Source organism: Carassius auratus, chromosome 17, assembly GCF_003368295.1.
Source record: "Carassius auratus strain Wakin chromosome 17, ASM336829v1, whole genome shotgun sequence".
NCBI lineage: Eukaryota > Metazoa > Chordata > Actinopteri > Cypriniformes > Cyprinidae > Carassius > Carassius auratus.
The window spans coordinates 13,671,927-13,729,610 of record NC_039259.1 but is presented as its reverse complement, the minus strand read 5'-3'; the positions used below and the strand labels follow the sequence as shown (position 1 = coordinate 13,729,610).

At 37.4% G+C, this 57,684-nt stretch overlaps 3 protein-coding genes across 5 annotated transcripts in view; 2 read left to right on the top strand and 1 right to left on the bottom strand.

Moving 5' to 3' along the window:
• Positions 1–1,994: 1,994 nt before the first annotated feature.
• Positions 1,995–38,168, top strand: slc24a4a (solute carrier family 24 member 4a). 2 transcript variants are annotated; one of them, XM_026285936.1, is made up of 17 exons: positions 1,995–2,630; positions 7,966–8,076; positions 22,678–22,754; positions 23,049–23,123; positions 25,336–25,420; positions 25,512–25,615; positions 26,476–26,550; positions 28,385–28,410; positions 28,493–28,546; positions 29,094–29,239; positions 30,411–30,580; positions 31,449–31,593; positions 32,737–32,903; positions 33,242–33,356; positions 33,462–33,574; positions 33,664–33,729; positions 34,742–38,168. In XM_026285936.1, the coding sequence occupies exons 1-17, from the start codon at positions 2,453–2,455 to the stop codon at positions 34,892–34,894; spliced, it is 1,860 nt and encodes a 619-aa protein (XP_026141721.1). In that variant the 5' UTR covers positions 1,995–2,452; the 3' UTR covers positions 34,895–38,168. The 2 variants fall into 2 exon arrangements, with proteins under 2 accessions (XP_026141721.1, XP_026141722.1); XM_026285937.1 differs by having other exon boundaries at positions 1,996–2,630; positions 29,094–29,182.
• Positions 38,169–38,210: 42 nt separating this feature from the next.
• On the top strand, positions 38,211–49,248 carry dglucy (D-glutamate cyclase). Of its 2 annotated transcripts, XM_026285940.1 has the most exons (13): positions 38,211–38,321; positions 39,584–39,670; positions 40,683–40,836; positions 41,371–41,569; positions 41,740–41,890; positions 42,544–42,666; positions 42,878–43,081; positions 43,821–44,081; positions 44,250–44,349; positions 46,080–46,228; positions 46,515–46,634; positions 47,912–48,066; positions 48,589–49,248. In XM_026285940.1, exons 1-13 carry the CDS (start codon positions 38,318–38,320, stop codon positions 48,730–48,732), a joined length of 1,851 nt encoding a protein of 616 aa, XP_026141725.1. In that variant the 5' UTR covers positions 38,211–38,317; the 3' UTR covers positions 48,733–49,248. The 2 variants fall into 2 exon arrangements, with proteins under 2 accessions (XP_026141725.1, XP_026141723.1); XM_026285938.1 differs by lacking the exons at positions 38,211–38,321; positions 39,584–39,670 and adding an exon at positions 39,783–39,891.
• A 3,955-nt stretch (positions 49,249–53,203) lies between these two features.
• LOC113117325 (ovarian cancer G-protein coupled receptor 1-like) overlaps positions 53,204–57,684 on the bottom strand; it is a 9,447-nt gene continuing 4,966 nt past the window's right edge. Inside the window, exon 2 of the mRNA XM_026285935.1 lies at positions 53,204–56,049. Within this exon, the coding sequence (XP_026141720.1) occupies positions 54,923–55,960 (1,038 nt within the window). The 5' untranslated portion in view covers positions 55,961–56,049 and the 3' untranslated portion in view covers positions 53,204–54,922. The remainder of the gene's footprint in view (positions 56,050–57,684) is intronic.

The following is a 57,684-nucleotide window of genomic DNA, read 5'->3' as shown; positions in this document are numbered from 1 at the left end:
TGAAAAGCTGCGTATTTGTAAGAAAACCATTAATATAAACCATTGCTTCTAGTCTTCTATTCACAATCTTGCTTTCTCCAGTGAAAACGTTGTGCCATCTGAATCAGGAGAGAAATATGCACCTTTATAAGACCTAAAACCATACATAATTTCTCCAAATCTGTTCTGGTGAAAAAACAAACTAATCTACATCTCTGATGGCCTGAGGGTGATTTTCAGCTAATCTTCATTGTTGGGTGAGTTATTCCTTTAAATTGTGTTTGTGTAAAATAAAATAAAAAACAGGTTGACTGCCATAGGCACACAAAGGGAGAAAAATTCAGAGGAAAGAAAATTGGTATTTCCAAATAGGATCCATTATGTCAAATCTCACCCCATGTGAAGGGTCCTGGGTGACCCTCCATAGCAACCTGCTAACCATTTTCATTTCTGTCCATCAATTTTACTTACTCAGTCTCAGTCAATACAAGTGAATCAGATTCAGTAAGTAATCCAAAAATCAACTGGGCATAACTTTGCCCTAGATATTAAGAAAGTCAAGAAGTAATCTAACCATACCTGACCAGCAGGTTCACTGACTGAGGCTGAGACTAGGAAGGAAGTGGCAAAAATATTGATGCAGTGAAGTGAGCCAGACAACAGCCTGAAGTCGATAACAGTATTGGCAAAAAGCTAAAAAAAAATAAAATAAATAAATAAACACACACACACACAAACTGCATTTTATGTTGGTGAAAATCCAAGATTGCATTTAAAATGGAACTGAAGTTTGAAGTGGACAAGATGTGGCTGAAAAACATCAGCTATTCGCGCTCATGACTTTTTGTTTCATTGCAGACATGCTATTTGGGACTTTACATTGAATAATGGTCAAATAAATAATAAAATATACTGTATATGTGTTACTGGATCATATATCCATAAATTTTTTGAGGTGCGTTTTCCAATATGACTGAAGTCAATCTATTACAGATAAATTGCTTTGACTGTAAAAATATACTATTACCAATGATGTGCTTTTCCTTCAGTGAATTCAATTTAATATATGTGCTATTTCCAGTGTCTGGGAGAACTTGTTTTGGCACTCAAATATCACACTTTTCTCAAGTTTTATAGTGAGGGTTGTAGAACAGTTGAGAGAAAATGGTTTGTGATTTTAATTTAGTTTCTTAAAATTACAGATTTGGATATTTGTTTTACCTTTTGTGACTAATTAATTCAATAGCAATATTATTTTTGTAGAGAATATTGCTATTGCATTAGGCAACTGACCTTAACCTGATGTTTTCTTAAAAAAAAAAAAAAAAAAAAAAAAAACTTATTCCAAAGGCATTTTTCCTTTACAGAGTACAACCACTGCATCCTGTGGTCACTGCTTATGAACCACTTTCTTGTCATTTGTAAATGTAGGGCCTCACACAATAAGAACCCTTGCAAAAAGCCTGGAAAAAATGTTGCTCGGCAATTCGGAACCATATAAGCTGCTTTCTACCTAAGTCTGTCAAAGTGACTCAACAAGGATTAATTTACAACAACCCATCATTTTTAATAGGGCAATTTTGTAGAAAAGGTAAATAAAATGTTAGTACTGTTTTACACTGTCTACTGCAATAACAAACAGAAGTTCTCAATTAAGAAAAACATTAAATGACATTTTTTTGTGAGACTGTTACTTTAAATGTTCAATGGTTAATATTATTAAGCTACACACATCCATGAAACTCTTAAAATTGGTTATAACTGTATATTTTATCCACGTGATAAAATGCTCATTTCTGAATTTAAAATTGATATCATTAATGTGATATACAGTATTTAACAGTTACTTTATTAAGAATAGTCTACACTATTTATATAGTAGAATCCATGCCTTTCCCAAGGATTGTAGTAGTAGTGTCTAGTCTAGTCAGTGTAGGAGGCTCAGTGTGCATACAGTACGTCATCAGTGTCACGTGAAGGCGCGTAACAGTCTCTCACATGTGGAAGTCACAGCAGCTGCATGAGTGGGAGATCATGAAACCTCAACTTCTTGAGAGGAATTGAGCGTACACGTCATGGATCCTAAAGACGTTTACTGACAGGGCTGCTTATATATTTCAATAAATAACAGGACACCTAGGTCCCCCTGTATAATTCATATTTCAAAGAGAATATGGTTTATCACCAGACAAGTCTGAAGCCCGCCTGCACACCGTCCAAAATACGTGCAGTGATTAATATCAGCTGAATATAATTAGCGGGTTTTTTTTCTCGCAACAGGACACGCGGGCTGCTTTAATAACACAACATCAGCACGAGCGCGTGGAGGAGGCACCTGGGACTGAAGCGCTCTCCTCTCGCACACAGACGGGATCGGCGCGCGCTGGACATGAGGAGGACCTCATCCCGAGCCTGATTTCCTGCGGTCCCGGCCATCTGTGTGCCTTCAATCACACCGAGATCCACTCACAAAATGACCCAGCCGCAGACGACCATGGAGCTGGAGCAGAGCTGCAGTATAGCCAAAAAGAGCATCATTACCAAAATGTTTAAAGTTCGCAAAAGGAGAGAGATGCTGTTCGTGCAGGTGTGCTTCATCAGCAGCTTCTTGTTCTTGGCGTGGTGTATGTCGGCGTTACTCACAAAAACAGGTGAGTGACTGACTGTCCCTGTACTGTATGTATTCTTGGGGCTACACATATATACTTCACGTGTGTCGTTATCGTATATTACAATGCGCCGAAAGGAAGCAGTACATACATTTATCTTTTTTTGGGACGTCAGATGTTGAATTATTTACTGTAGTGTGAATAGAGTCTGGTCTGAGTGGGGAGAACATCTCTTTTCTCGGGATTCACATGAATAAATGCACAAGAAGGGTTGACAGCATCTTAACAACGTCTGTTATTCTTTGGCTATTTAGTGGGGAGATGTGGCTTGGCATGGTTACACGTTGTAGCCTACAGTATATAAAGGCGCATTATTGTATGTAAACAATGAAACAAACAAACAAACTATGATTTCAATCTATGGTTTTTATGTCCAAAATATTTCACTGACAGTCCCTGGTTGTGTTTGTGTAGCGGTACGATAAAAACTGAATGCACCGTTACGTTGTATCCGACGGTTAACGTCAGCTGTTTATTTAAAGCTGTGGAAAACGTAGGCGGAGTCAAACGTTTAAATGGGCGTGTCGAGATTCTGAAGGGCGGAGTCAATAAAGCCACAGGCAGATCAAGATGATTTATGATTTAATTACTTTACAGAGAATTCATATAATTATAACATCATTATTCAATGAAGAACTAACTTGACCTTGAAGTACATTTTTAGGCATGAAGGGTTGTATTGCGAATATATTTGTGTATTTTTGAGAATGTACTAAATTGTCATGTTAGTATTATTAGTCTTGAATAGAAAGACCTTCCGACTGATGGCCAAGGACTGACTTCTGACTGAAGAAGCAAACGATCACAGTTTGTTTTGTTTATCATGTTTAGGGGCATGAAAATGTAAAGCTGATATCAGTACAATAACAGAACAGCATGTAAAATCTTTGATGTATTTTAATAAGGCTATGCCATGAATTTCACATGCCTTTGAAAATCCAGCATCTAGTTGTTCCTGAAAAGCATTGATTGTCACATGACCGCTTTCTTCTATAAGAAGTTTGGCATCATGATAGCTTTGTTTCCAGGTGGACTGTTAAAGAATGTGACGCATACTCACGGAAATCCAAGGCTGAGACGATGTTGACATTTTGTGACACTTGAAGTATGTTCTAACAACAATTGAAAATTTACTTGAATGTCGTTAAACTATTATTTTATTTTTTTTAAACCGTTTTCACTCAGAAATTGCAAGCCAATTTCTCAATTAATTACAAAGAAACAAGTACCACACTTAACGTAGAAAGACTGAAATAGTTTTTTCTTGTAAAACATCCAAAACAATCAATCCAGTAATTGGGAAAATGTTTTTACAGTGTATAGTTTTATTACTGGGAAGAACTTTGGTAGCTCTATCTTTTGAAGTTTTGAAATTGAAGAAGCAACAGATAATTTCTTCTGTTTTATAATGTACATCTGAGTGTAATGGATTATCAAAATAAGATACAATTTCCGGGAGATACCACTGCTCCCCAGCTCACTTCAAAAGTGTGTTGAGATTTGAATCTTGAATAGTTAGTTAACATCTCTGTGCTCCATGGAAGAAATAAGGTCACTCAAGTTTGGAACAACAACAAAGATTTAAAAATAAAACTGGAGTTATGTGCAGAGCTCTGAGACCCCCACTGATCATTAGCCGGCAGACAGTCTGATGTTTTCTTCATGTCTCCACATGAGTACTGTGAAAGGGTATTTGAGGGAAGGTAGTTTTAAGAATTGGATTAAAAAATGACGTCTGTAAGATGGAGGGTATAACCGGCTCATGTGTAATTTAAATATGTAAATAAAAAGCATCCTAGAGGACACGGGAAATTGAATTAGTGTTAGGTGAAGAGCCACACAGACAGCACAGTATCCAAAATATGATATATACCTTAATAGACCAACAGAGGCTCACTGGGGGAAAAAAAATACCTGTGATGCTAGAAAATATAACTCTTCTACTTGCACTTTCAAATTGATATTTCCATTGAATTGCATTAAAAGGGTCATGAAAAGCCTTTTTTTATCATTTTTGTGGTCCAATTATACTTTTTTATCAAGTTTTTTTTTACTAGGGATGCATGATAAATATCGACCGATAATTAATGCGCATCTCGTCTGTAAAGCCAGTAAAATTTAACGCTGAATTTAACACTGATTAGAGAACCGGCTTTACTGACGAGATGCGCATTAATTTTTGGCCGATATTTATCGCGCACCCCAAATTTAACATCAAAAAACATCATGCGCTACATGCACGAATTGGTGGGTGGGGCTAAACAGGCAGTGATTTAGAAGCAGGGGTTGGTCTTCTGTGGAGGCGGTGTTTAGCCACACCATTGCCACAACAAAGTGGCACGTTCCTAAAACCTGTAATTTTCCCAACATATAGAGCTGGTTATGTGATGCAAGTCAAAATGTATAAACTTGCAAATCATGCACTATGGTAAGTGTTTGAGGTCATAACATAGTACTGCATAGAAAAAGTTAAGTATTTCTAATCTACCCCTGTAATCGTAACTTGTAAAAAAGGAATAACAGTTGTCGTTTTACTGCCACTGGTGTTCATTTCAGCTGAAAACTGCGGTTTCTGTTTCTGCAGTTTCCAGCTGAAATGACAACCCATTGAGCCTAGTTGGTTATAAATTGAGCACATATCAAACCGCTGTGGTACAAGCAAATCTCAGACACATAGGACCTCTCATTACAAGAGATTTTGCATCGCCCTTTTCCACTTACTCTTATTGTCTACAAAGTGTACAGCATGCCTGCCTGGCTGAGCGATACTAGTGGGTGCGGTTGAGTTTAATTACGCCAAAATTACAAGCGGCTTAAGGGATTACCTGCACATGATATTGTAATGATGAGGATGCTGAATATGTGCTTTCTGCTTAATGGCTCTACGGATGCTGGGATATCTGATAAGCCTGTCAGGAGTCCATCTGGTGTGCACTCCTGCTGTGATTTAAAGAACATCACACCTAATATGGACCAGCTTCCCAAATCTCATTCCTGTTCTTCTGCACCTTCTCATTATCCTCCATCGATAAATATAGGGAAGTTAGTACAAGTTGAAAATGCTGCTTAATGAACTTTTTTTATTTTTTTATTGCTGTTGAGTTCATTATTCTCTCCTCCTGTGACACTTCATTACACAACTTTTCTTTTTTTCTTCCTCTCATAAGCTGTAAGTGGGTCATTCTGTTCTTGATTTAGCAGTTGGAATATTTTTGACAGGTTTTGCTGCAGATGTTCTCAGTTTGTGGAATTTTTTTCCTGTCACTGTCTGGCTACTTGTAATGTTGGGAATATTTAAAAGATATATTGTGCATTAAAAGAATAGATCACATGAAATTTTAATTGTCATCACCCTTATCTTGTTTTATAACAATTTTTTTTTATATGATTCCCATCATATAAGTGGGTACTAAGGATGTAAATTGTTTGGAAGTTAACGGTGTTGTTTCTTAAATTCCAAAAGTGAATGGAGTAAAAAAAATCAAGGTAACTGGTCTTGACTACAGTACAGTATATTTTAACATTAATAATACTGGGCAAATGTGTATATATATATTGGGCCCTATATTAAATATATTGCCCACAATAAACCAATCATAGTTTAATTCCCCCTTTAAAAGCCAGTTGCACTTGCGCCATGGTAGAATGTATTTTTTTATTTAAAAAAATGTTTGTGTGCTGCTGCGCTTCCCTGTGTGTGTGTGTGTGTGTGTGTGTAATGAGCGAAGTGTTCACGCGTTGTGCACTTGCCTATAGGTGCATATTATTAACGCACTTTTTAAATAACAAAGAAAAAAATATTGCGCCAGACTTTAAACCAGGTTTGAGTTGGGCTATGGCGCAGTCTATTTTCAGTTCCTCAAAATAGCAGTGCGTCAACAATGCACCTGAACACGCCTCTTTTTTTTCCCTTTTCTTTTTTTTTTTACCAGCATGCCCATGGGCGCAAGGCTAGATTATTGGATATTAAACTGGGAAAGAAAATATTTTGACATTTCAAAAACGACCTATTTTACACTTTAACACCTGAGCTGCATGTCTTTAACTAGTCATGAACCACTAATTCAACCACTCATCAAACCATTTTACCCAGTAAGTTAGTCACTGGAGTGATTTAAAAGTGATCGTCTGAGAGTCAGTTTTGGATAGATGTATTAAAAAGTTTGTGAACCAGACTACACTGGTCATTATTTGTTGTTGCGTGTAAAGACATTATAGGCATCAGCTTAGTCTGTTTATTGTTTTGTAGTATTTAGTGCACCCTTGTCTTTTGCAAGGTAATGTTAATGTGAAGAGCTCAAAAATCAGCTAAAACAATGTGTTTTCTGGAAAAACTGTCTGCAGAGTTGAACGTCACGGATTGAACTGAATCATGACTACAGTTACCTATTCATTCTAATGGTTGCTTTCATGTTGTACGAGGAAAAAAAGTAACCTCATACATTCTTTGTCAGAATTTATTTTTTATTTTTTTTTATAATTTGAACAAACACAATGTGTTCAGTGAGTAACAGATGTAATGCCAACTGTAAAATAAATATGCTCCACTAAATATGTGCAATAGTTTCAGAACAAGATAAATGTGTCTTTTTTTGTGGGGGGGGGGGGGGTCCACACTCCATATCCTCATGAAAATATTATATGCTGAAATCGACTGCTGAAGCATAGAAATGCAGGAAAAAACATGAGACATAAAATCCTAATTCAAGCTCTGGCTGTTAGGACCGTATGCATGATTGAATCTTCACACCATTTTCTTTATGATTTTCTCAAAATAAATAACCCCTGTGGTGCTGCTAACCACATGGGAACAGTGATTAAAATGGAAAGCCATGCAGATCAAGGCCACAGCATCACACACTGACCCAAAGCCTGACCGACAACTAATGTAGTTAATTAGCTCGAAGTTGAAATCTATTCCATGATTATGAGTATTTGGATAGTTGACATGTAATGTAAGATGACATGCTAAAAGTATAAAACCGTTTTAAACCATAGGGTTTTTCTTTTCTGCAGTCCATGTAAGCTCCACAAACTCCGCATACCCAAGCCATTTGACAGAATGAGTCCACAGAATAGATCATTAAAATGAATATTATAAATTCCCTTGTCATCTGAGGTGTAACATAAGATTATGTATTAAATTGTTGGGAATATGTATGTCTCTCTCATTAAATTATTTATTTGCTAAAAGACAGTAATTAAACCGATCTGTGCTGGTTACGTAGGGATCCGGGTAAGCGGATTCACAACAGCTTTGGCGCCTACGCTCTGAATTTGTACATTTTAATTTATATGTGTTTATCTTTATTCACAGGTCATGGGCTGGTGCTTCAGGAGGGGTTTGATGTTCCCAGAGATCACCTGGGCCGGAGACTTATGGCCACAGTGGGAGACAATGAGACAGAGAAGAACTGCACAGAACCAGGTAATTCATACATTACACCATAATGAGTGATCACTTGTCTAAGGATCAGTGCTGGGAAGGTAACTTCAGTCAATGTAATTTGGAAAATAAATACATTTTTTGTGAAAATATTCAGATGTAACCTGTAGTTTAATTGCCCTTTTTCCTGAGTAACTGTAACCGATTAGTTACTTTTATTTTATTATTTTGAAATTATGTAATGCTGTTACATGTAACTAGTTACTCTCCCAGCACTGCTTAGGATGAACTTCATACTGCGAAAAGACATCACAATGCAGAGCATACCAAATGTAAAGAATTCCCAGGTACCCTAGGCGGTTGTAAATTTATTGAAAAACCTCCAGCATGGTTTGCTACTACTGCTATATAGTGATTCTTAATGTAAGAATGATCATTAAGAAAGGAAATGAAGGAAAAGAATGTTGCTTGGTGATTTTTGCTTTGGAGCCTTCAGAAAACTTTACCTTAATTTTAACTCGACTCGTATATCATTTTGAAGATCTTTAACTGAGAATGTAAAAATAAAAATAACTCCTTTTTTGGCTCATTTCTCATCTCCTCCCCAAAATCACCATATATGGAGCTTACAACGCCTATTTTTACTAGGCATAACCTCATCTTCATATAATTTCTACGCGAATTCCCATGCACGTGACCTCATGTTTAACACCGAGACAGTAGGGAAATAGTATCCCTGCTGTGTTTTAGAATAAATACATGAAAATATCCATAAAAACAAAATGGTTTCAAATAGTTCTCAGATATTTTAGAAGATCTCATTCTTTTACACTCGCCAAATAGAATTTCGATGATTTTATCAAATTAAATGTACTGTATGCAGTTTTGCTGATTTGGCGCATCACTGACAAAGTATTGTAATAAGGAAACATACAAATCTTACCATTTTCTCCTAGTTATGTCTAGTTATTATATATAGTGTAGAGTTTTTCATAATGTTGTAGAGATGACTTTACAAGACATTAACACCTCCGTGCAGCTGTAGTTGTACAGCAATCCAGCGGTGTCTGCCATAATATCACAGTAAGTGCACATCATCGATCATTGTTCTCGCTAAAATATTTCTCATGACATGTGGTCTGTAGTTTAGTTTAAATATTAATTATTGCGCACCTATAGCACCCTCGCTTTAATAAAAATAACTTGTCACAGGAAAATTGTTTAATGAAATTTATGCAATTATGTTGTTTGTAAAAATAACGTAATTTCAGTGTTAATCTCTCTTAATGCGAGTGGAATATTTCATGTAAATGTGTATATCAACATGAAAACAGTTTAACTCGCTGTTTACTTAATTTTCTCACTCCATGAAAAAGTTTGGACGCATGGTTTATAATGTCCATACGGTGCGTACATATTAACGCAAACTTTAACTATAACTTTTTTATAAATCCCAATATGTGCGTTAAAAATTGCATACTTTAACCACTAGCTTTAAAAAAAAAAGTGAAAACTATCCACAAATAACATTCATAACACAAATAACATAAATGTGTTTGTCACAGGCATGATTGTGTTCAACCAGTTCTTCTAATGACTTATGATACATTTCTGGCTTTTGATATCTGGCTGAATATTAAATTTTGTGAAGATTAGGCTCAATATTCACTACTCACTCAAAAACAGATGGCCCACTAAGCCACTGCACACAGAAAATCTACTGACTGCTTTGGGAACCTGTTCCATTGATTGTCATCTGACTATTTATTCGAAAGTTTTTATTTCATTTATTTATTTTCTTAGAAATCAAATTGATCCCATATAATGTAATTTCAGTGTCTTTGATTTATCGTCTATTTGTCCACAATTTTTGAAAACTCTTCTTACTTCACAATATCATTCCCTTTCATCCATTGACACTGATATTGACCAGACAATGCTGATAAAGACCTCAATCTGCACAAAATGTAATAGATTCATGAAAAGGTCAATGGAATGGAGCTCAGTCCTGCCAGCTTATTGAAATGAATTGTTCCAACAGTAAATTAAGCTGCTTTGACTGGAAATTGTTATCGCTCTTATCCCTCTAGGCAGCTTTGTGGAAAGACAAAAGGGAAGATTTGTGATTATGAGAGAAATTGATCTGTGGCTTTGCCTTGTGCATTCTATAAATGGAAGCAGTAAGGCTATTTTTAGACACCGTCCCCTCGACATCCCTGTGACCATTGGAGATGCTGAGGAAGATGAGGCCAGATCTTTGGAAAGGATCTTGGGAGTCCTGGCATCTCGGTGCCTGAGGGCTTTCTCATTAAACGGCTCTTATTTGCCGAATGCTGCAGTTTGGTGCTCGTGACCCTGTTTGCACTGCGATGTGAGATTATGGAACGTTTCGGGGGTTGTGTCTCTTTTAGAGTCGTGAGCTGAGGAAGTTTGTCATCGTGGGCTGATGGAATCTGCCTTTTCTATTTGCTCGTGATCCATAATGAATGTTTCAGTGTCTCAGGGAGTGTGGAACAACACCCCTGTCAGGCAGATTTGCTCAGCGGTATGCCACGTGCCATCGTCAAGCGCTGACATCGTGGATCTTAGCCTTGCTTCTCCCAGCCAGAATGTGAGTGAGCAGTGATCTGAGGTCTTTGCCAGCTACATGAGCGAGAAGGGAGAAGAAAGATGAGATCTGTCCATCTCTGTCAGCAGCCCACCGAGCTGAAGGTCAGGTGGAGGTCACATCGACTGTCACAACTGTGAAACATTTGCTCATGAATTTAAATACCGCTGCATGTGGGAGTTTGTGGAGGGCGCTTCTTTCTCACTGTTATAATGTTATTTATTCTTTTTAAGAATTTAAGCTGTTGGCCATTACAAAATTAATTCAGACGTAATTGTTGAATTAGTTCCCCCTTTTTTTTTTTTTTTTTGCAAAACTTGCAAAACTAATATACCCTTGGTTCATTGTAATCAGCGATTGAGTAGTACAGTGGCAGCACATCATTGGTGTGTCAAATGTATTTAAAAAAAAAAAATAGCAAGTGGGCGCTTTGCATGACAACTGCTTATAAAGCTAAATATACCGCTTGACTTGAATAATTCAGCTGCTACATTATCAGCTTCCTCCTTATGGGATGGCCTGAGAACATGGAAAATAAAATGCTTTATAAAATATGAAAAACTAAAAGTTCTTCTTGGATTTTACTATTTTTAAAACTCATAAATATTCAGTATGGAAGCACGTTAGTGCCACGGTTCAGAAAAAAATATGAATTCTTTAAGTCATAATGAGAATTTCTCATAATTATGACTTAGTATCTCATAATAATGAGAAACTTTCTCGAAATCGTGACTTAAGCCATGCCATGCATAACACAAGAGTGATGGCACGACAGCATAATGTTGGTTAAAACCATGCAGGAACACTGCAAAGTGTCTAATCTGTCATTTTAAATAATTAAGATAAATTATCTGCATGTAGTCTTGTTAATTTGTAGCACTTACCAAATTACTCTATAGTTCATGACTTCAAACACTTCTGCAGTTAAGAAACCCAGGCATTTTATGAAGAAATGAAAGCCATTACACAAACTTTTATTTATTAGCTGTCCCTTTCATGCATACAATGTTCATACAGCAAGCCATCTCATTTCAAAAGCACAAAGCATCAATGTTCATTACCATGGTAACCTGTTGGTCTTCAGCATACTGCTTCTTGCAGGACAAACATTTGACATGAAAAGCTTAATGTGGCATGCAGTACAAAGCTAGATTTAACCAAATTCAGTACACAATGATCATGCATACTATATACTGGCATTCAGGTGGACCAAAAGTATGAATACTATGAATACTAAGAACTATGATTTCTGCAACGCAGAAAACGCGGACGGAATCGCGGAATCCAGTCATAAAAACGGAATTTACATTTTAACGTGGAATGTCATGGAATTTGTCAAATTTTGTATTAATTAATCAAAAGGTCATTGCACTTAAATATTTTAAAAAAATAATATCTGCAAATATTAAGCCGGAAAAGTCTATTTAAATATGAATCCTGCATGTTCTGCATGTCTGTGTTAATGAATGGTAGAGCCATGACCTAGACGCTAAGCGCCGAATTTAGGAGTGTAGTTTAGGTTAGGGAAATCGAACACTGAGACACGGGATGCTATTCGCTCAGTTGTGGAGCGTGTTTGTTTCACATTTTGAATGGAGGTGAAGTTGTGGCCCGAGTCCCGACAGGTTTTGGGAAATTTAAATGTATCAACTGTTACCGATCGTCCGCAAGAAACTGAGTATTTCGCTCAATGGTTTTGTTTTTGCAGCATTCCTGTGTTTACAGTGGAAGTTCGAGGCGGCTGAGCCAGCGAATAACCAAACGTTATGTGATTGGCTTACAGATAACCAATTATTTTAAATTTCATACAAGCGCCCCCCACGAGAAAGAAAACCCTCGTCAATTATGCCCTTCCAGACTCTGTCTACAAAGCAAAGCAAAGTAGCAGAGTTTGTTATTACCAGGCTAGCAGGAAAGAGCTTTGATACAGTAGATATTAAACCATCTCTTATAAGACAGCAATAATGATCATGTAATAACTATAGTGATAACATAATAAAACAATAATGATCATGTGTCTTTCTGTAAATCCTGTGTAGAATTATGCTTTGTTTGTAAACGAGTCTTTATTAAAATGAAGTGAACAAAAGACAATTTTCTTACTGACGTGATCTGGAACTTCATTTAAAAATAAAGCTCATCCACTCTTTCCCAATTTTAGGATCCGAAGAAAGGCAATGCAAAGACTGTTTATACAAGTTGGCACTGCACAGTATCTTGTCTTTGTTGTCATCTTTATCAATTAGATTTTACGTACACCTGTTTTCGCCTCTCTTGTTGTTCACACTGCATGTGTGAATCTTTGGTTGGGGCTAAACAGGAGGTGATGTAGAATTGCTGGGTGGGGCTGAACAGGTAGCAATGTGGAAGCAGGCTTCGATCTTCTGCTGAGGCGGTGTTTAGTCACACTATTACAACATAAAGTGCACATTCCACAACATACCGTTTTGGCAGATTGGCTTCAATAGAAGCTGTTTAACACTAACAAGAAAAATGATTTCTGAAACTTACAGAATGTTTTTATTGTACAATGACCTCTTGTATATCAAAAGATCAAGGGAATTTTGATTTCTCTGTTCATGTCTCAATTTTTTGTTATTTTAACTTAATTTAGTGCTTCCGGGTTTTTTTTTTTTTTTTTTTTTTTTGACATGGCATGCATAATATAGCATTTTTAGTCATTCTTGCAGATCTGTGGGAATGGGGTTCATTTTGTTTTTGCTTTTAGTGCATTGTTTTCATGTAAATATACCTTATTAATTCTGTAATATCTTTCTGGAAATAAAGGTATTTTTTCCATTCTCTAAAAATCAAACCTCCTGAGAAGGAAAATGTCTAGTCAACTTTTATTTATTGCAGGTTTCGGCTTCCTGTGGTGTAACTGCTGATATTTCTGTATAGCTCTTAGATTCAGTTGAGCCCCAGCCCAGATTTTCTGTGGCTTATTTCCAAAATGCATCAGAGCAGCAGTCAAACAGAATCTCATGTTTTCCTTAAACCATTGTTCATCCCTTGATGTAGACCTCAACACAGTGCCCACACATACTGTAACTATAGCTCTAACAGAATGAAGAGGAGTAATGAGTTAATTGATGCAGCTTCTCTTCAGAGGTATAGCATTTGCCATCAGATTGTTATTTAATCAAGATATTGTGCAAAGCAGCATCCATAAATTGTATTGCAGAGGAAGACATTTTTAATTTGACACAATATGGGTTGTTCTGACCAATAATAAACCACTTAGAGACAGATGGCCTACCTGATCGACATTAAAAAGCAACCAACCAGAGTTTCTTGTTTTATATGATGTCTAGAGGCAGGTAAATGTGAAATCGATGGTGCTATAATAATCAGCTAATGTGCAAAGTGGTGTAGAATTCAAGATACAGCAATATCTGTGAAAGCTTACACAGAAAACACTTTAGCAATCTGTTTAAAATGTTTTGCAGCTCTGTGGTCAGAAATTTCATAATCTAAAAGTAATAAGTTTTTGGTGAATACAGCAATTAGTTCTTCCTCTAAAACACTTGTAGCAGCCGGAGAACTTGTGCACTCTGATGTAAACAAGCATACATGAGAATAACATGGGGGAACACGTGAGAGACGTGCTGAATGAACGCACATTCACTCTCTGACAGCAGATGGTGCTAAACTGCAGAAAATGCAGCCGTTACCCTTGAAACCCCATAAATGAAGCAGCTGCACTACTTTCTCAAATTTATTTAAATGGATTTAAATATCCATTAGGATTTGTGGATTTTCTATGGTGTTCAGCCACGCACCAAATACTTAAATATTTAGAATTAATGGGCTATTCATTTTCAAAAAACTTATTTTAACCCTTTAACTGCCCCACCAAGAAAAAAGCATTTTTTGTTTGCATTTCTTATCTCCTTATGTCATTAGTTACCACACTAAAAGTATTTTTTTTCCAACACGTCCCATAATTTTTAAAACATTAGCTTAGCTTTTCTACGTTTACCATAAAGTGACAAATCAACCATTTGGTTGAGCACGTTTTTGAAAAATTATTGAAAACATTTTTTTATAAAGTTTCATCAATTTTGTAAAGTTAGGGCTCTTACAGTGTAATATGTCAAAAAAATATGCTTACCTTGCAAAATTTCACCAAAAACAGTTTACATGGCAGGAGTGATTTCTTTCTCTCTGACATCCATCAAAGAAGAAGTGTTGTGACAAATGCTGTTGATTTTTTTTTTTTGGCTTAACATACCTCTACCAGATGGTAGAGATGGCTCAATCAGCTTGAATTAAGTTAGGTACTCCTCTCAATAAAATATAGTGACTCAAAATGTGCTCAACCATTTGGTCGAGCGGCAGTTAAAGGGTTAAGATATTGTTTGAAAGTGTTCAGATTCTTTGTTCGTTTACATAAACTGCCAATGAAATTCTTCTGAACATTCATTAAAGGGACCACTAAGTAGGAATTACTCCCATCTAGTGGTGAAATTGTATTTTGCATTCAAACTAATTTTGCTCTCCAGCGCCTCGCTTTTTCAAATGCGCGTTGCATCTACGGTAGGCGATATGTACCAAAAAGCTTTGACGGGATGTCTTCTAATAGCACTTCGTCGAGTTTTCCTTCAGGTGAACAGGTGTGTTATTTCAAACAAACTGCAACATGACAACTAACAAACGAATGTTACAGTATGAATTACTGACTGTGGAAAACATGAAATATTGTAATTAGTAGTTATGTCGTCTCTATTCGTTATATTTTCTGAATAATGTGCATTGTTGGATATAAAAAAAATATAGATTGTAACACTGACTTGCCTGTCGAGAAGAAAACTGGCCACTTCAGCGTCTCTTTTGAAATCTTTATCAAGCATTAGCTCTTTCCACCTAGAAATAGCTTCCCCGACATTAACTCTTGTTTTCTGTAATCTACGGTCACGTTTCCTTTTACGTTCTATTTTTGACTGTTTTGGCGACGATGTTTTCTTCTCCTGTGGCGCGGCATATGTATGTATGGTCCATAATAAGAATGCAATCCAGACTTTTAAACTTGCCGGTGCAGTTTCAAGCGCCTCTCACTGCTCTGCACCTGCGTTTCTGGCTCTGACCGAAAACGCGCTGTGGAAACGCGTTGGCTTAGTACTTTTTGTCCCCCTCTGCTATTATAGTTTTGCAAGATGGCGGAACTACATGGAAGCCTCCATCGACCTACCCGTCCCATGTATATAAAGATAATAAATTCTTCATTTACGAGGATTAGTTTAAACATTGGCATAGGTATTTGTACACCATTGAGGGCATATTTATGAATAAAAATATTGATTTTAGATAATAAAATACCTAAAAAGTTACTTATTGTCCCTTTAATCTTAGGTATTCCAATATTTAATAACACTGTTAAAATTGAAAGTTGCAACTGTTTAATGAGCTAACATGAACTAAGACTTGTATTATTATTTTTTTATGAAGATTAATAACTTGTAATAGTTATTAATAAATTGTAATAGCAAATGTAGCTATTGTAAATGTTAATGCATTAGTTGAAGGTTAACTAATGAGGTCTTATTGTTAAGTGATACCTATTGGTCTTTTATAGTTCTTTTGCACTTTAATCTGTGTAAAACGTTTAACTTGATATTTTTCTGTTTCTTTATTGTATTTAAATATTCAGGTTTTTTTTTTTTTTTTTTCTAGAAAAGGTTATTCAACCTGTTATACTGTATTATGACCACTTTCAGTATTGTGATTGTACCGTGATAAGCATGAGCAATTTAGCGCAACATGAAAATTTGATACCGGCATATTCTTAGTCATGACCCTTAATTTTCATGTAAAGAGCTTTTTTTAACTTTTGACATCTGGCTGGCGCTACGGAGCCCCAAATACCACAACAGCCAGGCACAAGGACAGTTTCTTCCCTCAAGCAATCTACCTTATGAACAGTTAAATGTTCCCCATATTATGCAAAAAGCAATGACATGAAACCACTAATAGAAATGCTGAAACGGCACATTTCAGTTAGCATGCAAGATAAAATTTTTAAGCTCTAAAGAAGCTATATTTTAGCAGGTTTTGTACTAGAAGAATCTCACTGAACAGGCGTTGACATCTGCAAACAAGCAGGTGCTTTTAGACCTGGCCTCCATTATGTTTGTGCTTCTCAGAAGCTGCTCAAATCAATAAGTAATCTGAAAGAGAGAGAGTGCTCAGACAGTCTGGTTTGGATGCCAGCTTGCGGACTGAAATTTGAATAAGCAGAATGCCCCCGTGCCTGAAGAGGGGTTATTTTAAGAACTTGCATTTTTTACAGACTGAAACAGATTGATCGACCCATTTGTAAGGGGGGGGGGGGTGGAATGTGATGGGCTGGGTGCTTTGTGTGTGCACTTTTAAGATGTGACATAACTGCAAGCTCAGGCACTGACAAATAGGTTAATACACTATTCAACAGCTTTACAGTTTTGTAGCATATCTCATAAAACAAAAACAAAAAACATAATATTGTTACAGGGGTAGGCTTGTCGATTAGAGATGGTGCTGGAGGCGGCATTGTATTTGATCCAGTATTAACGGTGCTTTTTCCAGATTGCTGCTGTATATGAACTACGCAGTTTATACTGTACCATAAAAGACTTGTCACTAAATAGTTACATTTAAATCCTTACAATGCCTTGACTAGTGTAATTCTGCTCTCAAATCAAACTGTAAACCAGGCTCTAGGTTGTATTAACTGGTAAAAGCCACACACAAACCTTAATTCATGCTAAATAATGTAATGTACTACATTTATGGACCATAAGGATGTAAATTTGACAAAGCATAGTAGGCCTATGCATTATGTCATTCTGAACACACCCACATTTTTTAATTAAGATTAACTTTTTTTACTAAAGGTGCGTGCACACCAAAAGCTAATTTAATTATTTGCGTAACCGGATTACATACAAGTCAATGCATTGTTGCAAATAATTGCAAATTTGTGCCAGACAGTGCAAATGACACGAATTGGGCAATGTGATTGCCAGGAACGTGCAACGTTTGCCTCGATCACATCTTCCACACAAGTTGAAAAATGTAAACTCATAGGAAACTCGCATGACACGTTGTGCTGCAAACCAATCAGTGAAGAGCTTATTGACACGTCTGATTTTACATGTCTGGTTGTATCAGAAAATTGAGATTATTATTATTATGGGTTTTATTTGTACAAGTGACGCAAAAAAAACATGCTGCGAGTAATCTAGAGTGAGTAGCGAATATTCACTTAACTTTTGGTGTGTACACCATGAAAAGCTACACTGACACACACACACACACACACACACATCTAAGCTCAGCTCAGTATATCCAACTGTGAGGTGCTGATCCTGCCATGCATGTTCACATCAGGATAGACACTGATGGATAAGGTCATTAGATGACAAAGCACTTACTGTCTCACTCTACCTGAGATGCTTGTCCACAGTAGTTAAGAGGATACAAACCCAAAAGTATATACTGTACATACATGTACGTATGTAGTTCACCATTTGTTTGGAGACCTCGACTAAGCCTTCACCTGAAGGTACTGTCATGATGCCCACAGAGACAGAGAGAGTTTGTTTTTAATGGTACCATCATTAATAATTGATACAGTGAGCTGGAGCTCCTAAGGACTTTTTAATGGATTTACCTGCAAGCGATTGCCATGTTTCTCACAAGTGCATCAACCTGGAGAAAAACAACCTCCAGTGTCAACAAACAGCAGGTCCTGCAGAATGTGAAGTCCCATCCTGCAGAAGCAGCATCTCTGGAAAATTGTCATGCATATTGGCTAATATTTAATCATATTTGCTCATGTTTATATACATGTTTTCTGTAAATCTCATTTGTTCTTGTGGGTTTAGCAAACATGGTTACACTTCCATGTGTACAGTATTTGATGAGATTTATGCATGTATGTTGATTAATGTTTATATATAAATAAAGCCCTAAATTCAATTTGTTTTTCATATAAAATTAGTATGCCGCTTCACATGACTTGGATTGAACAAGTTGATGTTCATATGGCAGAAATGTACGGTAAAAATCAATCCGTTAGTTAATGTCATGTAATCAAACAGACGGTGAACACCATTAACAGCAATGATTATTTGGTGTGATCAAACTTGAAGCAAGATTTGGTAGTTTTGTATGTTGTCTCAGGTGTTTGGTCATCTCAGGTATTTGTAAGGGCTGGATCAAGACTGAAGCTTGTGTAATTCCTATCCTGTGGCAGAAACAGAGAAGCTAATCGAGAGAAATTAGCTTAGCTGCTGTTCCAACTAAGCAAAGAAAATGATGTGTTCAACCCAAGCAAAATAATAAAAATGTGCATTTGATCAGATGTATCTGAAGTACAAGGTTATGAGTGAAGTGAATTGACGTGACATTCAACCAAGTATGGTGACCCATACTCAGAATTCGTGCTCTGCATTAAACCCATCCAAAGTACACACACACACACACACACACACACACACACTGTGAACACACATCCGGAGCAGTGGGCAGCCATTTATGCTGCGGCGCTAATCATCTCTAACCACTAGGCCACGACTTCCCCGTAAAAAGTGCATGAATGAATGGACAAAAATGATCAGAAAATGTTAAATTATAAAATATATTTTAAAGATTTTAAAGCTAAAGAAAAGTCTAATGGGTTTGGAATGACAGGATTGAGCTTTACTCAGACTCATGCCATTGAATACAGTTCTGGAGTGTCATTACTGAAGTTTTGCTTCATGGACTAAACAGTATAATGGCTGAAAAAAGTTGTCTAGGCTTGCACTGAAGGAGAGGGGGAACTGAACCATATCTGGGAAGGAGAACAGGGACCTGTTGGTAGACTTTGTTTGACACCACCTTCAAATCCACCCAGAATTCCCTAGCAACTGCTTAGAAATACCTGGCAACCACTGCAAGCAGTGTAGTCATAGGCCACTTTTTGTTTTTGTAGCAAAAATAATTTTTTCCCCTTATGCCCCAGAATAAACTTCTTCTGTAGTGCCAAGCAGTTCAGTTCCTGTATGTGGCTTCTTTGAGACTAGTGCGTGTACAGAATGTGTGTCATGCTTCTGTGTGGTAGTCTGTTGATGACACTCCATACTGTATGCCTGCATGTGCTCTGTGGTTTCTCTCAGGAGACGACCTTGAAGGTGTCTTCTCCTTCTCATGTGTTATGGGAGGGTGAGCTGTGGGAAGGGAAATGTCATCACTGATCAGGGCACCAACAACTGTCTTCCGCTTGATGGATAAAACCTGTTGGTATTCTTTGTTTTTCTCAACCCTTCAGATAACAGTGCTGGAATGGTGGTGGTTGTGATGATAAAACATCAAGCCACAATTGGCGTCATTTATAACCGATTGCCTTTTTAACGGGAAGAGCTATTAGTGCCATAAGTGTTTTAATGAGCTCTTCAGACTGAAAAATGAGTTTGCAGTAGAAGATTTTTAAGCAGGTTTTGATGCTTTTAAACAGCAGATGCTTTCGTCAGTATTGTTTGTGCTGAAGGACAGTAATATGGGCAGAAAGGGTCCCATACAATATAATTCATACAAATATATTCGGCACAAAATGAGATGGCAGAGTTTGTTGTTTTTCCCATTAATAAAAAGATTGTATCCTTAGCTAGCTCCACACTGGAGAGCTGTGTTATATCAGAAAATCAAGTTTAGTCTAACTGAAATTGACACTTTTTCATGTTTAATAATGTAAAGCTGCTTGATTTAAGGCTTTTGCATAAAGTACTAAATAAATAAACGTGACGTGACTTTACTGGAGGACTGAACTGCAGAGCTCGTGCAAACATCCACATCGCTATAATCGGATGCTCTTTCAAATCTTTTGCTCACTCACTGTATTTTTGATTGTACAGTAGGGTAATTTTGTCGCAGTAGCACTTTTATTATTCCTTAATTAAAATTAAAATATTAGTAATAAAATAAAGAAACGCTAATGATAGCACAAATAAAATATAACGATTGGCCTAAAAATGGCGTTTTCATTTTTTTTTCAGTTAGGTCGAACAGTAGGGATGTACAAATTTTTTTTTGTTATTATCCAAATAATGATTAGTCCTAGAAAGCTATTATCAGAACACGTGAGCATAACAAAGTGGTTAGCAGATCAATGAATGAGAGGGCAGCGCTTCCAGAGTTGCAAACCGAAACAATACTGTACTACATGGATGTTTCCTGTCGGCTCAGTTTTTTTGAGTGGACTTTGCTGTATCGATGAGCATGAACGGTAGAGTCCTGCATTTCCCAACTTTTTTACACCCCTCTGGCCGGGCTTCGGGCCAGTTTTTTACAACAGATGCGGGTCGGGCCTCAGGCCTGTTTTAAGCTTCTCCTTTTTATATTTTAGACATTCATCAATTAGTGATAAAAAGAGCGTCAAGAGCGGCTGGACTGCGTTTAGTGTCTCGCAGCAGCATGTATCGATGGTGCATGCCGACAGTGCAGCTCAGCAGCTCTGTGTTGAAATGCACGCAATAGGCTTAAGCTAGCTGCAAAGCACCAGCAAAAGTAATTACCATGAATGTCAGGGGGAAATAGTAAGGAGATATTTTAATTATTTACTAAACTGTTTTCTGAGTCTGTCACAAGGATGAAGTTGCCGATTCTGACCATCCCCTCAAACGTGCCTTTAGAGATACATTTCCATTTTACGGATTATGATTATAATGAAAGAGTTTTAGTTTTTGATTTATTGTTCATTTAGTAGTAATGTAAAGCTTTCTATAGATATGTTTATCATGTCTGTGAGGCGTGTATTCATGTATTCACTGAGTTTCAGTTCATTTTTGTGAAGCGCTCCTGTTCAAGACGAAATGACAGAAGCTTGCGCATTGTGTGATTTATAAAAACATGTTTTGTTGATATTTTGTGTACACAAATCAAAGTAGACCCATTACAGTTTTGAATGATGTATTACGGTTACCTTTTGTGAGCAAAAATGACCATGTATTCACTGAAATAAAATGCAATTGATCACGTTGGCATCTCCATTTCCTGCAAAGTGCACTTCAGCTTCCACTGTCTGTGCAAACTATGGGATATAGCGCACATTTATCTAGGTTTAATGTTTAAACATTGTTATATGCTTGAACTGTTTTATATCTATAGATTTTTTTTAGGCAGAGCTAATGATTTGAGATTGCTTAATTGATCAAACATCATCAAACATTGTCACTGTCTGTTGCTGGCCACTTTGTTGTTTACTTAAAAAAAAAAATAATAATAATAATATTTAATGAACAAAAAATGCTCCAAACGTTTTTCTAAATGAACTAAAAAATAGAAACTAAATAGAATAACATAATATATAATAATATAATTTTAATAATTTTAACCGTAAACCCCTGTTGTGCAGTTGAACTGCTTCAAGAACCTCGCTAATAAGAAATATCATGTAGCTTTTCAGCTGCAAAATTATTTTGATAAATTCACGACAACTTTTTTTTTGTGACTGTGAGTGATTTTAATCGACTGTCTGACAGTCATTGAGGAAGTTGCATCAAAACTATGCTATTTTTCTAGAATCTGTTGAATATAGTTGAAATGGGCTGCACAAATCTACATGACTTTAACCTATTCAAACTCACCCAGAGCCCAGGATACCAGGTCTAGAGAGTGAAATGTCCCACTAGAAAAGCGCCTTACTGGAAACACCTCTGAATTGTCTTTTTAGGCTACAGTATACAGACTACATACTATCATGCATTAGTGATTTTCTTTCCTATAACTAAATATTCATGGCTGGAATGAATGTCAGTGTGTGAAATAATAATGTAGTCCTATGCTCTGGTGACCATGCGTACTACATATACAATGTGTTTTTTCCTGCATTATGGTGAAGTCGCTTGTCCCTTGGGTGTGATTTATATTCTGCTGCCCACACACTCCAATCGTTCCTTGGAATCTCATGCTGGTCGGGTTTTACGGGCTGTACCATCAGGTTTTTATCTGGATAATTTTTATGAAAAGCGACAACTTGCGCCAAAGTGACTTTTTCTTTCTCCTTTTCAATGCAGCAATCCACGAGTTTCCCGAGGATATATTCACCAACAGACAGCGTACTCAAGGAGCTGTACTTCTACACATATTTGCGGTAGGAGAGCGTTGTGTGCGCACGTCAATCAACGTCTAGCCTTGCTCACCAGTTGACCTTGTCATCCAGGATAAATGGTGCTTGTCTGAGAATTTATGACAATTATAAATAGTTTGTCAGCTCTCGTCATCATTTATGTCTGGTTACGAGTTTGCCATTGGGCTCACGGTGCTGAAAGCACCCTGTCAACAACTGCTTATAGAACAGAAAACCATTTAGACATGCAACTTGAATTATTTCTGCATGTTAAGCCCATTATGGTGCATCTCATTCTTGTCTATCTTCTCATTTCAGGCTCTATATATGTTTCTGGCCCTTGCTATTGTCTGTGATGACTACTTTGTGACCTCTCTAGAGAAGATCTGTGAGGTGAGAATAAATTTGCTGTGGCAACGATGAGCTTCCAGTTCCCAGAATCACTTGAACCTATTCTTCTAAACCCTTTTCTAACAGCTTCCTGTTATGCTGGATATTAGGTCTTCTAATACCTTATTAGAGATAGGTGTAGGTAAGGGTGGTTGGTTTGAGGTTTTTCTTTTTAGTTTTAATATTATTTTAAATAGGACATGTCTTTGAGAAGGTTTTAACATGCTGACAGCCTGCTATGCTTTAGCCATCAAAGCACTCTTTGTAATAAGACTTTTACAATAAACTTCAAGACAAATTACTGTCCGACTTCAGATCATCTGCTATGGGTAATGTTTTTATGCATAATCCTTATTAAAATAGAGGAGACTGATAGTGGATAGTAGTTTTTACCAATACCGATAGCTAGGTTGGTCCACACTGGTTGATACCAATTAGTCAACCTATATTTTTTAAAATTAATACTAAATGAAAACTAAAATGGCCAATGGTTCAACGCACCAAATGGTTCACCCAATTCGTTGGATTAAGAAATGAAATGCCGGTGTGGGTTGCTTGGGGATGAACCGTTTTGATTGGTCTTTATATTTTAATTGGCAAAATTGAGCACAACAGACAACCATTGTTTCTAAAATAACACAATATTAACTTCTTAGTGAACTGTTGTAAGATGAGTAACACATTTGCACTAGTGTGATATTGCACTTAGCCTACAGCTCGTGTGATATTTCTTAATCTCAATGGGGTGTTTTGCCCAATATCTTGAATTTTAGGGTCATTTTATATCCATCCATCAAGCAGTAAGTTGTTGCACTGCCTCATATTAGTCATCAGTCGACTGTATGAAATGGCAGATGATCCACATAGGTCTGGGGCAGGGCAAGTGCGTCAAATGCGTTAAACGCGTCATTCTTCTCCATAATTTATCTTAACGCGTTAAATTACCAGCCCTAATATATATGTAAGTTACACACTAGGCAAAAGCACAGATCTGCATCTAGAAGAAGTCACACACCAGATACGTCATGTTCAATTCAAGCAGCGGTCTAAATATGTTTATTTAATCACCAAACGGAGTTTGCTTCAAGGATGAACAATGTGGCATAAATGAATTTTGAAGTTTGTGGTTAAGAAAAACAGGGTAAAGGGAAAGAGAAAGTACGATCTGTATTACAACTCTCTATATGAAGCATACAGACTCTATTAGAGCCACAGAAAGAGCACAATACAGGGTGAAGTCATTATGTACATTAACAATGATTTGGGACAAATATAATGTAATTTAATGGAAAACTATGTGAATGGTACTCTGTTCTGCAGCAGGATTTTCTGTCAGCTGCATTTAAATGCACTTTTGAAGTTTCCCGCCCTGTGCAGCGTGCAGTGTCACGTCAAAACAAACAGCACGTGTTGTTGGGGATTTCCAACAAGGCCACTCTCGTACTGTATAATGGCAGCAGACCCTTCTCAGCCACTCCAGCAATAGACGCAAACCGGAAAACTATGGGAATGGATTTTTGCTGATAACTGATAGTTCCTCCAATCAACTATCAGTGCCAATGAATCTGCAAAACTGATGAATCGGTCGACCTCTACTTGAAAATTCATAATTGAAGGTTATAGTTATTACTTTCATATTGTTTGAAACCTCCTTAATTTTTTTTTTTTTGAATAGTTTTTATGCAAATGTTTTAATTGTAGTGAAAGTGACTAGCTCCATTAAGGCATATACCACTGTCATTCAAATGTTTGGAGTAAGCATGTGTTTTTTTTTTTGTTGTTGGAAAGAAATTAATGATTTTATAAAAGTTATAATAATAATAATAATAATAATAATAATAATTAAAACTAAATTATTCAAATTGATAGTAAAGACTGACATTTGTTACTAAATCAAAAAAAAAAAATCTATTTCCACTATTCATAAAAGATTCCTGAAAAAAAAGTTTACACAACTGATGTAAACAGATCTTTTTTTGAGCAGCAAATACAATTATTTGAGCAGCATATATAAAACCAAAATCTTCATGCTATCTTTTCCAGTTCTTGGTGTAAAAAGTAATGACTAAAATAATTGTGAACTGGTCCTTTAAGACTGCTAGTCATTCAATCAGCCCAAATACAGTTTTTCACATCTCTGGCGTCTATTTAGACCATTTAATTATAGCCTCCGCACATCCTGTGTGTGATCCTGTATGTTCCTCCTTTCCATCAGAAACTGCACCTGAGTGAAGATGTAGCAGGAGCGACCTTCATGGCAGCTGGAAGCTCTGCCCCCGAGCTGTTTGCCTCTATAATTGGTAAGCAACACATTCAGGTGCTTGTATGTGGATTTATTAGTTGTGTGTCAACAGATGCTGTGGATCAGGACACTCTTGCTTCGTTTTGCAGGTGTGTTCATAACACATGGAGATGTTGGGGTTGGTACCATAGTGGGCTCAGCTGTGTTCAACATCCTGTGTATCATCGGTGTGTGTGGGATATTTGCGGGGCAGGTGAGAATCTCTCTGAGCTCTGTATACACCTCTCTTCCTTTGAAGCTGTTCCCACTTTTGACCTTTTTCATGTTTCAATCTGAACATTGCAATACGAAAATTTATGTACTGGATTTTTTTTTCACTTCTTACATTCATTTCAAACAATGGCTTATTTTTAAATATTCCATTAAAAAAAGTAAAAGTTCTACCACATTAAAAATAGGCATTACAGGCAAATACTTTGGTAACTGAAATGAGAAATGCCTTTTTAAAGGGGTCACATGACGAGATTTCAAGTTTTCAAGATTTCAAGTGTGGTGTCGTTGCCACGTTTATGTTTACGTGTCATTATAATCTGTATTTATGCCCTTACTGGATGAAATAAATGGCTCGTTTCTAATGGGTTTTTATTGTTTTTGTCTTGTAGCGGCGGTGTTCTGACAAGGACACACATCACAGTATGTTAAGGGGCGTAACATTTCCGTCACACTCCTTCGGCCAATCACAATGCACTGGATAGCTGGCCAATCAGAGCACATCTCGCTTTTCAGACCGATGAGCTTTGTAAAAATGTACGCGTTTCAGAAAGGCGTAGAGAAGCGACAATAATGTACAGTATGTGGAAAATGTGTTCTTTTAACCTTAAACCGCATAAACACATTTCATTACACCAAATACACACAATGTTCTTTTTAGCAACATCATATGACCCCTTTAAAAGCACACTTCTGTGATATTTTTGTCTCTTTTTTTTTTCTTTTTTTTTGTGGCTTATGGCATGACTTGAGGGTACAGTAAACATGATTAATTTATCAAAGCAATAAATAGTTTGCTTTTGTTGATTTTCTGAATATAAAGAACTTCTCTTTTCCCACTAGGTTGTTTTTCTCACCAAGTATGCTGTGTTCAGAGACTCCATCTACTACATTTTATCTGTGGTCGCCCTTATTGTAGTAAGTGTCATTAATCTAGTGTGTTTTGGTAACTAAGTGGCGAAATAAAGTAGGTTCTAGAGGTAAAAATCCCATTAAATTTCTCCACCAAGAAACTGATAATTTGCAATAAAAAAAACTTTCAAAAAGGTGGACTATGAGTTTTGAGAATGTTATACAATGGTTTAGAAGCTTTTATAAAGAAAAGTCAGTAAAGCCTGTAGAAATTGCTGTCATTATGGAGTAGAGTATTTATAAATGGGCCAGTAACCACAAGAACACCCCAGCAACCATGTCAAAAGATCCCACTTCAGTATTCTTCAATATGCTTCTGATGTTTGTTTGTTTTTTTATTTAATTAATCAGTTACTTTATTGGTTTGCATTGTAGTTTCAGATTTGATTGAAGTTTTTGCTGTGCCCTTATAAAATACTTAAAAGGATAGTTCACCCAAAAATGAAAATTGTCATTAATTACTCAGCCTCATGTCATTTTTAAACCTGTAAGACTTTCATTTATCTTCAGAACACATATTTTTGATGAAATCTAAGAGATTTCTGACCCAACAGCAATGCAACCCAGAAAGGAAGTAAGAACATCATTCAAATAGTCCACGGTGACATCAGTGCTTCAACCCTTTCTTATCTTCCGTGTCAGTCTTCACATATGTTCACAAGAGTACCACAACAGGGTACAGGAGCTGGCGTTCTGAAGAAGAACCAGATCCACTGCGCCTTGTTTGCAAGTAGAGGAAGATGCACACATATGTTGTGGTTCCCTTGTGAACGGGGGCCGAAGACTGACACACAGGAGAAGAAATTTGTTTTCTTTGCGCACAAAAAGTATTTTCATAGCTTCATTAAATTAAGGTTGAAGCACTGATTTACATGGACTATTTTAACAATGTCAGAACTACCTTTCTGGGCCTTGAGTGTGACACGTGCACTGCTGTCTGTGCAGGGTCAGAAAGCTCTCGGACTTCACTAAGAATATCTTTGTGTTCTGAAGATGAATGAAGGTCTCACAGGTTTGGAACGACGTAATGTAATTAATGACAGAATTTTCAGTTTTGAGTGAACTATCCCTTTAAGTACACAAATATAAAGACTGCTTGTATTTTTGTCTGTCTTTTAAAAAAACGACAACAAAAAACGTTTGTTCATAATGGGGCCCATTGGTTTGGTTCAAGTCTTTATTAAACACCTTTTTCTTTAACCTGTTAAATGTCACCCCGTCCCGTATACTGGACGCCTACGTTGACTATACTATATTACAATCAAATCTAATCTAATCTTGACAAACTATATATCGTTGGAAAGGTCTAAGACTCCCAAATATATATTTTACCGATATTTTTTGTTAAAAATTATGTAGTAAAAGTATTAGATGAATTTATGACGAGTGCACCCTCAGAAATCGACATTACAAAAGGAGTTTTGACCTTTGTTTAAAAATAAGACTTCCTCGTTGCCTTTTTCTCTATCACATTTAAGAAATCATCAGAAGTTATATATCACTCGAAAACATAAAATCTCAAAATTCATCCTTTAAAACCCATTTTAAAATCAGACATTGCATTACCATGTAAATGGCACATCAAAATCATGTTACAAAATGTTTTCAGTCATGAATTATAAAAATGTAGGTTTGTATCATGCACATTCAAGTCTATCTTCAAAAACGTGAGTGACAGTTAACAGGTAAAAAAAAAAACGCAAAATCCCCTTTTTAAAGCAAATCATGAAGAAAATACTGGCTTTTCACTGTTGAGCTCTATAGAGCATGTAATTAAGACATGCACTGAAAATCTGCTGTCACTCCATGAATATTTACACACTCTGAACTTTTCTTTCAGTTTATTTATGATGATAAGATTTTGTGGTAAGTGAACTTCTGAGTATATTTTATTCTGATTGGTTAAGGGCAGACACATGATTGTCTTTCTCCTCCTCTGTCTCTGCAGGTGGGAGAGTCTGATACTGATCCTCATGTATGTTGGCTACATTATCATCATGAAGTGAGTCCACTGTTTTGTTTACTTTAAAATAAATAATCTGATGTTTAAATAAATTATTTAGCCTTAAGTATTTAAAATTACAGTGTTTTCCATTTAATATTTGACATTTTAAATAAAGTAGTGTGTTATTGAAATGTTTATTGCTGTGGTATGTAATGTTTAATACTGAGTTTTTGCTGGTATTTTTATATTGACTACTTAAATTTTAGTAAAGTGACAACATAGAATTACATGGTACTTTGATGTGCTAAAGTAAGGTGTAGTTACATTTTACTGCTGTTCAGTAAATTTTAATTCCAAAATCCAGTCATTTCAATAGGATTTTACACAATCAGGATTTTTATGTGACGAGTCAAAGATTTCCCCATGCAGATTTTGTTCAAGTTGCTTATTTGCCATATCGAACAACAGAAAGCTGCTTGGTTTGAAAGTAACTTCTGTGTGAGCTGTGCTTCATACAGTACATCGCTACACTATTGACAATGAACAATTGAGCTTTTTTGCATGAGAAATCAGTTTGTGTTTGTGTGTGTGTTTTGTTTTAAAGGTTTAACACTAGCATACAGAACTACTTTTCGGGGAAGAAAGACAAAAAGGTCACCAATGGTAATACAGTCATCAGCGAGATGGAGGATGGTAATGCATGTTATGATCAGTTTTGGGATGATCCATCATGGCCGTTACTCAGACCAGGTAAGGGTAACTAGACAGGCTTCCTTGTGGGCTAGTAGCGACTAACAATCTGCCGCTTGCAACAAAGTCAGATCTTGTTCTCTTTAAATGAATTCCACTGTCTCTGCTATCTGTATTTCTGCTGTTTGTAAAACCTGCGCCGACAGCACTTGCTGAAAGTGTAGTCCTCTGACATCTCTTATGAGAGGCTGACACTTTGCTTCCTTGCTGAATAACTGCGGTGTGCTTTCTGTTTCAGAGCGTGGTGTCCTGTAGTGCAGCTCTAACCATTGTGCCGGGTGGCGATCTGTCACCACCCTGCTGAAGCCTGTCTGTTTAGCCTTACTAAATCTGCCCTGGCTCCTGTCTCATCTTGCAGTGCTCTCTGCGTGTGTGTGTGTTTGTGTGTTCATGTCTTTCTCTCAGAACCAGTGATACAGCCTTCCACTCATTTACAAAATAATATCTGTCACTGCGTCTGATTGATAAGGTTTGCATTCATGTATTCATTTGAGGTTTTGTAAAGATATCCGCCAAGGACAAAGGCAAGTGAAATACAGATATGGTAACATCACAACATTAAATCAGAATTGAGAAATGTCCTGGTGTTGTTGTGTAGTTTATCAATGCATGCTGTCCCACGGAGAAATATATATATTTATTTGCAATTTATTAGCATTTAAGGCAAAGTAAGATTTAATCAAGAATACTTCTTTGATATTGTGAATGTCTTTTGTCATTGTGTTTGTCTTTATGTAGTTAGTGTATTGGCAGTAGAGCTCTTACTGTGCTGTCCAGCAGTAATCTGCGGGATAGTTGGGGATTTCATTTAATGTCAGTATTGTGTGTGTCGATGGTTTCTGACAGTATCCTGAGGCACTCAGAGGTGGGCCTACAATGTAGCACAGCAGGAATCAGTCTCTCACTGACAAATAGGACTTCAGATTGAAAATTGTGACGCATCCTTTTTTCTTTGAGTATGTTTGTGTATGTTTACCGCCCTGCTGGTTTCTGTGTGCAGTTGTTGTGAGGATTTATTTATTTTTGGTCTCTTAGGGCAGGTTTGACGTGTGTGTGTGTGTGTGTGTGTGTGTGTGTTGAACAAATACTGTACATGCTTCACGTATTGAGCATGAGTACAATGCATACACGTAGGTGCATTTACGAACACATTTTTCCTCCGTGTCTGCAGTAAAGCACACTGAAGAGTACACTAGGGGCTCTGTTGTGATGGTGGACGAGATGATAAATTCAAGCCCTCCGCATTATCGGTTCCCAGAGGCCGGCCTCAGGGTCATGATCACCAACCACTTTGGGCCCAAGACACGTCTGCGCATGGCAAGCCGACTTATCATCAATGAGGTAGGAAAATACACTAGCCGAGAGAACGGTAATAATTTTTTTTTGATCCATACAATGAAAGGCAATTGAGTTCAGTGTTGTTTTGGACCCCATTGTGTTCCATAATATGGACAAAAACGCATCCCCTTCACAAACTACAGTATCTAGATAACTTTACACAATATATTCAGTTCTTGATGAATAAAATTTGAATCCCCATCTTACTTATTGTTCCTTTTTCGAACACCAGCTTTCGCTTGGAAAATGTCACAATACAGAAGTTACGTGAGTTGTGAACACTGATTCCTGCTGAATTCAACAGATTAGAGGTGCAGATGTGTGTAGCTCATATGTTGAGAATTCAGAGTCTGCACGGTCCGGTTATAATAGAGCATATTGAACACTGGGAACCCAGAGACTGGATTATAAGACGGAGTTCAAGCCGGAGCTTATGGGCCAACAAAGACTGGCCAACTCAGCACTGTGGAGTTCTCACGTCAGGTTCTGGGTGCGAGGCTGATTAAACTGTTTCTATAAATATCCACACGCTGGCCTTCAAAGAATTGTGTTAGAAATTCAGACCCCTGTTACAAAGACTGCGGAGGAATTTGTTGGTGACATGTCAGCTAGTTAAGAGAACTGAGGCTGGGAATGGTGTTAAACTGTTAGTACTTTGACAGTCACGTCAATGTAACCATTTTAAGTGATAGTACAACCAGAAATGGATCAAATATGTCCCTATTTACTCACTCTCATGTTATTTCTAATACCCTAGTGTTTCAGAGAATGAGCATCATGCTAGTGGGGGGAAATTTAAATTGGCTTAATTTGTGAGGAAACGGATAAGAGTGAATCATGAAGCAGTTTTTGCTCTCTGCCCCTTATACAGCAGCGGCTGGTGAAGACGGCCAATGGGGTGGATGCAGTGTTGGTGGATGATAAGAAAGCTGACACCATAGAAAATGGCAACGTAGCGGAGGAAAAACTCACTGAGGAGTCGGAAAGTGAGCTGTCATCTCCCTTCGTCTTGCCTGGTGAGGTGGTTTCACTTTCTCTCACACAAACACATTGGCTCTTTAACTGCATGTGTAGTGATATAACCATGCATCTGAAGCCATAGTATAGTGGACCTATTAACATACAGTAGTTCTTACATTGTGTCCTAACCAGCAAGGTCCCTGTGGTGATATGAAAAATGGAAATATCAGGGTATTTTAAAATTGGGATATCTAGATCTGGATTCAAGTTAAGTAATGGAAATAATTATATACGTGTGTGTGTGTGTGTGTGTGTGTGTGTGTGTGTGTGTGTGTGTGTGTGTGTATATATGTGTATATATATATATATATAAATAAAAAATTATTTCCATTACTTGAATGTATGTGTATAATATGTATATATATAATGTATATATGTCATTATGATTTTTTTTTTCTTTTTCAAAATGACATTAAAGACCTTGACAATATTACAGACTTATATTCTTCTAGTTCAAATAAATGCTTTTGAACTTATTTCTAATGCATCCTGAAAAATGTAGGCAATCATGACATTATCATCAGGCGTTATGTAGGATAATAAGAAATAAGCATGGTGGAATGTTTTTCAATTGTATATTATTGAATATTTCAAAGTGTATATTAAAATAGAAGGCTTTATATTTTAAAATGTCTAATTTTACTGTATTTCAGATTACATAAACTGAGCCTTGGTGAGCATAAGGCTGTAAAGGAAAAAACTGTACAAGTCCTGGAAATGTTGAACTTCCATGTTAATCTGTTTTTGTCAGTTATGTTCTGCCCACAGTGAAATCAAATTGGTCACATTCACAGTACTTTTAAATATCGATTTACTTGTTTGTTTATTGTTGGTCTGTAATCAGTATTGATTGATCAGTTGTAAATGTGCTTGGTACCACATTGCTCAGTCTGTTCAGAGTAAAACTATTGTGAGAAATTCACGCTTTTGTTATGGATCTCTCGTTTTGTTGAGATTATAGCTTTTTATTCACTGCCTGTGTTTGGCGTTCCTTAATATTATGCACTGCATGGGCATTTCTCATGTTTTATTGTGAGCTTTGCTTTCTTCTGAGCTATGAGCTAGGATTGGATGATCAACTGAATGGCATAATTTTTTTGGAGGGCTAATTACTGAGATGCTGTGTCATGTGACTGTAGGGGGCGCTATGGATAAAGTGAAGTTTTTCATTTCCTGGCCTGTTTTGGTATTGCTGTTCTTCACCATACCCAACTGTGCCAAACATCGGTGGGAGCGCTTCTTCATGCTGTCCTTCTTCCTCTCTACACTGTGGATCGCCATCTTCTCCTACGTCATGGTGTGGATGGTGAGTTTCAGTATCTTTGTGTATGTAAGCATTTTTCATGTCTTCCCCCCCCCCCCCCCCCCCTGCATTAATTTATTCAATATCATACTTGATAATGACTTGTTAATATTTAACATTTTGAATCTTAACTATGACTACCATAATACATTTTGTAAAATATTTTTATTAGCCCCCTAGCAGCCTCTGGGGTCCTTGGATGCCAGTTTGAAATAGTCTTTGTTTTGACACAATTTATTTTGAATTCTGCTTCTTTTTGGTCATTCTGCTTGCAGGCATGTTACATCACTATTCCTGTAAGCATTTCATTGAGTCTCATTCATGTGGGTTGCTGTGTGCAGGTCACAATCGCTGGATACACACTTGGAATCCCAGATGTCATTATGGGTATAACTTTCCTGGCTGCGGGCACCAGTGTTCCCGACTGCATCGCCAGTCTCATTGTCGCACGACAAGGTAGAGCTCTGCTTTGTTTAATTTTCTTGGTTTTTGTATCTGACGGTTATCTTTCATCCATGTTGAGCTGACTTTCCAGCTTTGGCTTTGTGTCTGTGTGCTCAGGGCTGGGGGACATGGCTGTCTCCAACACGATTGGCAGTAACGTCTTTGATATCCTGGTTGGACTCGGCGTTCCCTGGGGCATTCAGACAATGGCTGTCAACTACGGCTCTGTGGTATCTGTCTTTGTCACTACTCAAACATATACACACACACAATTCCACAAAAACTGTAAAATTACCTTTCCTTTTTGTGTCCTATTTAGGTTCAAATCAACAGTAGAGGATTGGTTTACTCGGTTGTTCTGCTGCTGGGTTCGGTGGCTTTAACTGTGAGTAAATGTAAAGGACAATTCACTTCAGAAATACAATACATGGTCACCCCTTTTTAGTTTTAGTTAGAACCTGTAATTTTTAAAGGCAAAACTTTACAAAAATGTTATAGCTAATATATATCTCTTTCAACTCAATGGAGAAAGTATGTTTTATAGATCAAAAGTTGTGAATATTTATTACAAAATTAATAATGACTTAAAATTGTATTGTCGTATAAAATGTACAAATATTTATTGGAGAAATATATATTGGACAATTTATATAAATGTAATATTTATATCAATTTACAAAACAAAAAGGGAGAGAGGAAAAAAAAGGATAAAATCAACTTTTTTTTTTTTTTAAATGACATATGTCATTTATCCATGTGCACTATCTATTTTGTTATATGCTAATACCATTCATCGCTTAAACTGATATACAGGTTGATCACTAGTCTAAACATGTAGTAGAGTGGAACGTAGCAGTGTCTGAAGGATTAGAAGCGGTTTACAAATACATTTTTAAACAGCCACTGAATGTAAGCATAGAGTAGCCCTACATAAGATCGATCTTGTGTTTTTTATATATATATATATAGTTCTATTTAAGTCCAATAAAGTGCATCCATCCATCATAAAAAGTCCTCCACACACCTCTGGGGTGGGGGTTAATAAAGGCCTTCTGAAGCAAATCAATGTGTTTGTGTAAGAAAAATATCCATATCTAAAACCTTATATATCGTAATTTCTAGCTTTCACTAAATGTCGTACATACGTTCTACATTATCTGCTAGAACGCCACTCTCTCGTGAATGTATGCAACTGTGGTGACGAATGCGGAAATGATAAACGAGGAAGTGTAATGGAGAGAGCAAAAAACAAAACACTGGTTAGAATGAAGTACAAAATGAGACGGTTACCGACAGTTAGCAGAAGCTAAAGATTACCATTATTTAGGTGTCCCTACAGTGTATGGAAGATGATTTTCTCTGGCTTCCTACGAATAATTTTCTTTGTCCACTTTCAGGTGCTGGGGATCCATGTGAACAAGTGGAGGTTGGACTTAAAGCTGGGCATATACGTGCTTGTTCTGTATGCAATCTTCCTCTGCTTTTCCATCTTGATCGAATACAATGTCTTCACTTTCGTCAACCTGCCCATGTGCCAAGAAGGTGTCTAGGCTAGATGATTTCCATGGGCTTGGACCCAAAATACCTCCGGGATAAACCTGCAACCAAAATCACCAATGATCCTGCTGTATCCTCTCTATTTAAACTCCCTACTGTTGAAGAAAACCACCATCTCCCACTGCACATTCAAACCACTGTGGCTCAGATGTAAAAAACTGCATTTCCCAGAATACCGTTGGATGCTCAACTTTCTCCATCAATTCCAGGAAATTATATTCTCCTTGGCAGCTCTCTTTAAAACTGGATATTCTTCCACTTCTGAACCTTGGACAATCACAATGCGGCCCGTCAATGTCTTGATCAGCAGGATTCAAAGTGTAAACTTGCATCACAAACCACACACATTCACGGCAATGACAAAGAATGCTGCTCATTCCCATATGCATTAGCAATCAACATTTTCTAATTTCTGTCTTCCCTTGAGACAACGTATGATATGAACATAATGCACTTTATATGTGGCATAACACAACTACATCATATTAATTGATTTCCTCCGGAAAGGAAAAATGAAAGCACGTCCTTGATGTGGTGCAATAAAAAGATGGAATTGACATAAAATGACTGCCCTCGGGCAAGGAAGTGATTCTCGCAGCTTGTTACACACAAGAAAACTGTTGAATTAAGACGCATAGCAGATGTGAAGTGTTTTCTGTATGGATCATGCGGCGGGGGCAAGCAGTTATGAAATCCTTATGAGCTGGACCATATGATTCCTGCTGAGAACTTCTGGCAGGTGCCCATCAGAGAGGTCAGAGTGGACTAGCTGGACACATGGAAACAGAAGCTCTAAAACTGGACACGTTTTGGTTCCCCTTAACTATTCCAGATCTGCATTAACCAGTGAATGGAACCAGTCATAAAGCACACCTCAAAAGCTGCTCGTCACCTCTCGTTCATACCAGAGCAGACGACCCTCAGGACCGCTCTTTGCTTGTTTCGTGCAATGGACGATGACTGACAACTGTGGCTACTTTGATATTTCAAACACATACTGATGACATCACAAACAGAGATCCTGGAATTTGAAAACATGCTACAAATTGACAATTTTTATATATATATAAATATAACATCATTGATCCTGTTTGATCCAGTGCTTCCTTACAGATGTTGGGAGGTAAGGGTGAATTTACAGTGACCAAAGCGGCCACTTTTTCTTTATTTCCAATGCACCGTAACCTCCCTCTCTGGATATGTTTTACTGTTTGTCTGTAATGCATGATTTGACACAAAGAAGCCATTTTTTTAAAGCAGGGCAAAAGCTTTGTGAGCTCACGTCAATGTTCCTAAAAGGATGAATCTCAAGATATTTGCTGTCCAGGTCATATTTCATACCAAAATCAAATGAAAAATAATTTAGACGGTGCAAGGAAATGTACGTTTAAAGCCCTTTAAGGTTTATTTGCATTGCGACATTTATTTTCATAAAATGTAAGCACGCTTTCAAACCTGGATTCTCATTGCTGTAACATGTGGACTTCATACTGTAATTTGTGCATACTGTAATAAAATATATTTAAATTAGCTAATTTTAAATTGCCATAATGATATCGAATTAAAATGTTTTCCATTACAGTAATAGGATTGAGATTTTGTTATAGGGTCATGGAAATGTTTTGATTTTTCTTTTTTTTCTTTTTTCTTTTTTGTAGTAATGAAAATTACTGTAATGAGAATTGAGGTGCACATTTAAATCATTATAAATTTAAAATTTAGCTTTTTTTGCATTACGGTAATGGAGATTGTACCATTGCATTAATGGAAATTACAGTAATGATGTTTGAGGTAGAAAATGGGCTTCAATGAGGTCACAATACAAAATGATAATGTCTTCATTGACTTCTTTTTCTTTAAGCATAACATAAGTAGCTTTCTTTTTGTTTTTCTTTTGGTGAAATATGACCTGAACTTGACCCCGAGAGGTTCCCTGAGATTCACCTCTAAATGGCAGCTACAGGACCCCCATTCACTCAGCTGCTAGTGGGCCCAGGAGAGCTGAACTTGATAGTAGGTGAACGAGCGTGTCTTTGTGTCTGTTGTCAGTCGTAGAACCCGTCGTTATGTGCTAGGAGGTGATGTCGCTGTTGTCTGCGCAAAAAGACAGGTGTTGCAGTATTTGATGTACACATTATATATGATATATGCAATCTCAGTCGGTGAGGGTCGAGTACGGAGTTTATATTTTCATAGATGAGCCATGTTTGTGAAAGCCGCTGAAGTCGCCCACCGCCGTAACACATGCATGCAGATTCTTTCATCTAATCTTACGTCACATAATTGCCATTCTGTAGAATGTGGACTCTAGTTTAGTTTATTGTGGCTGTGTGCTGTGCAGAATGACGGTGGTGTCATGTGGTGATTCTCCTAAGTTCTTTCTTTGTTCTGTGGTGTTGATCTGTACGATGACATTATTCAGCTAAATAGATACACCATATGCACACTGTCGGAGGAGCTTCTAAAGCGTCTTCCTATGCTGGTTGCCACGTTAAATCGTTAGAAAGTGTTTCTTTCCAGCATTAAATGAATTCTTTGGTGCCAGTTTCTAATCTTTGTTTGTTTCTCCCTGGTTGTTTTGGGAAATCTATTTTGCCGGTCCAGTAGACGGTGCATTTATATACTAGATTTATTTGAATCTCACTTGAAGCACACTACTATCATTACTTTGTTGCAGGTTATTTGTGCCATGCTTGATGTAATTGCTACCCTTGTATTTGAACTGAGATGAGTATTTTTTGACATTTAATTGTACTTTATAAACTTCAGACCTCCGGTGTGGTTTGATTAATTGTTTCATTGGGTTACTTCAGATGGGATGTCTTTGTTGCCAGTTGTATAGCACTCTTACATGAATAGACTTATATGCACTATCCATTGTATGCCTGTTCAGAGGGCAAAAACTAAAAGGAAAATGCTACAAATGACTCTGCCACACTTGAATATGCACAAGACTACAAGAACTTCTCATGCAGTGTCTTGATTTATTAAACACACATGCACAGATACATGCGCACCTGCTCCACGAGTGACCTGCTGCACTGTGAGTGGATCTGCATACAGGAAACCTTTTGTAATGTACCGATTTAATGATTTTCAATACAAGACGTTGGTGTGTAACTTGAATGTATTGTCTTGCTCTCAATGGATGTATCCAACCAATGCATTTTACTGTAAAGCAATAATCTAAAAAGAATATGAACAACAATATATGAAGCATACGAGTATTGTATAGAGAAAATGATTAAACTATACAGTATATGTGTTTCTTGGGTGTCTGTCTTGCAGTTGCTCATTGAGTGAGTTTTTAGCGCCCTCGCGTGTATAAAGCCAGTACTTGCAGTTTTGGCCATTTTGTGTTTGCGTCTGAAATGGAATCGTGGTTGACCTTCTGCAGTCTCTTCTGATCCACGGAGATGGGTAAGTTCAATATATAATGAAGTTATTTGGCCAAATCGGAATTGGCATAGAAAAGATAACTATAGGCTTCTTTTTTTTATGCAAGTATGCAGGTCGCGTTGTGTTTGTTTCTAAGAGGCAATCACGGAAGTGTCAGTGCGCTTGCAAAAACGTCCATTTTCCGCTATTTATTGCACTACAGTTATATAGTTTTGCAGTTTGAAATGTATGCTTTAACGTTACCTGTGGCGCCAAGGTGACGCGTAGCAAGAGTACTGGTGACGTAGCGCAGATTACATTGTGTTAAAACGTGACTTCAATTATTTTTAAACTTTCTAATGCTTGTATAATTATTAAAGCGTTTTAATGACGGGGGATCAAAAATGAATGAGCGCCACTCTAAAATTGTTTACAAACTTAACTTAACGTCGACAGCTACAGCATAGGTTATATATATAACATAGGCTGCTTTCACTTTTCCATAGACCTAGCTGATAGAGCCCGGGGTTATTACTCACACTGTACGTTTAATACACAAGGTGCTACAATTCTACAGTTTAGGAAAAGATACAATTGATCGAACACAAACGTCAAAATAAAAGCTAAAAAGTAATACATTAAAATATCAAACCATGTCTTTTTTTACGGTCTATGGTTTGGACCAAGTCACCTTTTAGTCAATGAAAAACAAATAGATTGATAAAACTTCTATTTTTTATTTTTTATTTTTATAAAACACATTTGACATTGCTTTTTGGTGAAAATGGACAGCCTAACTTATAAACACAGTTAAACATTTTGGTTACAATGAATGTACCTTATCATATAACTATGCCTCGTTGTATGCTATTATGGTTTTACTTTGTGTGCTTGTTCACTACACAGTTATAGAAGAAAAAAAATACTCCGTGTTTTCAGTGCATAAAAATGCTCTTACCATGCAAAACCCACAGAGAAAATAATATTATGTATGGACTCAAAAACCTAAAAAAATTTATTCTTTGTGTTCCCGATGTAAATTAAAACCTAAAATTGACATATTGCAGAAGAAAAGGTTCATGTCAACTATAAAAAAATAAAAAAAACTTTTTCATTTCTCTCTCTCGCTCTCTCTCTCTCTCTCTCTCTCTCTCTCTCTCTCTCTCTCTCTCTCTCTCTCTCTCTCTCATATATATATATATATATATATATGCACACACAAACATATTGCTGTTCTTGGCCTTCAAATCAGTTTTTCAGTCTGTTATTTCCAGATCAGTAACCTGTGACCGTTTTCTCTGCAGGGCTGTTGAAATGTGCGACAAATTTCCTCTGTCGTGCTGTTCGACTGAAAGGCCTGAAGTACAGCACCCGAGCAAAGATGAAGCCAGGTATGATTTTTTTCAGTTACTGTGCACCATTATGTGTTAACATTTACAGCAGTGAGTTATATCAGCTTAAAATCATTAACCAGCTGGACTTTAAAGTGTCAGGCTGTCATAAAGCACAGGATTTAGCATGTGGCAGTCAGCGAGTCTGTCTCCCAGTGCTCTGCGGAGCATTATTCGGCTGCAGAGTCGGGATATTAAACACACCTCTGGTATCGCTGCAGGTATGAAGGGTGAAATTATGATTCGATGCCATGGTATTTTTAGCAAATACACTAAATCTGGTGTTGATGTTAGGATTTTTTTTATTGCTTGAGCCAAGCGCATTCCAAGAATGATTTGTACTGGTGGATATATGTGTTAATTACTTTCAAACTGAGAAAGTTTGAAAGTTACTTCTAATTATGCAGTATATTGATCAGTGAATTGGCTGAATTTACAGTTTTCACTTTCTGTAAACAAAATAAAAGAAATGAATCATTGAAATAATTTGTGCCAGAACTTTCTGCATGCAGTGCATAGCCTCAGAAATAACATGTGACTAGTGCATTATGACACTGTGAACCGTCACGCTTTCAGACTTTGGATCTAAGCTGGATGACTTTCTCCAAAAACTCTATGCAATTTTGAACCAACTCTTAATAAATAAAACTTGTAAAGGTGATGTAAATGTCAAATCTAAACTGTATTTACTGTATAAACGGAAAGCTGAAACTTCAGTTCGTTGTTCCAGTAGGATCTTTTTATGGGACTCTTGTAGATTAGGATTGGATCCACATTTTCGATATAATATTTAGTACATATTTACATACCAAATTGTAAATCCTTAATCTGCAAAACATTTGTAAAGATTTTATTAGATTCAGCAAGCATGCAGACAGCTGCAAGATCTTACAGATAATATTACTGTATGTTTACTGACAGGATATTAACAGATAACGTGGTGATCGTGCACAAGGATCTTGAAGACAGCTGCAAGATCTTTCAGATAATATTACTGTATGTTTGCTCACAGGATATCAACAGGCTAACGTGGTGATCTTGCACAAGGATCTTGCTGATGACTTTGAGGCGTTTTGCAGAGCTAACAGTAGTCCCCTCCCGCTGCTGTACAGGAGCAAATGTGGAGAATGGAGCAGCGGCCCCCTCGCCACAGGATCTGACATCAGGTATCTTCACACCAAACAGTTCACTAACAGAAATGAAACCCCTGCCCAGCACGTTTAATTTGTTTTAACTAGTGAGTAAATAAGTTATGGGAAAATGAAATAAAATCCTGTTTAATAGGAGGCTGTTCCTTTACAGATTATCCTTAGCCACAGACAGCTGTAAAAGATTAATTTTCTTTTTTACTATAAAGTGTTCTAGTGCCATCTCGCCATTTAATATTTACACCCAGAGATAGACTAGGAAAAAAAGGGCTGGACAACCCTTGAAGGGATAGTTCACCCAAAAATACAAATTCCATCATCATTTAATTCAATATAATTAATTTGATTATATTGATCCAAACCTGAATGAGTTTGTTTCTTCAGTTAAAAACAAAACAAGATATTTTGAAGAATGTTAACCAAACAGTTGACAGTAGCCATTGACTTCCATGCTTTTTTCCAAAGTCAATAGCTACTGTCTACTGTTTGGTTACCAACATTCTTCAAAAAGAATTGTATTTAGCTAGTGCATTGTTCCTGTCTTTCTCTCAGGGAGGACTGTCCAGAGTACTGTGTGTTTGAGAACGGTGTGCTGATGAAGAAGGTCGCTAGTTTATCCTCTTACACTCCTCAGCTTCAGGACATGGTTACGTTCTACCTCGGCTGTAGTTTTGGTTTTGAATCAGCCTTGAAGGCCGCCGGGGTTCCAGTGAGAAATGTGGAACAGGGTAAAAATGTCAGCATGTACAAGGTCAGTAAACACCTCGGGCCTGGATTACGTCCGTGTGCAGTAGCGCCCGCAGCGTATTACTTGATTTTGCTTGTGTCAGATGTTTTCCCTGTTTTGAAACTGAAAAAAATGACCAGAGGGAAAATCCTTTAGGTCAGAGTGCTTATGCCTGTTTTGCTTTGTTTTTGCAGACCTCAGTAGCTTGTATTAGAGCAGGTCAGTTTCACTGTCCGATGGTGGTGACCATGAGACCAGTACCAGAAGACAAGCTGGACGCTGCGGCTCAGAGCACACACGCGATCCCCCTGGCACATGGAGGCCCCGTCCATATTGGAGACCCTAGTATGTACATACACACACACACACACACATATACATATGTATGTGTGTATGATCTTAAGGTGATTTTCAATAATCAATTTGTCGTTTCCCCTCAAATTAAGAGTTATTCAGTTTATTTTTAATAGTACCATTTAAATAAGTGCTTAAAAAAAATTGTGCTGTTTCTTAATTGCACTTGATTTGATTAGTTGTATTTTTAATATCGTTTATATACTATTATAGTACTATTATATTTTGAATTAAGTTTTATTTTTTTGTACTTTCAGCATTCATTGTAGTTTAAAGTTTCAGTGTTTTTTTTTTTTAATGATTTTTTTTTTGTTCTATTTAGATTTATTTATTTTAAATTTGAGTAATTATAGTACTTTAAATGATAGACATTTGCTTTGGAACTAACTGACATAAATTAAGTTTTATTTGTCCAAAATTGTCCAAATACTGATTGGGGCCATTGTTAATACCAAGCAGGGTCATGGAGGACAAGACTTATGGTGGAATTTGCTCCTAAGAGCCCATCTGTAATACTTAACTGCGTGTGTCTGATCAAAAACACACTCCAACTGTTAACATGTTAGGGGCTTTGAGATGGGGCTTTTTGAGAAAAAGGGGACTCTTCTTTAAAAATCTCTTAAGCACTCATAATTCTCTTGTAGAGCTGCTGGGTATCCAGGACTTGTCACAGCCAGACTATGGGGACTCAGTGGAGCAGTGTCCTGGTGACGTGCCTGTGTTCTGGGCCTGTGGGATCACTGGTGTTGAAGCTGTACAGAGCTGCAGTAAGGTTTCTCCAAAAACTGTTCAAATGTAGTTGCACTGTTTGGTGCTGCAAATGGAGTAGAAGTTACACACTTCACCTTTAAGATCTAATTTCAGCACACTTGAGGTTTTGTTTCTTTAATGTGAATTTTTGCAGCATACACAGATAATTTTTATGCAGAGTGTTGGAGGAGAACTGCATGGTGATCTTTTTGTTTTTTAATATTGCAGAGCCCACTCTGGCGTTCACACACTCTCCTGGCTGCATGTTCATCACCGATCAAAAGGCAGAAACTATTTCGCCCCTTACTCTTGAGCCAGCACATTGCCCTTTGACTATCTGCATTTCCCAAAATCCTCAGCATTACAGTATTGCTAGCAAAAGAGCTGTTCAACAAATTCGAGTAATTGAGGAGCTTGTTGTTGAAGACCCAGGTATGAAGCATTATAATTATAAATGTATATAAAATGGAATATATTTTGTATTGAGTAGGTTGCTTTTTGAGGAAAAACATAGAGATCACATGAGCAGCTGTTATTGGACATTTTCACTTAATTGTTTGTATGTATACTTTGTGTGTGTGTTAACAACAATGACAATATTAACAGTAATTTAATTTTTTTTAATAGAAAAGCCGTGCAGATGTGTACATGCATTTATAAAAAAAACGGCATTAATGCCAAACAAAATACAAATGTCTGAAAAAAGGTTCTGAATAAAATGTAAAAAAAAAAAAAATATTTACTAGATATCGTAAAAGCTACTTCCAAATAATATCCTGGAAAGGAGCATTTCTAGATTGGAATTGTAAACTCAAGATATTTGTGTAATGCTACATCCACACCACTAGGTGTTAGTGTACATCCACGACACCGTAGCAAGATTTGTTTGAGTGGCCCAAGTGTAATAATAATATTTTGGTATCACAGTCTGATTTTTATTTTTTTCTAGTTTTTTTTACTGTAGTTTAAACAATGTCATAATTGCACCTTCCTGTGAAAACAAAAGACTTCTCTTTTAGTGCTGGATTTTTCCAATCATTTACTGTAGTCTCCACTTTTGAGGGCAGTGCCCGCATCTCAACAAGCGATGCATAGAACCCATTACACTGACACGGAACAAGCAACAGATCTTTTCTTCCGTATTGTAACATTCATCATGCCTTGTGTGCAGGTTCCAGAGGTATCCGGGCCCTGTTCTTGCAGGATGAGCTCCTAAAGGCCTGTCTCTCACTGTCCCATTCCTCCTCTGTTCTCATCACCACTGGTTTCCCCACACACTACATGCACAACCCCCCTGAAGAGACTGATGGCCCGCCGGGGGCCATTGCCATGGCAGCTATGCTTCAAGCACTCGGCAAAGAGGTGGTCATCGTGACAGATGGACGTGCTTTGGAGATGAATCAGCACATCATGCAGGATGCTGTGGAGAAAGGTGCCTCTATCATTACTGTCTTTGAGATATTCTTTGGTTGTGCTAGTCAGACGTGATAAAGCGACATACAAATGACCATTTTAGGGGGTAGACTTGTCATGTCTGGTTAGGATGGGGTCTTACTGTACCGTGATTTTTGAATGTGTGTGTGTGTTTGTTCACTAACAGGTGTGATAAAGACTGCTGTGCCAGTAATAAGTTTCCAGAGTGAAGGCCCTGACTCGGCACTTCACTTTCTGTGCCATGATGGAGATCCCACTAAGCCCAGGTATAATGTGGTTCAATCTCATTTTCCATCCGCTGCTTTCTCTTGTGCTGCACCTACTTACTTATTATGCCCTAAAAGTATATACGTTTTCATGAAGAAATGGTACATAATTTTGAGTATGTAGCAGAATAGTAGACCAGCTTTGGAACATACTACTTCATCATAATTTCGTTTATCAATCATATTGGAGCGAACCAAAGAAGCACATTAATCTGCCAGTAGCGGATCTTTAATGCCATGAACTCTCCTCATGTGTTTGCATAATGATGCATTTAAAAGTTAATAACCAAACATATCTTTAGAAAGGTTTTCAATGTTCACAAATATAATGCAGATACCATTTAATAGTCGTTTTATATTATATTTTAATCAGCTCAGTATTAAGCAAATTGCTCTATATATGCATACTTTAGAACTAGAAAAACAAATAAGTTGATACGTGAGACTGACTGTGAAGTTAATCGAATCTGCGTCTAATGCGTACTGTGTTGTGGACATTATTAGCCATTCGAGTGTACATGAATTTACACTTCAAATTTTCAATGGAAATAGTAAACTGTCCGAGATACAAATTTTAACACACCATGATTTGCGATGCACTCGTTTTAATTTTTAATACTATTTAAGACAAATACTATGCAAATTGCGACTCAGCATTGGTTGTTTATAAGATCACTCGTGATGGAATATGGCCTAAAATGGCGTCAATAGAAAATCCATACTATTTTTTTTTTTTTTTTAATTTATTTAGAAATTTTTTCAGCTGTTTCCCTGAAATGAATTGCATAACGAAGAATGTTCATCAGCCAATCAGATTCAAGCATTCAACAGCCCTGTTGTACTATTTTTATATAATGACTTCTAAACTGCGTAACTGATCATTGGTAGTTTCCTGTTTCTCGTCACTCTGTGGTCTCTCCATCTCAAATCAAGATTTCATGCCCATTTATGTAACTATCTGGTCATTAGCTGTACAATCAGAGGGATAATGTACCATCAGCCAATCATTTTCATAAAATAACTCATTTCGGGATGATGTTGAGGTTCATTTTGTGATGATGACTGTGCATTATTCCTCGCTTAGTGCATAATTAAAGGAATTTTTTCGGATTCAATACATCTTAAACCCAATCAACAGCATTTGTGGCATAATGATTACCACAAAAAAGAAAAATCATGAATCATATTGTGATTTTAATCCTAAAATCTAAATTTGAGGTTAGTGACACTCACTTACCGTACACTAATTATGCAGCTCTTATCAGTTTTACCGTAATTTTATTTTATAATTTTTTTTAAATTGTAAAATCGGATACTACTTTACACAGAAACGTTTAAGTGTTTTGTGTCACACTAAAATCAATCAAACAAAGATATTGTCGCTAAACTTTTAAAATGGTATTTTAATGTTCCTGAATATGCTCCATTCATTTCCATTTTAAGTGTGCACTGTATTTTGTAAAAAATTATGGATAGGGAAATTAGTTCAACATTATATCACAAATGCTGTCAATTGACTTATGTCTCATTCCAAAAAAAAAGGATGTTAAAATTACTGTTAATATAATTTAATTCGTCAAATGGTCATCCATGTGCTTTATGCATTTAGAAAATGTAAACTTTGTACCACCGTGTACATACTAGACCACAGAAAGAAGACTAGTATGCTATTCCAAACACAGCCCATGTCTTGTTTACCATGTTTAACTGAAATTATGTACGTTAAAAAGGTTTGATCACTTGGTGGCAATAGAGCGCAGCGGCCGGGCTACTGACGGGAACTACTACAACATGAGGGGGGTCAACATCAAGCATTTAGTCGACCCCATAGATGACCTCTTCACTACTGCCAGCACTATAGCAGGCATCACTACTACAGGTAACAAAGCCAGAGCGTCAATGCTCTGAACCACTGTGACTAACTCACACTAGCAAATGTTAGTGTGTAATAAAAACAGAAGTATATTTTGATTGTGGTTTTATCTGTACCATCTCTGATGTAGTCAGTGTTCTAATCTCTTTTAACGATCACAATGAATGCTTGAATCACCAACTTTGTTCCCAATTAACGATAAGTTTGGTTGGCACCAGGGAGCAGTTTAATGAGATCGGTCCCCTCTTTTGAACAGGATTAATTGGGTGTGTGTGTGTGTGTGTGTGTACAGGGATCGGGGATGGAGGTAATGAGCTTGGTATGGGCAAAGTCAAAGCAGCAGTTAAAGCATACATGCCTAATGGAAAACTGATTGCGTGTGACGTGGCTGCTGATTTTGCCATCACAACAGGTAACCGACCTCACACAGAGACCACACAATGTGCTTACATGCTTCCTGCTAGCTGAAAAGAAAAGTATGTTGCACCTTAACCATAACCAATGTGGTCACGCAGGAAGCGGTGCTAAGTTTCACATTACACCTTCTTGTTTCTTAAGGAAGCTAAAGAAAGATTGATTGCTTCTGATAACATAGGAAGTGAATCAGAGATGTTATTTGACATAGTGTTGCTTAGGGTATGTCTAGTAAAAAAATAATATATATATTTATATTTTCCGATATTTTAATTGACATTTAGGCACAAAGGAATGTAATGTTGAGAATAATAATAATAATAACGACATCTTGAATTATAATTTCCTGCCTAAGCCAAGATTTCAGTTGCACTTTTTGAATAGTAGTGCATTAAGATACAGTATAAATTAATGTGTCGGATTAAATATAAGTTAAGCTGTATTGATTAGCGAAAAAAAAAAAGAACAGAAACCGTTGGGACTGTTTAGCATGTCACATTTACAGTTAAAAGATCTTGTACTGTGTGTAAATCAGAATACTTTTTGCAAAAATAATATAATGCAAAGAACTTTATGCAATTTTATTTATTTATTTTCATGTATGTGTGCTATTTATTTTAGCATTTTACAATTGGAATACACTATTATTGGGCCAAGGTTTGGAGTATGGTTTGTAAAAAAAAAAGAAAAAAAAAAATTGTCTCATTAAATAAAAGGCTGCATTTATTTAATAAAAATTGTATTGAATTTTCTTCAGTGTCACAATCTTTCAGAAATCATTGTTGATTTGTTCTTTGATTAATGTTCTGCTCTTTTTTTGATGAATCTGAACACCATTTATTTGAGATTTTTATTAACATTAAAAATGTATTTACTACCACCTTTTGATCGATTTAATGCATCCTTGCTGAGTAACAATATTTTTTTTCTCCTGTTTTATATCTTACTCCTAACTTTTGAATGGTAGTATATTTTGAAGAATGCTAGAGTAAATGGCTGCTGAAAATTAAGCTTTGCAGTCACAAGACTAAATATTATTTTAACATATTAAAATAGAATGGTTGTTTTAAATTCTAATAATTTCAAAATTACTGTTTTTATATTTTGATCAAATACAGTAAGTGTAGCCTTGGTGGACATTAGAGACTGCAATTATTCCAAACTTTTTGATTGGAAGAGTGTATATTATTTTGGTTTCTACAACAGCTTATATTTGCACCACGATCGTGTACCATGTTTTTTTCTGAGCATACCTAACGTCCGCTTCCTGTGTAGGAGTGTCTAACTGGGGGGGCTATGCTGTCGCCTGTGCTCTGTATGTTCTCAATCTGTGTCCTGTACACTGGCGGTACCTCCACAGTGGTTTGGGTCCGTCACTGACGCCTGATCAACAGAGCCTGTGGATGGCCTGCCTGCCCACTGTAGCCAAGGTATACAACAGTATTAGCAAAAATAGATGATGGCTACTTCTACATTATGGTTTACTCCTACATTACATTAAAACATCTGTTCTTCTCAAAAAACCTATTGCATTGCAATGTCTCTGGAATTGTTTAAGTGTTTAAGCACCTTATAATATCACCTCATGCTGTTAACTTTGTGTCCCATTTTATTTTCAGTGGAAATCCACTGGTATTAAACTTGCAGGCGCTTCGCAGTGCTGCTTCCAGTCAACACTGGCCATTTTTATGTTTGTGGTGAACTGCAGACCACTTCAGAATCTCTTAACCCTGTATTCACTTTTTCTGTTAGCATAAAGCTTTTCTGTGTCCATGTTGTTTCCCCTCAGTTGCCGCAACAGATTGATGCTTTAATAACACTATTTTTTTTCCTGTTTTTTAAATTCCCACTCCCACATGTGGTTTAAAATAAAAGAGCATTACCACTGAATGCGTTACCAAAGATTGAAGAGACAAAATTGACTTGATGTGGTGCTTCTGTTTGAAAAACAGGAGGAAGAGATGCTCCACATTTTGGTGAAATATGGCGTCCGCAGCGGTAAAACGGCAAACCTAGGACTGGAGGTGGATGGATTGACCTTTCACCCCTACCATTCTGACATCATACAGCGGCTTAGAAATCTCACCCTCGCCTGATGTCAAAGTGTGGCCTACATCACAGACACATCACATAGCCGCCGGAACCATGAATCATCTATGACCAGTGTCAGAATTGACTCGAGCTTGTTTGTATATTTTCACTCATTCTCACAGGACGAATATGAATATGGGAATGTAATAGAAAGAGCTGCCATTGTAATATTTAGGTGAGTGTGACGTGACATACGACCAAGTATGGTGACCCATATTCCGAATTTGTGCCCCGCATGTAACCCTTGCAAAGTGCACACACAGCAGTGAACACACACCCGGAGCAGTGGGCAGCCATTTATGCTGCGGCGCCCGGGGAGCAGTTGGGGGTTCGATGCCTTGCTCAAGGCTACCTCAGTCGCGGTATTGCAGGCCATAGACTTGAACCCACAACCCTACGGTTAGGAGGGTTGTGGGTTCTCGAACATCACTATGCCATGACTTCCCCATTGATTGTTTGACAATCAACTAAGTATTGTTTAATTTTTGTGCTCTCGACTTATTAAACAATGTTGCTTTTCACTTTCTAGCCTGTTTCTTCCTGTATGCAGTATTTGAATAAAATGTAATTTCCAGATGTTACAAATATTGTACAAATGTTTTTTTTAAAGGGATAGTTCACTTTGAAATTAAATTGTGGTATGTTTTAGCTTACCTCAAGGGCATCCAAGATGTAGGTGTCTTTGTTTCCGTTTCCGCAGTAGTTTCAGTTTTGATATTTTTAGGTCTAACCGTTCTTGTCTGTGACTCATTTAATGCAGGTCTATGGTCACCACCTCAAAGAGCATGCACAGAGGAGTCTAAATTAAACAATTCCCCATCGTAAGTACACATTGATGGCCCAAAGACACGAAACGAGTGGTTTGTGTGAAAAAACAAACAGTATTTACCTCTTATACACAACCACGTCCAACTGATCTGAGGTAGCGCTTGCTTCCTGGTGTGTGACATGTGCATGCGGTGGCTCAACAGCAGAGAAAACTCAGGATCTTCAGTCAGGCAGGTGTGTGATGGGATACTGTCAATGTCCTCGTCGTCTTGTAGTTGTGACATTGCTATGTTCCATTTGGGACAACATATGCTCCCCACTTCTGTTGGCATCTCACAGCTAGGGCGGTAGAATGTTGCATGATGTCGCGACTGAAAACGTGTGGAAAACGCTTTCTAAAATTCGCGTCGTACTTGCAAACACTTTATGCATTATGGTTAATGCATGCTGGAGTAATCGATAATTTCTGACAGTGTGGACTAGTCTATGCAAGCCCTAGTACAGTATTACAAACATTTCACTGTATTTATGTGCGCATGCCCAGTAAGGCCAAACGTATGCCTTCTAGCCTTACCACACGCTTACCACAGTCCCATCAGGACTGCCTATGCATAGGGCCCTGGATCTTGTGTAACGTCCTTGTTAGCTTTAACCCTAATTATACACACTTGAACCAGCTAATCAAGCTCTTACTAGACACACTAGAATCTTCCAGGTGTGTTAAGGCCAGTTGGAGCTAAACTTTTCAGGACATTGGCCCTCCAGGATCTAGTTTGGAGACCCATGTCCTACAGAGTTTTTACTGTGCACATGCTTTTTGATCATTACAAATACCAATGTTAAATTCTTTTCTTAGAATAGCAAATATGCGGTCCAACCTCTTTGGACTCGGTCTCGGCAAAGCTGGACTTGACTACAGCTCTACTCACAACACTTGCTTCTAAAACACCACCAATTTTGAAGAGATCTCTGTCTCTCTGAGGCTTGAAGACGTGCTGCTGCAGCGGATGCTTCCTCCATCGCTCTGAGTACTTGATCTGTGTATTCTGGTTAAAATAAATATGGTTGTGAGAAATATTCAACGTTGTCTGTTGATATATAAAAATTGTCTTCCATTGCGTTTTCCTGTATGTCTAAATATGTTTAGATCTTCACAGTGAAAGGGAACCCTTCCGAAATCTCTGTGTAAACAATGAGTGACATACATACGTGAGAGATAGCTTTCCAGCGCTTGTGCAGACTAAGACAGAACGTGCGCAAACGTCACACACCAGGAAGCACGCGTGCCCTCAGATCAGTTGGACATGTTTGTGTGCAAGAGGTATAAATCAAGTTCATTTTCTCACACAAACCACTCGTTTCATGTCTTAGGCAATCAATGTGTATTTACAATGGGAAATTGTTTAATTTGGACTCCTCTGTGCATGCTCTTTGAGGTGGTGACCATAGACCTGCATTATATGAGTGACAAACAAGAACGGTTTGACCTATAAATATCAAAATTGAAACTAATGTGGAAAACAGACACCCTTGAGGTAAGCTAAAACATACCAAAATTTTATTTGAAAGTAAACTATCCCTTTTAATGAAATACTATTATGCTAGTATATCAAAAATATAAGCCTATAATGATTAATTTTACGTTGTCGGGGGTTGGATTTTGCGGGAACCAGGTTACATCACGTGAGTATCCGGCGTGGTGGCAACTATATCTTTGTGTGGCGTAATACAGCAATAAATAAGCTAATGTGTAGATTTTGTCTGCTCAGCTAGGTATGGATGGTAAAACAACAAAACTGTGAAGAATCACCCATCTGTCACCATTAAACTTCGAACTGCAGAGATAAAAGTAACATGTCAAAACCACTATCAAAACAAATAAGATCCCACAACTGATATGAAACTGTAGTGTTCTTGCTCAAATTACTTTTTTCCTGATATACTTAGTACAATGATACTGATAGTACTAAAAATGTTCAGTGATCCATTTTTTTTAATGGCGATATTGATTACTACTACGATTCATCCATGCAGTGTTGCCATCTTCTTTCAATAAAAACCAGTTTGAAAAGTTGCTAAATGTCGCTAGATGACACCATACACTAGCATTTGTGACGTCATCTTTTCATATTGCCTTTTACTTTTTTTGTTTACAAAGAGTATTATAATTTAGCCAAATTCTCAATAAAACGGTTTTAATATTTTTTACAGTTTATGTTGTCAGACAACAGGATAAATATGAAATAATGACTGAAGCGGGGCCCTAGACCGTAAAAGAAATGGACACAGCGACCCCATTGGAACTCAATTGAGACAAGTGAAGCCCATTTTTAGCTATTTTTAGCACTTCCGTTTCTGATGCGCAGACTTAAACTAAGCTTGATGACGTCAGCAACCTGTCTGACAGATGTAAATCTTCTAGTAGCTGTGCGTGCAAACTGCCATCGTTAATCTTGCAGAGACGGCGAGCTTGAGCGGGGAGTTCTATGGCGTGAGTGAGCAGGAGTAAGTATTCTGATTAATTATTTTGTATAGTATTTTAAAATGTAACGCCAGTACGCCATATTAAGTTAATTGCCTGCGAGCTTCTCCTCCTGTCTGTACGGTAATGCGACAGAGAGTTGCGTGGTTATGATGCAATCGTTAGCCTATTTTTACAAAAACTGTTTCTACGGGGCTATAATGTAACATAAAAGGTAATTGGGGCCCTTTATACGTTGTCGTGTATCTTTAGAAATAAATAATGGACAAACGGAGTCTTTAAACGCCTCAGATGTAAAGTTATTCGCTGTCGAAGTGACGCCAAAATGAATGGGAGTCAATGGGAATGCTAACGCAAGTGAAGTTCTGCTACAAGATGGCGGCACCCGGCAGACTTCAACTTCCGGTCGACTTCCTTGCCGCCTGACTTTAAGGCTACATATTAACCAGGGCCGCTTTCAACTCTGACAAAAACGGTGGAGCGTTAAACACCCTGTTCTGATTTCGGTATCCCTGTTTTAGGTATAGCAGTTCTGATTAAATCTAATTAATAGGCATATTTGGTTACTTACTTTGGTGGTATGTTATTATGGTTATTGTGATTTTAGGTGATTTGATCCATACCTAATATACATACCATAGTATTCATGATGTACTCCAAGGAAAGAAAAGAAAAAATTCCATGTTATGACACAACGTATCAGAGAGTACCAATAGCTGTTTTAGTTCAGATCCATGTTACATAACACATTCATGTTATTTGGAAATTTGTATATTATCACTGACCTTTTTAGAGTTGTGTCTTTCTCTCTTCAAATGTTCAACCAAAATCAACAGTGGAGAGGACCATCCCAGAACCCTTCATAATCATAAAGTCAAAAAAATGTATCTGGGACCGGATTAATATGTATGAAAATCAAATAAGCCAATCTCTCAATTTCTTTAAAACCCATGCTTGATGTTTTTACTGGGAATATTACTTTATACTAATTAATCCCATCTGTATTTAGGCTTCTGTTTATGCACATTTGTTTAATGTCACAAGTCTGCTTCCAGTCGAGTTAAATAATCAAAACCAAAGAAAGACAGCCAAGAAAGACCATGATTAAACTAAAAGGACTAGTATATGATGAAAGTGTTTCTCTGAGCAATCAATAAGATTTGATTACCATCTCCTGTTTGCATGAAAGTATACAGACAAGAAAGCCAAAAGTCTGGCTAGCAGAGAGAGAGGAAGTGCAACACAGATTTAATCATATTTTTGCACCACATATCATACATTTGCTGCAAGGGTTTGCTTTACTTATTATTTTCAGTATTTTGTGCTCTCGAAGCTAACATAACCAAAATTCAGTTAACAGACACCTAGAGAGAGAACATACTATCTTACAAGAATCTGACTAGATAACACAGTACCTATAATCACAGTTAATTTCTCTGTACTTTTTTACCCCTGCATTACATCACAGCAACATTTCTGCCTCCATGTATTGTGCAACAATACAATCATTGCCAGTGATTTATGCAACAAAGAACAGTTTGTACAACCACATAATAATAAAAAGTCCCATTTATGAACCTGAACAGCAGTCATTATATAAAATCAATGAAAACCTGAAAACAATCTTGATATAGCCTACATAAAATCTGCATGCATGTTGATTATTCATTGTAAACATGGTTTGAATGAGCAGGAAAAAGAGAACACCTCCATATGTCTCTTCTTTCAGTTCAGGTCACTCATTTAAACTTCTTGTATTAGCGGTGATCACTTCCATCATATAAAAATATAAACACTGCACCAAACACTCATCACCTTTTACCTCAGTGTTTTGAGCCAACAGAATATCCATTATTTCTGGAAGCAACCATCAATCACTTCTTCATCATCCAATTTTTCAGGATATGAAATCACATTGGTTAGCTGTCCAGGTTAAAATTATCTGTTGGGAGGTGGTTGACCCTTCACACCCACACTGTGTACCTTTTCTCTTTGTTAACTGTCTGTGTGCTCCATGTCTAACCATGTAAAAGGTGAGTAAGCATTCAAATATACAGCTTCATTGCTATTGTTTCCTTAGAGGAAAGGTTTCACCCCAAAATGACAATTCTGTTATCATTTAACCACCTTCGTGATGTTCCAAACCTGAATGACTTTAATTTTCTATTGTTGAATTCCAAATTCCATGCTGTTATTTCTTATAAAATAAGAGCATATTGTAAGCAGGAACTGTTAAACACCAAAAAGATCATAAAAGCACCATAGAAGCATCATCACATTGGTCCATGAAACTTATAAAGCCATGCAACCACCACAATTTATATAACTTTTTCCCTCCCTGCATATCAAATTAAGCATGCATACATTTTCATCAATTTGTATTTTACCTGTTTGACATTAATGAACCAAACGCCACTGGTTCTCTTCTCACGCTTCACAGCTAAATCTGACATGTTAAGTTTGCTTCTTCAACAAGGGACTTCCTGTGATAACAACGGGCCGTAGCCATTACAGTGAGTAAATGAAGACTGAACTGTTATATTTGGGTGAAGTATACCGTATTAAAAGAACTGAAACCAATGAGGTTTAAAAGCAGAATTGGTTTTAGTCTTGGACAGTTTTAACTGCTACATGCACATGGAGATAAAGGGGCTTGGAACAGTACAGAAAAAGTTTAGCTTATAGGTTCATAAAACCTCACTGGTCATTATCAAGGTGTCAATCCCTTACAAATTACACCACATTACAATAGCGCGTTATCTTACTAAATCCATCAAATATATCAGTTTAATTTTAGAACAAAATACAGGACTGACTCTGACAAAGTAGGTTAATGTTTTAACCCATGTAAAATGAAAAACAGTATCCAGCAGCTGTACATCTGAGGAGCCTGTGGCTGAATGGTATGATGTCCATTGTATGGATGACTAATACAACGAAACTGTTTAAACGTCAGTTTTGACTTGCTGCAAGAGTGTTGCCACTGAGGAACCTGTAACTTTATCATTTGTGAATGTTAGCTCAGTACAGTGGTTGTTGAGCCTTCCATGGCTTTTCGAGCAACAGCATAAGACCCGAGTGCAAGTTTCCTGAGCCCTCTGGATGCTCTTTTGGGCACTCTCACTGATAAAACAGTAGAGCGCCGGATCAGCCACGCAGTTAAAACTAGTAAGCAACAGAGAGAAATTGTAGTAGTTGAAAATTTTCTCAATGAAGTTGCAGTCCCGCTCAAATATGGTGCGTACCAGCAGGAAGACGTGGTATGGTGAGAAACAAACCAGGAAGATGACGATGGTGCTGGTCACAAGGTACTTGATGCGAGTTTTCTGGGATGACAGCGTGCCTTCACTCTTGCCAACTGCTCGGAGAACTCTAAAGTATGACACAAGGAGGATTCCTAAAGGGAACAGGAAACCTATGTGAAATCGGTAGTAGTTTATTGGGTACTCCCAGTTCTCCATGGGATAGTGCTCAAAGCACACAGATCGGTTGTTCTTGTCCATGCTGAGCTCCTTGTGCCAGAAGAACACCACTCCTACAGCAAGCTCTTTGAGCCAGACCACCGCACTGACCAGCACTGCTGCTCGTACCGTTCGGAAAGACGTGAAGCGGAAAGGGTAGACCACTGCCAGGTAGCGGTCAATGGAGATACAACACAGAAAACCAATGCTGACATAGATGTTCTCATAGAGCAGGAAACCACACAGTTGACAGAGCCACTCAGAGCTGCTCCAGTTGTCCCCTTGGAAGAAATACTGGATCCAAAGGGGCAGGGAGGCCAGGTACAGCAGATCAGATATGGTCAGGTTTAGCAAGTAGACCCCCAGCTCATTGCGGACTTTCAGTTGGAGCCAGGCATGGTAGAGTGAGTAAGCGTTGGCGGGAAGACCCACTAGCAGGATAAGGATGAACGCACACGAAAACAGGTACTGGTGAATCTTGTGGTTTATAGTGCAGTTTGTTTGCTCTTCAGACATGTTCATCTTTCTAACATTGTATTCGTAGGGCCTTATTCAGCAAGTGTAGGCAAGGTCGTAATCAACAGAAGTCTCCAGATAACATTCCATGGATTCTATGGGAAGCAAATAAAATATCATAATTAGTGTGTCCAAATACCACTACAGGATTCATACAACCCAGAAAATACACTGCTAAGCTACAACTTTCACTGAAATTCTGATTGGACGTCATGGGAATGTTGAGTTCATTTGTGAAGGTTATCTTAATAATCATAAACATTTGATGGCTTTTAGTAAATACTTGTCAAACGGATTTGGCTTTTTCTCAGTTCAAGATGACAGTAGTTGTACACAAAAAAAAATGCTGGGTTCTTTTTTTAAATCATTGATCATAACCCAGTGGCGCTGGGTTTGGAACGCAGACGTGAAAGAGAGCACACACATCACATTCACATTGGACGACACCAGTGCGAGAAGCCGCCATTTTCAAATTTTAAAGTTCAAAATATAAAGTTTTCTTTCATTGTTTATGACCGGGAGTATTTTGAGGTTTCATGAAAGGCGGAAATGAAAGAGCTTATATTGAAAAATTCACGACACGGTTTTCGCCTCAAAAACTGAGGTCTTGATGGCCTCTCTTACTGAACGTTAGAGGTACTTTTAATATAACGTCCGTGAACCGATATAAAGTTGATACGATGTTTGACCTTTGTCAGATATTCAGCCTCGGATATCTTCAGTAGTTCTTTAACTATTTAGCACAATGACAAGAAAAATGCTGTGTTACTTGTTTTCAAATGTATAAGAGAACACACAATGTTTTTTATCTGTTTTAATCTGGCTTAAGGAATTGTAAATTGTAGACCTTATAATGTAAAAGTGCAGGATAGGGACCGTCTGCAAAGTGCAAAATGAAGAGCAAAAGGCATTATTCCAACTAAAAGCTTCACTTGTGAAATCCATAAAAATTATTATCTAATTATAGTACGAATTAGGGCTGCACGATACTGGGAAAAAATGACATTGCGATATTTTATTTTTCTGCGATATATATTGCGATATTTTTTCCTACAAACAAAAATGGGGTGAGCACACTTACATTCTCATTTTAAATGATTTAAACATTGACACCATCGTGTCAATTGATTAATATGCGCGAGGGAGAGAGAGCAAGACAGTGCTCGTGTTGTTTGAAAACGGCTCGCTCTCTCTCGGTTTCTCTCTCTCTCTCTCTCTCAATTCAATTCATATTGCTTTTTTGCCATGACATACAAAGGTACATATTGCCAAAGCATTGTACATAGCAGAATAGAAACAAACAAAACAAAAATACATATATATTCATAAGAAAAACAATTACATGCAAAATAAATCCATATACAGTTCTATTAACATTGATGGTACTTCTCTCTGTCTCCCTGTCTCTCTCGCGCGCTCTCTGTCTCCCTGTCTTTCTCTCGCGCGCTCTCTGTCTCCCTGTCTCTCTCGCGCGCTCTCTGTCTCCCTGTCTCTCTCGCGCGCGCTCTGTCTCCCTGTCTCTCTCGCGCGCTCTCTGTCTCCCTGTCTCCCTGTCTCTCTCGCGCGCTCTCTGTCTCCCTGTCTCTCTCGCGCGCGCTCTGTCTCCCTGTCTCTCTCGCGCGCTCTCTGTCTCCCTGTCTCTCTCACGCGCTCTCTGTCTCCCTGTCTCTCTCACGCGCTTAAGATGGTTAAGCTGTGCAATTAATCCGCAAATCACATTCGTCAAGGCC

Coding starts and splice junctions, on each gene's coding strand:
- slc24a4a (XM_026285936.1), top strand. CDS start 2,453: ATGACCCAGCCGCAGACGACCATGGAGCTGGAGCAGAGCTGCAGTATA. Junction 26,551..28,384: donor CTGTGGTCGCCCTTATTGTA/GTAAGTGTCATT, acceptor CTTTTCTTTCAG/TTTATTTATGATGATAAGAT. Junction 31,594..32,736: donor ATCTCCCTTCGTCTTGCCTG/GTGAGGTGGTTT, acceptor ATGTGACTGTAG/GGGGCGCTATGGATAAAGTG.
- dglucy (XM_026285938.1), top strand. CDS start 39,798: ATGTGGCAGTCAGCGAGTCTGTCTCCCAGTGCTCTGCGGAGCATTATT. Junction 43,082..43,820: donor GCTTGTTGTTGAAGACCCAG/GTATGAAGCATT, acceptor CCTTGTGTGCAG/GTTCCAGAGGTATCCGGGCC. Junction 44,082..44,249: donor GCAGGATGCTGTGGAGAAAG/GTGCCTCTATCA, acceptor GTTCACTAACAG/GTGTGATAAAGACTGCTGTG.